At 34.0% G+C, this 60,948-nt stretch overlaps 2 protein-coding genes across 5 annotated transcripts; both read left to right on the forward strand.

Annotated features, from left to right (window-relative positions):
• The first annotated feature begins 31,141 nt into the window (after positions 1-31,141).
• On the forward strand, positions 31,142-37,416 carry LOC128671415 (pyruvate kinase-like). 4 transcript variants are annotated; one of them, XM_064436081.1, is made up of 11 exons: positions 31,142-31,251; positions 31,829-31,942; positions 32,314-32,540; positions 32,946-33,281; positions 34,103-34,252; positions 34,486-34,590; positions 34,954-35,187; positions 35,594-35,668; positions 35,972-36,119; positions 36,279-36,468; positions 37,258-37,416. In XM_064436081.1, exons 2-11 carry the CDS (start codon positions 31,834-31,836, stop codon positions 37,325-37,327), a joined length of 1,644 nt encoding a protein of 547 aa, XP_064292151.1. In that variant the 5' UTR covers positions 31,142-31,251; positions 31,829-31,833; the 3' UTR covers positions 37,328-37,416. The 4 variants fall into 4 exon arrangements, with proteins under 4 accessions (XP_064292151.1, XP_064292150.1, XP_064292153.1 ...); XM_064436080.1 differs by lacking the exon at positions 37,258-37,416 and adding an exon at positions 36,555-37,196; XM_064436083.1 differs by lacking the exon at positions 37,258-37,416 and having other exon boundaries at positions 35,972-36,049; positions 36,279-36,434.
• A 2,872-nt stretch (positions 37,417-40,288) lies between these two features.
• Positions 40,289-46,494, forward strand: LOC135309754 (pyruvate kinase-like). Its single transcript, XM_064436075.1, has 9 exons — positions 40,289-40,440; positions 40,917-41,049; positions 42,099-42,322; positions 42,580-42,909; positions 43,276-43,422; positions 43,763-43,864; positions 44,363-44,608; positions 45,148-45,370; positions 45,789-46,494. Exons 1-9 carry the CDS (start codon positions 40,402-40,404, stop codon positions 45,974-45,976), a joined length of 1,632 nt encoding a protein of 543 aa, XP_064292145.1. The 5' UTR covers positions 40,289-40,401; the 3' UTR covers positions 45,977-46,494.
• The last annotated feature ends 14,454 nt before the right edge of the window (positions 46,495-60,948 follow it).

Consider the following 60,948-nt stretch of genomic DNA (forward strand, 5'->3'; position numbering starts at 1 on the left):
ATACTATTCAAAAATAAATTTCTTTAATATTTGAATTTATAAACATCGTTATAGAAAAACATATCATAACCAAAAAAGGCTCCTTTAATCGAGCTTTAATTATATTACTATTTCCATCTCAATAAAATATCTACAACAAACCAATTAAAAGCCAATTCTTTTTTCACTTCATTAATGACCAAACCACTCTTTGTCATGTAAACACAAGTGGCTTCAAATATGACACCAACAAGCACAATGAAGGGATCCATTAATCAACACGTAATAAACAATTCTGGATCGCAAAAACAATGAGAATCTTAACGCCAATCAATTTTGGGAAGTTTCGATGAATTTTCATTTGTCATAAACAAATCCTGAGTATTGTTAACAACGAATATGCGGGGTTTCAAACAAAAACGTCAAAAATCTGGATCGCAATATTGGAAAGAATCCTTTGTTGTGAGAGTGTTTTTGATGGCTTATTTTTGGTTTGGTTGCTATGAATTATATTTTTTAATCGTTTCAAAGTTAAAATAAATATTTAAATTTAGCAATACTTGATATTAAATCACTTTTTCGTTAAAAATATAGAAATAAGTCTTTTTAAAATCTTCTAGTAATTTATCTAATTTGAATATGAATGACACTTTCTGTGGAATGTCTCAATGGCACTTAAAATCTCACTGAAAAAATATAAAGTTTTCTTTCTTCGCCACATTTCAAAGGAATAGTCCGTGTGTTGAGAAAACTTAATTCAACATTACACGAAAGAAATCCACACAAGACGAGAAGATTTTTTGAGGACACGTGACGGCTGACTTCTGAAAAGCATCTCTTCGAGTTAAGGCCGCTACAGTATATTTTGCTTTACAGCAAATCCGAATTAAAATTAGTAGTTCACTTGTACTTATTTTTCACCCCTATTCGCATTTTGATTCGTGTATGTGCGAGTGTTAAGTGCATGTGTTAAGTGTGAAGTAGAAATATTCGCACTAATCAGTGCCAGTCCAGATTATGCACTTAATACCTAAGATTAATGCAAGTCCTTGAGTGTTATCTAGATGTGTATTTGTTAGATATTCTAGTAAGTGTATAGTTGTTACACTAAGTTCAGGTTGCACTCAACATCGCATCCCGCCAAACCGCAACGGTCGTGTTGCTCATGAGTCGACGTAACCACACAACTGCAAATGCGCCCCTAACTGTTGCGGATACCGCTGCAAATATTAGGGTTTACTTTTTGATAGTAATACTGTTTTATTATATAGATCTTTATATTGCGAACAATATGACGAATTTCAGTTTGGGTATTTAAAAAATTGCCCTTTTGAAAGTGCTGTTTATAAAATTAAAAAAATAATAAAGTGTAATTTTTTCAAATATCAACATCTTTATTAAACCTATTAATTATGTACTTGAAGGTCTTTTTGGTACCAAAATGCAGGTACAGAATACGTTGTATATAAAAATGTACTTTTAATTTAAATAGTAGATAGATACTATATACAACTTCAATGGAAATTAATATTATTGATATTTATTTAGCGCTTAACTGAACATTGGACAAAATAACATTGTAAGGGTATGTTTTAGTTAAACTCTAATTAGAAAACAGTGAAGACCGTAATTAGGTGGTACTTAAAGAGTTACGATCTCATTTAAAAGCTGTGACAAAGCTCCGGGAGAAATGACGAAAATACTAAAATTTATGCGAAATGTTGTGCTTCCTTTACAAACTAAAGTAAAAAGTAATACTTTTGTTGTTTAATTTTTGTTCTCTTTGTGAAATTGAAGCTTTCTTATTTCTGACTCCCACATTCATTTTTCAATTATATTTACGGACTTACATTTTGGCTAGTCAGATGTAAGCAGTTATATGGCTTAAGCCATAAAATAAAAAGATTATTATGGCGTAAAGAGTTTGTTAGTTTGGGCCAAATTTATGCACCCAGCGTTCGTCAAGAACCCATCTCACTCAATAAGTCGAACCCGAATCAAATTCGCACATGAGCGACTTTCGAATGAAAAACTCGATCGCTTTTCTGTCTACAGTCATTTTAACGATTCAATAGATACTGTGAGCAATGTTGGTCAATGTGAAATGTAAACCATATTCAATGTTTTTTGCAATCCATTTGTAAGTTTGTATTTATGTTAGCATTTTTATACCAGATTTTTTCACAACAATTCTACGGAATATACTTTTTAAAACAAATAGAACCTTTTGTTGGTTTATTTTTTCCACTAAAACTATTTAAAGATATCGTTGTCAACTATAGTTGTCAATCTTTTTCACTGTTATTTTTTCAGAGTAAATTATTCAAAGGTTTATGTTATAAATAATAATTATACCAAAATAATAGCTTTTACTTAATGATTCAATCCATGACATGACCTTATTGAGTAAATCAATCACATCAAAGCCCGGTAATCTTGTTTGAGATTATGTATATCTACCTAACGCAGACATGTGCGTGTGGTCTGAGGGCTCACTTCTTGAAATTCTAAGAAAATCTGCTTGGGAATTAATGAACATTTCAAAAGAATTGAGAAAGTTGGAATTAGATTTTGTATAAGATAAAATAAGCCCTAAACGAAAATGTTTTCATTAATAATCATCTACAAGACAAAACATTGCTTTTCAACTCAATAATAGCGGTTTATCGTTTATTTGCATTATTTGGGAGTTAAAGCATTTTTATATGAATTATGTAGTACAGTAGCAGTACGCCGTGTTTTGTATGTACAGTCAATTTACTGTACAAAATTCAACGCACTCATTGCAATATTGGTTAAACTGATATGTTGTCGACGCGTACAAGATAAATAATGCAGGTACTGCATTATTACTGCAGCGACATTATCCGGTCTTTGTTCGATGAAGTTTGACAAGTCTCCGCTAAGTTCGGCAAGAGGTCTCCGTAAGCAACCGCTGCGTCTTGTACACACATTCACAACTTGTCTCAACGATTGTAATAAAAAAACACTCTCTATCCCTCTCATCTGAGCGTTTTACCCGGTTTCTTACTCAGCTGCAAAGCACCGGAACTTGGTCCGCTTGCTTACTTTTTCTGCTCCACTTCACACGGTCTTCCATAAAAGTCAAACCACTGGAGGAAATAGGATCTTTTATAAAGGCTCAATGTGAAGGGTATAGGTACATGGTTTTGCCAATATCAACGGCCAAAACCAACGTACCTACAGAGTACAAAGTAACGAGGCTGCTTCTTATCTTGCATTTTAGTACTTATAAAATATAATAAAACTAGAACTGAATTTAGAAGATTAAGTAAGAAGTTCTTATTTATAATTATGTAATACTGGCAAATACAAGAAAAATTTACAATTTTAGATTATTTTAGCATTAGATTTAGATTATTATTTTGGTATATACAAATGCTCATAGTATGAACGCGGTGATCCTGCCCTCGACTTGAAGGCTACCCTGTAGGGCACTCGACCTTCCGCAATACAAAGGGTTCTTCTCAACCGCACTTGCGTCTTCATTGATTATAAGGAAAAGTCTCTTTTGATTAGTACCTGTTCATAATGCGATCAAATTATGATAATGAAATTCATATCAAGAAACCGTCAACTACTTTTAGTATATCTTTGTTAAGACACATGTCAACCTAAATTTTCATGAGAGCGAGGTGATGGTAAATTATTGATAAACATTATATCAGTATTTAAAACAAAATAAAGTTGAAAAAAGTGATTTACCACAACAAATAAAGACTTCATAAACATAAAATATCCGTTTGGCATCTTTAACAAAGCCAGTTTTATTGGAGTCCTTTATAACAAGAGCCGTTTATTAGGTAAATTTATTCAGGTCGTTAACTCAACACTACAATAAAACGATTGTCCCCAACAAAAGCCTAGTTAAATCGTCTAACAAGACACAAATTCGCACGATCGCCTGAACAAACAAAACAATTCGTCCTGTGAATTACCGATTTCGCTCAGGGCGTCTTCCGCATAGCAAGACGCAAAGAAATTTAATTAGTGTTCGTCGAGATAATTCACTGGCCTCACAATAGGCCGCCGTAAAGACAACTTTCCCTAAGTATGTGATACATACCGCTTGAGCGGATGATTATATTTCATGACTTATTTTCTTAATTTTTTTAACTTTATTAAGTTTTCACCACGAAAATAGCACTCTGTCAACACATAATAATATTCTATTATGCACCAGATGCATTCCATAGTAACATGCATACTTAGTCCAGGATTAAAAGGTTTATTCTAAAGGTTAAGGTAAGGTTTCTTATTATTTTGACAACCTCGGTGGTGCAGTGGTAAGGTTCTTGCCACTGAACCGAGAGGTCCCGGGTTCGATCCCCGGTCGGGTCATGATGGAAAATGATCTTTTTCTGATTGGCCCGGGTCTTGAATGTTTATCTATATGTGTATTTATTATAAAATATAGTATGGTTGAGTTAGTATCCCATAATACAAGTCTCGAACTTACTTTGGGGCTAGCTCCATCTGTGTGATTTGTCCCAATATATTTATTTATTATTTATTTATTTGTATTCCCATTCAGTGGCGAAGTTTTGTACAATTATTTAAATCGAAATAATAGGTAGCTAAGACAATGTTCATTTTTTCCAAAACCAACCAACCAGTTATATTCTTTCTAATTAGATGTTAAAACTAAAACGTAATCCTTTATTATTTCACTGGCTATATTATGTGCCTTCCTTAAATAATATCGAAACCCAACATATTACCACGTCGCGTGATATTAAACTTATTTATTATAGTTATTAAACTGTGATAAAGTCATCGATGTGTTATAAATGGATAAAATTGAAATGAGGTGTTTTCAAACTGATAGGCAGTATGTACTGTCTACTAAACAACAGATCTTGATCCAATTATCTGACTGTAAGAAGAGATAAGTAACAAAGCGAGAAGACGAAATGTTGGGCACTGCTTGCGTATCAATTATTCAATGACTATTTATTACAGGAGCTGATTGTGCGTATGTTTATTTCAACTTACTTAGGAGTTTCCTCCTTTTTGTTTAATGGATGTTGTTTTTGCTAATTGATCTTTTGCCATTATCGAGAATCTTATTATGGAATTTATTTATAACTATAAATAAATTCCATCACTTTACCTACTTGCACCCAGTGCGATATTGTAGGTTTTATTCTACTCGTGTTTCAAATTTTATCAAGATGGAGTAAAAACATCTCCCGCTCACGTTAATCTTCATATCCAAAATCCACATAAACTTTATTATATTCTACTTTTATTGTCGTCGGTGCGAGATCTTATTGTATTAATGCACGCTTGACAATAGAATCGTACCTACCTGTGCCAAAGCGAGTTTGCTCATTGGGAACCGATGCTGAAAATTTCAACTTTGGTGGGACAAAAGGAAGTAGGTGAAAGTTTCTTGTAAGATTTGATTACTTAGAAACAAACATACAATACAATTAGGACAACTGAAACTAAATAAAAATAAATAACTAATGGTCGTTTCTTTTCTAAATCAACAATACAGCACGGTCACGTTTGGAGCTATCAGACGAATTCCAGAAGCAAGTCACGATTTTAACTTATAACTCATCGCACCCCAGGTATTACTCTCTTAATTACAAGCTTTTGTATCTAACAGTTATCTGGTAGACATAACACAAGTAGATATAAGTACTTATGTTTCTTTTAATTTATCACGTGTCTGTCTCAAGATAAGCATTTCTTTATACTTTTATAGTTGAAATTTTGACATGTAGGAATATATTCTGACGATATTATATAGAAACTGTAAAAAGTGATACTAAGAAGAAATAAAACATTGAGTGCCGAAGTCCCAGGTCCAAGGAATATATAACTGAAAATTTGCTGCAGAAAGTTCAAATTTAAAAGCATCTAGATTTTGAAAAGGTGAGCGATTTATAAGATTCCATAACGACCTCACTTCAGCTGACATCACGAAACCGAGTACCTTGAAATAGAAAAATTGTGACTCGCACAAAACCACTTTCAAAGTTGCCACAGAGTGTGAAATCTTCTAACGTGTTCTCTTGTGTAGTGACAGTGGTATAGTGTTGTGGTATTATATTTTTTATACTGTATTAAGATGGGGTTTGTGAAGACCCCGACGGTACGATTGCGGTGGGTGACGTCTTCTAATATTACCATTTAAACAAGTTTTATGTAAATCGGTCCCCACCGCCGGGAGCTTATATTCGGAAGAAATTTTAAGGCGCGTTTTTCTTTGTAAGTCTAAAGGCAAAAGTTACAAGATTCCTGATACGGCTCTTAATAGGATTGGATGTTGTTTCAAAGAATAATTTTACATTAATTGAATAAGTTTTTATTTACCTAGTTACAATGATTACCATAATGTCTTTTAAATTCTTGATTCGCAAACTAGAATCACTACAACAACGTGTTTTTTATCGATAACTTTAGTCTCAATATCTTATTCACATGTCATGTTAACAATTATTCCAATTATCTTAATGGTACCTATTCATCACGGACATATTTCGTCATCTAAGTTAAATATGAAAAATATAGAGATATTTTATTCCACTCTCAGACTACAATTGACTACTTTTTAAATTGTATTAATAAAAAAAAGAAACATACTTGTATAAGTATGTTTCTTTTTAAATTGTTTGCTCAAATGTCACAAATTAATAGTGTTCGTAGTATTTTATGGTCCAAGGCGTATGCGGTCATAATAACAATCTATTATAGCAAAGCAATAAAATCCCGCAATGGTGCTAAAGTTTATCTCTTATTTATTTGCGACAGTAGAGTAAAATGTAAACTAACCACAAAGCAACATAAACTTACTAGGCAATAGTTACGACTATCTATCAAACTACAGCCACAATAAACTTCAAAAGGAAATATACAAACAAAGAGTGATTTGGTAAATAGAAGCATTTGACTCGACTAATGCGATGACATACAACCAAATGTCAAAGCTTTATTTATTCTGACACAAGAATCATTTTAACACATGACACAGTATTGACCATTTTGATAATATAAAGCTATTTAATGTCAAATATCATTTTACAGCTTTTAACTTTAAAACCGCTCGGAGATTATTTGATTGATCAATTTCGCATTATTTGGCGTCGGCTCATTTTTGTATTTTTGTGCTATTAAAGATGATATCTACTATTATAATATACATGTTACCAATAAAATAAAGTTGGTTAACTGAAAATACTTTACTACATAATATTTTTCTTCGCCAGTCTTCCAATTTTTAGCAATATTCTTTAATATTCTCAATTTACTTGGTATCTCAGCACTGCAGCCAATAGTTTTCTATATCATAAGGCTTACACGAAGCTTCCCGCACATAAGTTGTGTAACATAAGGAGCATCGAGCGCCCTGGAGTTCGGTATCATAGTTTTGTTTATTATATTATTTTGTTTATTATATTTGTATATTTATTAACATAAACTTATATTATAATATAACATAAACTTATATTATAATTGACTAGATCTTTATTCTGACTAGGTAATGTAAAAATTGAATTAATAATAAAATGAAAGTTTTGGTTACTTGTATAGTAACCAATGTCATTTATGCTTGATCGTCGCTGCCTGTTGCACTTCTTTAATTAATGCTCCAGAATCGAATCGAATTTATGATTAAGTAGGCATTCAAAACTTCTAGATTTCATTTTAAATTACTTAAGGAAAGTTATATCATCTTGAGACAGAAGCATAAACACAATTGTAAAGAACACAAAATTGTTGATACTCTATGCTAAATGCAACACGATTTCCACAGGAAAAACCGTTTCAAGAAACTATCCTTTTCCTATTAGTTTCTTCAGAGCAATTAGGGAGCGTTACGGCGCTCGCCTATTTACTCAAATGGTTCGAGTATTGCCTTTTCGTTGTTAAAACTGTTTGTGCGATCGATTCTACAGTCGGAGAACGACATCAAGTGCTATTGAGGTGTTTCCCTCTTTATCTCAGTAATGGAGCTCGCTCTTATCTATTTTCGATTCGCTTTTTTTTCTTTTATACGTTTCTTAGATCTGGAAATTATTGAACGTCTTCGAAAATGAGATTGGAAACGGTTAATGGCTGCAAAGAGATTATTTTGTATAACTAGTTGTTACAGTATTTATTAATAAGCAACAGACAATATTTAGTAATTTTGAACTCGTTCATTGCTGCTTTATACAAGAGCACGAACAGAAAAATCAAGTTGAATAAAATTAAAATCTCTTTACATACAACTTGCTTTTGCCCGTGGCTTCGCCCGCGTTAATTTTCCGGAATAAATTCCGGAAAATTAAGGGTAACTTTTAAGTTATACTATGTTGTTCTCCATAATTCAAACTACATGTATGCTCTTTGCATACATTCAAGAACATTGGTTGAGTAGATACAGCGTAAAGAGTTAACAAACAAACATACTTACTCTCGCATTTATAATATTCGTTAGGAAGTTAAGATTGTTGCGAGTTACAACACAAGTTAAAAACTACGAAGATGAAAATGTATATATAAATACTCAAATCATATCCTTCTTTCTATAAGTGGAGCGCGGTGATCAAATAATACCTCACCGTCACTTTAGGTGTAAATACTTAAATAATCATCATGTAATGCCGTCCTCCCATATCGCGTAGGCGCAAGTTGGCCGAACTCGTTTCAGCAATAAAAACTTCACGCGTAAAACAAAACTTTCACGCAAACAGCAAAAAGTTTAACTGTTGCGTCGTAAATCCCGACATTTTAATGTCGGTAGGTATAAACACTGACTACACATACAAAGTTGAAATTGTTAAATTTTTTATTAAAAAATGGTAAATGAAAACTAAATGAGTTTTACGAGTATATGACAAAAAGTAACTGTTTCCATTTCAATGTTTTAAAAATTATGAAACTTAATTATTTACTTATAGTATCGTGGATAAATGTGCATGCGGGCTGCCTTATGAGGAAACACTGCGGTCCACGGAAACAAGCAATACCTACAATAAGACCAGCTATTTCTAAATTAATTTTTTTTCTACACTAGCTGCCTAGCCAAATTTCATAACAACTTGTCCTTAAATAGATTTTGCGTGAAAGAGTAACAAACATACATTCCCACAAACTTTCGTTAACAGGATTATTTAAGAGATTCATTTTATATAGACCACAATTTAAGTAAAATTTCGTTATGTTTCTATCTACCCTTCACTTTTCCTTTATATTTATTTAGGTTATATCCACGTACAATACTATACTAACCACGGAAATACTAAATTAGTTATGATAATAATATATAAATTCGAGTTGACCACCATCAAAGACATTTCAGAACTAGTTTTAACTAAAAAAACATGATTTAAAAGGTTTCCTAACGAACAAGTGCATCTCTCGAGCTTAACTTTTTAAATGGCGGCCGCGGGGCACCCTGGAGTGATTTATTGAGCCAGGACCCTATCTTCTGAGAAACTATTTAAATGAGAATGTTGTCTCCCAGATAGGGACTTCTGGTGGGATGGGATAATCAATTATCATTTAAATTACTGAACAATCTGGAACATAATATATAGGTACTGAAAGAAAAATCTTCATTTCTCAGTGAATTTAACTTGTGGGAATGTTTTTTATCAAAATTGAACAAGAGTAGGATGCACCAGTCAAATTTGACATTAACTTTAACCTGCTCAACAAAAGGAACCGTACGCCATTTTGTGTAAACGTCAGCAGCGCGCAGGTCAAGGTATAATTTGTCTATATCATGTTATCGCCTGACGTCTACCTTGTTGTCGGAATGCTATTGTTGTTTATCAATTGCCAATGTTATGTAGTTAGTAGTCTCCTCAGACATCCACGGATTGAGTTGTCCTATTAGGGTGGGATCACATACTAAAATTGACTAAATTTGCAAATTCAAACATTTCAATATAAATTGTATTCAATATTAGTAAATTGACATTACATTTTTCTATCTAAAATTCACTCTATAAGTACAATATGAGTCTTTGAAAAGAACGCTATGTTTTATACATCAATGATCCAAATGGGAATGCACAAGGATGTTCTAAAGTGAACTTCACACAGAAGTGTGCTTCAGTGATCAATAAATTCACGGTCGTTGTATACATCGCCTTAATGGCCATATTCACATCTACCGAAAATGCATGACATGTTCAAAGAAGGCCCCGCGTTTTAACATAATAACTCGTTCGTAAACGTTGTCCTACGAAATAATTACTTAATTGTTAATTTTATAAACAGTTTATTTAGGTATACCTCGAAGCGCACTTTTTTGGTGCAGTTCGAAGAACAATTTTGGTGTTCGCTCACAATAAGTTCGCTTCGAGGAATACCTCAGTTTATCGTGTTTTTAGATGTTAAATATCCCAACTACACATAGTTCAGACGGTGGCTAAAGGTTACCAATTATAAGTAACACTACAAATGCGAAGCATTACCTCTTCATGGTTTATCTACCCACCCAATATTTTTTTTTAATTATGCATAATATTAGTACAGATCACTTAGAAAGATATTGTCATGCCACGGTCACTGCAGAAAAAGGATTTATTCCCTTGGGAAATTCACACGGGTAGATCCGCTAGTATTATTATATGTATAAAATAAATGTATAAATTGAAATATCCTGCACCCCAGTAATATTCTGCTTAAACTTCTATATTTGGAAAACTTATCAGTGCGAGCCAGGCCTGTAGATGCGAAAAGCCCCTCACTTCCTGGTGTCTAATCCGTATTTATTTCCCCAAAACAGAGGAACAGCTGGCTTCAGTTTCGTCCCAGAATTTATGTTCGTACCTACTCCTTGGTCACAAATAAAAGGAAAAGAGATTTAGCCGCTTCGTTCATCTCAAAATCAACTGTATAACTTAACACATAAATACTACACAATATCTCGTAGGCTCTTGTTAGATAATCTTGATGATAATGTTTTTTATAATTCTGACTGAATAGACTGAATAGGTAACACTAACAAGAATTGAAATAGTACTTTTACTATTTCAATTCTTGTTAGTGTTACAGTTCTTCTTTCAGAATCTAAAGATTTTCGACATCTGTCATTTAAAGTTTATTGTTTGTAAATTCTGTTAATTTGGGCCATGGAATTAGTAGGTACTCATACAACAGTACCAACTAATTCCATGGTTTGGGCTCTTCGTATTACACTAGAATACAATATACTTTTTATTTTCTATTTTTTAAACCTAATTACAACAAAACTGTTTAATTTCCTTACCTAATACAGAGAAAATATCATGTTTATATTGAATATGAAAATGATCAATAAGATAAGGAAACAAAAAACGCATGATACTCGTATTAACTATGTTTGCTTGTAACTTTATCATATAAAATACTAGTACATAAATCAAAATAGTTAAAACATGAAACATACATACAACGGCGGACTTATCCCATATATTCATAGCATTCATATTTTCCCTTCTGTATTCCACATTATTTTGTATTCTTGGTCCTCGGTAACTCACGTTCAGACAATTCCGCTATTCTTGAAGCGAGATATATTTTTCTACCGAAATATGAAAGAAGACAAACATTTTTCAAAAATAATATTATTATACCATTTGACCTGCTGTTATTCTTTTTGTCCTTGGTGTGGAAAATTATATGAGAAGTCCGCCATTTAATTACGAGTATATCTAAAAATGGCCGAACCTTTCCCGTGTAAAAATAAGTATTAGTAATCATACAATAATCTTAGATTATTCTTTTTTTCTTTAAGCTGGTTACAATGACACATTATTATACAGGATTGTTGTTGTTGTTGATTGTTGTAACATTAATTATAACGACAAATGAAACGAAATACTAAAAGTTTCCTAGTTATCTTAGTTACCAGAAAGCGTTATAGTAAACTTAGTAATGACTATTTACTATCGAAGGTTTACTCTACTAATTCAGTTGGACTACCTAATGCCAACCGAACCATTATTACTAGACCAGGTTTGGTTCAACTATTAACTACCTTGAGTCTTGTACAGTTATTTATTTTAATCTGTGCTACAAAATAAAGGTCTCTTATTATAATTAACCGAGACACACATTGAAACATGATAACCAAACCGCAGTCCAAAGACACCTGTATATAGCCACCTATCAAATCATTAATATCTTGCTTTCCTTTCAAGAAAGAGAAGTTAAAACAGATAGTTTATTTCGATCAGTTTCCACAGCAGCTCTATTTCTAAGAGAGCTAATTAAGGAAGTAGAGTTAGTATTCTACCCCGTAACTCAATTTAAAACGTTGAACCCCTTGGCTATCTCGGATGCATATTAAATTAACCAATCTTGCGGGTGGTATGATTACAATCATGTTTATATACGTACAAGCGCTTTAAAAAATACTTATAGGTAAAACATAATTTCACACTAGATAGGTGTGTGTAGTGAAGGCCAGAAAATTTATTTACCCACCTTAACACTGGTGTGAAGGTTGTGTTTGTGAAAATAGGTAAATTGTGAAAATAATTTAATACAATATTAATAGGAACTAGGAAATACCATTGTTTATACAAATAAGACGATGAGGGCCCAAGATATATGGAACAACGGTCGTAAATGGTAATTAAATACCCGCATACAGTAAGTTCATATTTGCTCCTCTTTGATTACGAAGTAGAGAGAGACTATATTTACACTACGGGACGCTCTGTTTTACTAGTAACTGTAATGAGAATTAAATTATGTTCTGATGGTTAAAGTCTAGCTTATATAACAACCGAGAATGCAAAGAACAAACGTAATGAATTTTATCAAATGTGACTTAGTGATTTATAAACTTTCGCGCTTTGAACACATAACTAACAAATATATATTAACGGGACTTAGCACGAATCTCCTTTGAATAATGAAACTGGTGTTTTAAGGACCACGGCGACTGTAAGGTTGTTGAAACATCAGCTACTATAATAAATAGGTGCCAATCAAAATAAACATGCGTTTTCATTACCATTACCTCATTATATCATCTTTGTATTATGTTTACAGCAATAGGTAAACTTATTCATTCAATACACGAGAATCAGAGGGAGATAAAGTCTAGCATACTACTAGATTTCTAAAAATTGAGTTTCAAGGGTAAACCAGAAATACGTTTGAAAATATATCTAACAATGAAATCGATTGCAGATTTCACGAATGTAATTTAACAAACGTACAAACAGCTGGCATAAGACAGTATAACCGGTGGATCAATACACATTTTGTACCAAAGGTCTAAACCATATAGATCGCTTATATCAGTAGTATATGTATTGGACAGACATTATAATTACATTAATTAATGACATTAACTTAACCTAGCAAAAAAAAAACTACATCTATACATACATATAATAATACTGCAAGTAGACTATGGCTATATAAAATATGAAAGTAAAATAACAATTTTATTTAACTTTTGTCTGTCTTACTGTCTGTGTGTCTGTATGTTTGTTCGCGCAACACGCAAAAGCTACTGGATGGAATTTCATGCGGTTCCCAGTTATATAGCGGCTGGTCTAACATAAAATATTGTATAGGTTTCATCGCAATCAGTTGCTTAGAACCCGAGATAAAGACAATAGTGAGAACACGAAATATACGCGGCCGAGTCCGCGGGCAAAAGCTAGTTATAGTACAAACCACTCAAGTCATTAAAATGTTATAGTCCAATCACTCAAACTGTATATCATTATTTATGAATATTATTCATTAACTTTATTCATACATTTAAAAAAATTGTAAACTTCGTTTTAGAAAAATAACGATGCGTAAAATGGATCTTGTTGACTTTAAATGTGATTTCATGTAAAATTATATGGGTTATACAAAAATTCCTATACCTAAGTTGAGAAGGAAGTGTTTACCAATATTATTTCTTTATCTTACAAACAGCGGCCCTCAATAGAAGCACCGAAACTTCCATAGGGGCAACACTTTCTCACAACTCTCTTGGGAATATTCAAAACAAAGATAGTTATTTGTTTGATGGAAAAGACAAACCGTTCCCACTTTCTTGGGAAAATGACAAAATAGTTTCCTGTTCGCCATATGGTATTCTAGTTATATGCTTACAAGAATCGATGGCAATACTTTGCAAATAAAAGGTAACTTTTTACTTGTGAACCGTTAAAAATACTATTGATATCACGTACAGTCATCGGCACATAAAGTTATCCTGCATTAACCCCTATGGCATGGTATACTCTTTTATCCGGCTCCCTGCCACACAGTTCCATTTCGTAAAACTTGTTAGTCAGAAACAGGAAACGGACGAATTTTACAAAGGTGTCGATTTAAATTAACCACAACAACACGTATTTATGAATATATGTGAAATGTTTAGTAAGAGACATGGCAGTCACATCTAGCAGCTGAATGTCAACGTTCAAAAACAAGACAAAGGATTCGAGATGAAAGATTACCGAAGCTTTGTTTGATGCCCTTAAATTTGATTAGCTCAGCAAACTATGTGCAAGCGGCCAGAAAACCCTTTGAACTTTAAATAAAGGTCTAATTTGTCTTCCAATCTCATGGGTGTAGCGCAAAGATAAACTTTACTAATGAACCAACCGCGACAGTTTTAAAAGATTGTTCTCAGGTAGTCGATTTGCCATAATCGTCAATTCTTCGTCAATAAAAGTAATAGCGGTTGTGGTGAATTCACTAGAAATACTTGTGGCAAACTGTAATTGTAGTGTAGATGTGGAATATCAATTTACAAATACTTGGGAAATTGACTATGTTTTCACAGTCACTTTCCCAAGTATTAAATACAAAATATCAAAATAATACTAAAAATACTATTATTTACCACTTTATTAGACTACGATAATACGCAGTTTATTTCACTTGATATATTATGTAATCACTTTGATAACTTAATTTCTAAATTAATTAAGCATTTATCACATTATGGGATAACCAACAAATACGAGGTAAGCATCTACCAATCCTAACCTCAACTACGCAATTAAAGTTACGGCGGTTATTAATAATAATAATATATACGCAGGATTTGATAATTAACTTAACTAAGTATATTAAATGATTAGATTAGCTTCTACGCACAGAATAAATTAAATTCCATTTTAAAATATTTTTAATTTGAAATAATACTGCACTTTGCTAGCGTTCAGATCTTTAGAATATTCATTTAATAACTACAGTTTTAAAAAATATCACAGCAGTCCTAGACGTTACAGAGTACATAATATACTCATATAGCCTCATATACCTGTGGACGCTTGGGTATTGTGGTGGATTGAAGACATTATTAATGTAACTAATTTTGTGCGATTTGGGTTTGAGCAAAAGATTTCAAAGGACCATGAAACTTCTTCGGTCATGACTGATGACAGGAGTTCGTGATGAAATTTGTTGTATTTTTTAACACACAAAAAAATTTAGAACTTATGTTAATTATGAAGAGTTTTGGCCAGCTATAAATATATTCACAACAATATAGAGGACAGACAAGACACAGAGCCGTCATTTACCTGACAGACAGACAACAGGTACCTAAGTAACTCATGAACAATTCACAATATGCGGCTCCAACAATATCCAAATCATACAACACGATGACGCTATAAGTACTTAATAAATTTTAATAGACGTACCCATTGTTAGATGAATAACAAAAACGGCAAGGCAGCGCGACATATCGTCGCTTCACCTGGCCGTTGGTATATGAATTATAATAGTAGCTAAGCCTATCTTATAACGTCAACATCACTTATATATATATACACGGGCTTTAATCACGACGTGCACCGTTCCGTCGCTCACCTAGATCACTGTGTATGGACATTACACCAAAGAAATTTAAATAATATCGCTTTCTGTGCAATATATCCTATCCTGTTTACATGACTTGTTTATCGAGTGGATTTTATAGTCAAGACAAGCTTTACATGCCCTCGTCATAGCATCCGATGTAGTTAGTTCAGGACTGGGATAAAAAACATAAATTTACGGATTGGACTAAAATATTCAATTCTTTCCAAATGTAATATGCAACCGCATATATGAAACCGTTTATATTATTAGGTTTTCTACGACGTTTCTTCTTACTAAAATAATATTCTCATGAATGTACAAACTATATTGGGTAGCCCTACAAGTTGTTCCAAGTTAAATGCACGACACAAAGTGTCGTCAGTCACCGGTCAAAGGTAGTTCAAGCAATTTGCGGCTTCCAACTTCGACTCAACAACGCAGTTAACTTACGTAAATGACAATGAATTGTAAATTAAATCTAAAAAAAGTAAGCTAAATCTAATAAAAGTGAAGGTTGTCGTAACCACACGAGTGATACATAGTGCTTTATACGACACCTACCTATATATACACGATAATTATAAAAAAATTAAATACAATTTATAGCATAATTACAACAAGTTCCATCAAATAATTAACATTCACAATAGTTCGAATTTTTTGAAAATAGAATCACATTTTCTGTCAGTCTGCATTATAAATACTCGTACTTCTTTTAATAAAAGAATACTCACTGCTTTCATTAAATATTTATGTAACACGACACACATACTAAATCCATGAACACGACTGAATTGTATTTGGATCTATCTAAATGATGTTTATATGCGACGAGGTTCACATTTATTTTGACCGAGTTATAATTATGCCCAATTGACGCCCAAGCGCAAACTCATCTCTGATCTCTGACTCATATCATAGCAATCTTTTCTGGAGTTATTTCGTCGATTCTATCCCACTACTTATGCTCACGCTCATAGATCAACAAAAATGAAAAATATTACCACGCCCATATATCAACAACATAAAAAAATAATGCAACACGCCTAGCCTGGTTGCACTTATCATAATTTCATGTATCCTACAATTTTCAGCACATTGACTAACAAATTCCCCCTCAGGTGCTACGCCACGAACCTGTGCGATAATAAGTCGGTAGACGGTCGCGGGCACGTTTTATATTGCCCGCATGCAGAGATGACACTCTATTTATGTCACCTCGAATCACACCCATGGAGCTATGAAGCAAGGAAGTTTAGAACAACATTTAAATTCGAAGCAGAGATTTAAGAAGTGTGCGTATACGCAGGACTTTCTCTGACTAATCGTATTGTAATAATAAATAAATTAATAATAAGTACGTCGTAATAACTTTACGAACAATACTTTTACGAAATATAAATCGAGCAATATAAGGCGGCGGAGATGGGTGTCTTTACTATTCCATGAAATTACCAAAATATTGCTGAAATGCTAAACTGGGACGGGATGTTTTTATCTATAAAAGTAAGTGGGTACTCTCCATACCTATAATATCTTCAATATAAAATGATATCTATAATTAATTACATAATTATATGGAATTTTCAAAGCAAACGATGTTTAGGAATGATAATACATTGTAGATACCGACTAAAACTTTGATAAAAAGGTTGACTGTCTTTGTAATCAACTAAAATTAAAATACCTAATTTCTCAGGTCGATTTAATATTAATATTGCTCAAGCGTGATAGGTACCACATCAAATTGGAGGCGAAAAGCGGATCAAAGCTCAGGTCACAGCGGCAGGAGTGTAATTAGTTCGCCCAACTCTATGTAAACTACGACGCCAGGGTGTTACTGGTCGACGTACTATAGCTGCATCAATAACACCAAAGTGTCTACTGCACTGTTACAATCTGAGTGGTAATAACCCTTAAATATATATTTTTCGAGTAAACTAAAAATAAATCTGATAAAATATTGAATCGAATACTTTTTATTACTTTAGCTTTATCACAAACTGTGTCTACTGTTTGGAGTATTTTTATTAGCCTAGGGTAGGTATCCTACTTTTGGGCAAAGGCCTCTACTTCGCCATCCATCCTTCTCCAATTCTTATTTGTCGCATCCGACCTCTTCGTTGTGACTACCTGTTTTTCGTCGCCAGCCAGCATGGACCCATTCCGTGGCTATTTTAGCCCGCCATTCCTCCTGCATCCTGCAAATATGGCCCACCTTCCTCGTTCAAATAAACTATTAATGAAATATTAAATTCTATCTCAGAATTAAAGGAAACAACGTCCTTTCTAATATGTACAAATAGTATCATTCATATATTTTATCAGTATATTCCAAAATAAATACAGCACAAAAATACCCACAACTTAACGACTTCCACAGAGTCCACTACAAGTTGACATAATAGTGATTTGTAGTCCAACTTCGCCGACTTGCCGCAGCCGACACCCCAGAGAAATAACTTGACTCGTACTTTCTTAACGAAATGATTGCCTACGTGAGCGTTGTTAGTCCTATTTATTTGGGTAGGTTTTATTTACCCTCTCTCCCTGATGGATAATTCACTTTCTAAGCATCCCGTATCGACCTACTGGGACGCATAAAGTATTTTTCCCTTTTAGTATAGGATAAGTTGGAATTAAGTTGCGTTATTGTCTTGCTTAAAGAAATAATCAAATTTTTTGTACGTGATTTATCATTATTTTCTACTTTCCCAGTGTTTAATATGACATTACCATAAAGTTTAACGAATCTACAGATGATAATGGTACACCTATCTACGTTTTATCTGTGATGTTTACAGTGTTTGGTTTTCCATAGCAGCCCAACCTTTACGGCTATAATTATCAGTCGTCCGCTTCTGAAGAGGTAAAATCCAGTAAGAAACTAAAAGGTATTCAGAAAAGTTCTTAAGAAAATACCGTTTGGCCTCCGCCCGCTACTGCTAAATACAAAACACTTAAAGCAATAAATGCTTTTCTTTGAAAATCTAATTCTAACTAGCCGAACCACTCTGCAGTTTTAAGTGAAGTTTCAAAATTTCGTTTTATTTATATTCCAAGTATTTCGGCCCTCCAAACTCGCCGGCCGCAGTGTTTTTACCTTGGTACTAGTACATTGTGGATGATTATGAATGCATAAATGCAAAATATGTATTAACGATACTCATTAAAATATATCCTGATTTTAGATAGGAAATACAAAAAAACAACAATGATTAAACTATATTCATTAGATATGACATGCGTACGAAATAAAAAATAATAAACCATATAATCATAAATACTTGTCGAGTATTGACGAATTAAGTTTTACTGTTCTGTCATAATATAATAGTAATGTCTATTCGAAAATTCAGTAGAAATACCACATTCGCCACACGTGTGCTTGTTATGCAACAAAAGTAATTTGGAAGTGGAATTTCAAAATGTCCGTCTTTTTATATACTTATTATATTTTTGCTTATTATTACGTTGTGTTTGTGTAACGAATTACACAAACACAACGTTAAAAAGTTAGCACTTGTGATTTGGTATTAACTATTACAAGTGAAAATGTAATAATTAATACCAAATCACAAGTGCTAACTTTTTTTACAGGTTATATTATACAAAATCCTGTGATTAAATGACTGGAACGGGAAAGAGTTTTTACGGAGTTATTAAAGATAATAAATACATAAAAGCTATTTTCCCGTTCAATCAATTTTGTATAATCTCCCACCAGACAAGCAAACCCAAAAACAATACGCGCTTGCAAAACTAGGTCACACACTTCAAGTCAAAGCTGTATAAGGATAACTATAGTGACGAAATTGCTGCTAAATAGATTCTCGTCTAATGGAGGCATAATTGGCCGCTCCGTGCCGTAATGGACAATTATACAGCCCCGTTTGCTTCCTGACGATGCCGCGCCGCCCCGAGGATTTTAATAACGTCAATGCCTGGAAAGCTCTTAATACTTTTAATGCAATTTATTGACGGAATCATTTGAAAATATTTGTTTATTGTGTGCGTGTTTTGTTATTTGGATGATTTAAAGTTTGACGCCTAATATCATGACGATTACGTCATCATTTAAACTTAATGTTTTAACCCGAATGAACTTTGATTTAAACTGAGACCCGCCTTTGACGTATTGTTATTTAGTAAAGTTTACAAAATATAAAATCAATCTAGTTTCTAAGCAATAAATTAAAGGGAAAATGTATGCGAAGCAAAAGTGTGGATTATTGAGTCGCAGAAATCAGAATCTTCTAAAAGGTGAAGTGGGCAAATATGCGCTGATCGGCGCGTATAAGATTAGCAAATATTGTCCGGCGGGTCGACGGCGGTGTGGACACAGCACTCCACTTCTTCTATCGGATATCCGCAGAGTTCATGCTTGTTGGACACTCTAGTGTTTGAAACAGGTAGGATTTCCTGGCGAAATGTTGTTTCTTACTTAGATTTTTTAATTTATTATGTTGTATGCCATAATACGCAACTTAACGAAATATCTATATTTTCTCTGTATTATTTATGGAACACTTTAGATTGTTGCGACTTTGATTAATGCTTAAAATTCTGCCAATATAAATTCAATAATTATATATCTGTGTATATTACGGACATTAATAACTTATTTATGGACATTGGGGGATAAATATATTACAATGAAATATTGCAGAAGTTTAGTCTACCAGTAATGACAACGTATGGATTTTCCTTCGTGTAACATATTCTGATTTCTACTGAACTGGCTGCCAACGAAAGCGAACCTGGACGCCAACCGCCAAAACCGGGAAAACGTTTGAGAGAGATTTTAGACCAGCTAGATAAACGACAACCCCACAAACTTGTTTGATAAAACGTCACAGAACAAAATATAATAAAACCAGGGTACATGAATAACTCCGCAAATTTCCTCCAAGTGGGGGAATCACCGCACAGAGCAAACAAGGAATATAATCACTTCGGGACTTTCGAAAACATTTCGTCGGTGCCATGTTGTTGCGCTCCCCTCTGGCGCTAGTGCACTTGTTGTCTTTTGTTATACAACAACAACATTAGAATAAAGTTGCAACATGTCATGTTACCTATTTTGCTTGTTTCTGTAATTGTTTGTGCACAAACAAAATTTCATTTAACCGTGTATTTAATTTGTAATGTACTAACTGCCTCCCTAGGCTGCTCGCTGTTGGACTTGCAGAATAAACGTAAAATATGTTATATTCTATTTCAAATTCTATCCGTATTTCCTACCAGATTTCATAAAAATCTGTCCATCAGTCATTTCAGTCAGCGATATTGAGATATAAATAACTTCACATCCTCACACCAACTAATTGTGATTACAAATACAATTCAAGAATCAGACCAAAATGACATATATTTTGTCTATGTTACCAGTTTTAGGTACATCGGCCAGATTTTTTAATCAGATATTTGTTAATGACTGCAAAGATGTACCAGAAATATCTACTGCTTCTGAAAAGCCACCAGTGATACAATGCTATATTTATACTGGTGTAATTCAAAGGTCTCACTTTGAGTTTAAAGCCATAAAACGGCCTGAAACATCCCCATATTGCTGCGTATCGTACGAGGGCGGTGTTGTACCACAAACTGCTTTTAAGAACTTCGCTGTGGCATATACAGACCCTCGAGTAATCATAGCAAGGCACAACTTGTACTAGATGTGGAAAGGTTTTTCTTAGTATATAATTAACGAAACCATATTTTTTCCTATTATATTGCTATGAAATTTAGTCTGTACTATTTGTACTGAAGATGATGATGATATGAATAGCACAGAAATCAGCAGTTCTTTTTATCCCCTTCAATAATTTCTATATCATATCGATCAACATAGTAGAGCAGTATCCTCATAGAGTACTCCTCATATGTAATGCATTCAAATATTCTCATCTTCGCCCCATGAAAAACTGGAAGTAGACCAGGGCAGTGTTGCCCTGGTGTAGGCGTACCAGGAAAAATGAAATGAGATAAGAAGATACAGACATACTTTATTATACAGAAATATTTGCCACTTCAGATGCTTGTGAATGCCATGTCGTATGTACCTATATTAATTCAGTTAGTGGAACTTTCGGTCAAAACACTAGTTTACGAGACAACTTTTTGGATGTAACTTCGCATTTAGTACGTATTGTTTTATACCTTATTAGCTAAAATGTGCGTTTATTATACATTTTATGGTTCTAAAGGGTTTGAATAAAAATATCTCTTACATAAACAGATTTACCTACTGTAAAGCTGGTATTATCGTAACTGAAACTACCGCTGGGTAATCATTTGTTTTGGTCATATATTTTTTATTATTTACTTATAATTCCCGTAGTAAGATCTTTGATGTCTTTAGCCTTCACTAAGTAACGCTTTTATACACCTGTTGAAATTTGAACCGGAATTATGAATACAAAAATCAAGCTAAAAATAAACATATCAACTTTAAATTTGATAAAACACATATGTGATATGTGCAATAAATTCCCACATTACGACCTCGTGGCCGAATACGCAACTTTCCACTTTGAGGGCCGTGTCCAAAAATTAGCCTCGTTATGAGTAAGCAGCGGTGGTTAAAAGCCTTCCTAACTTTGTTTGTCACTCACAACCTGTTTCATTTGGCCGTATGGAGACACTGATCTAATGAATGAAGTTGGACAAAAGAAAGTACTTTTGCGTCGAAAACATCTCCAATATTAGCAATATTTTACGGGGGCGTTGGTTGGATCATTACAAATGATCAAAAACTCGCAATTACAATTAGTCTAGCAAAAAGCCAATACCACGTTCATAGTTCAGATTTTTATTTAGTGTAAATCCATTCACTGAATAATATCTATTTCATCGCCAAACCTAGAACCATAAAATTCTTCGAAAAACCAGTGCTTACACAATGGGAAAAAATATACTGGAATTGTTCTAAATAAAGCTCACCAGATATCAATCAATGTTATTTCGACAGTTTCGGCATATATTGGACCCAATCCAGATGTCACCAACTGATTGGAGCCCTGTCGAGCGTCCTCCAACACATATCCAGTTTTTGTGTTCATGCTCACTGCTATGTTGTCAACACGTTTTTACGGTATTCCAATTTTTATAAAAATATTGCATAGTGGTTTCTGTGTTTGTACAGTCTGTGATGGTATTCGATCGCTTTTCTATTTTGTCAAATCGTTCACAATTTACCCACCTTCACACTGAGCCTTATTCACACAAGTGTTAATAAAATATTACTATATGCATATATTTCTCTGTAGGACCTCCGAGAATAATAAATGAAAAATAGGTACGAGCTAGTACATGTAGCACACTTATTTTAAACATAAATGTGTAAATGGTTGTTCTAGGACATCATACTGCATTTTAAGATACATTTTTCATTTAAATTTACCCTAAACTTCCAATTCCCACATTCTGCAGTCATTTAGTATGCCTCGAATTTGTTTGCGCCCCAAGGAGTCATTTTCGTGGAAATTTACTGTTGCCGCAGCGCCAGCTGAAATTTGTTTGTGGAGAAAAATATGGAAGGTATTGACCCAAGGAAAACATTATTAGGGGATTTGCTTGACCTTCCTGAGTAAACAGGATGACTCCTAATTGATTTCCAGACGTTATTTAGTCCTCTTCATCAATATTTTCATCTTGTTCAGTCAACAAAGAAATTAACGGAGAGTGGTTAAAGCCACCTTTGTTTTGGTTTCAATAAAATAATTTAGCTATACTGAAATATTTTTTTTCTCTCTAGATTAATTCAACGTTTAAATAAATACATCTACACTATGAAGGAAGAGGTTCTACTAGTACCTGTGTACTTATTTCTTATTAATCAAACAACAAACTTGAATCCTTACATATTATAAAACAAACTCCACGTAGCGATAAGCTCAAAAACTAGTTCACGGATTTTCATGCGGTTTTCACCAATAAATAGTGTGATTCCTGAGAAAGGTTTAGGTGTATAGTTTATTATATTTTTACCCGAGCAAAGCCGGGACGGGCCGCTAGTCAATACATAAACAAAGGATTTTATTAGACAGATAACAATAATAATTAAACTATTTCTAACTAGTTTAAACTAGTTGTAAATGTAGATACATTTTCAATCAAATAATCCACCCCGATTATCAATAAATTAATAAGCAAAACATCAAATGTACATTTTATAGTGTACAATTCTAATTAAAAGAGGTAGAAACGTACAAAAATATATTAACAAAAGATAAATCTGCGCCTCGTAGATTATTCTGAAATTAAACTTCTATTCTAAGAAACCGTACCTATTCCAAAGAATGTTTCATCTTCGTCGCAATGCAGTGCAAGATATATTCCAAGATTTAGTGGGAATGAATAATGAATAAGTCTCACGGCTGAGGAGGTTCGATTCCCAGCAGGACCCGGCTCCTGCAGTTTGTCGGATTTTGCACTTAGTTTGCCCAGGTGAGCCGAGACTGATATACAGGAACTTTTGCGAAATTGAGACTGGGGATATTTTAGTTTTAAAGAGTTTAAGTTGTCAGAACATAATTTATAAACTTTAAAGTTGTTAAGTAAATACACTTTCCAAAATTTTACTTGGTTGTCTTTGTGTCTTAGTGATAGACGCTCATTAATAATTTAGGAGAAGAAAATTTACACTTAATTAACGGCCCATTTAATATATTAGTATCACATTTAGTACCAGAAATTCTGTTTTGATCTACATTAAGTAGTTACAACTTAATACAATTGTGCTTTGATAGCATATTAAATATTAACCAACACATTCATATAATGTAATTTAATTTTGTATTGTAGTTTGATTGATAGTAATTTGTCATATTCCTACTAATATTATAGATGCGAAAGTTTATTTGGACGTATGAGTATGTTTGTTACTCTTTGACGCAAAATCTACTGGACGGTTTATTATGAAATTTGGTGTACGGGTAGAACGTAACCTGAAATAACACATAAGGCCTGAAATTCCTACGATAGCGTAGCCCCGGGGCGCAGATAGTAGTCGATAAGAATTGTATAAAAAAGAAAGTAATAAACCAATTGCTATATCTCTATTTCTCAAGAGGAAATATAAGAAAAGTTTCAACTACAAGGATTTTAGACAGAAACCTTCTTTTTCCATAATTCAAGGGTATTCCTAAAGGAATAGTTTGGTATCGCTAACCTCACAAGGACATTGGCCAATAAAAATGCAAATGAATATTACAAGTAAGATACATACTTACTTATGAGTTCAGAGTGGCCTTTCAAGAAGTCTTGCGTAGAGTTTGACTATCGAGAATGTATTAGAATTTCCATCTTCTATGATAAATTAGATTCGTTACCCGATAAAAAAATATAGAGAACATAGAAAGGAAAATATATAGGTTGAAAGCACCATGACGCGTTAAGTTTTGTGCCCACTTAAGTCTCTCTCTTTCTAACTTTGTCTAGCCTTATACCAATTCATTTTTAGTCGGCTCTCCTCACTTTTTTCGCCAAAAACACAAAATATCGACTGTGAGAGTGTAAAGTCAAATCAATGGATCAGCTATTTTGTGTAGAAGAACAAAAATATTTGATTTTGATTTTTTTTTTATTTTTTTTAGAAAGCAACTCAGTTTCATCTTAGTATCATGCTCGTATTTTTGGCTGTAATAAAAATTACCGTTGTTTCTAGACTCTCTTTTGTTTAGTCAGTTTAAGAGGAATGTATGGGGCTCGCCGGGTCTACAGATTACCCGGGAATCAGATTACCGATATTCGTATTTGGAATATTTCTGCCTTCCAACCTACTACAATACATTCTTATAATGGAATTAAATATCCGTATACAAATATGATGGGAACGAGCAATCTACTGCCATAGAGCAGCTAATGTTGGGCTCCAACATCTTATCGCAAATTGTTTTTCTGAATATTATACGAAAACTTCAACTACAAACTAGTTCTAAATTTGTTCATCCGTTTGTGAGCTTGGAGGCCATCAACATATACACAGACGCACAGAAGCTTATAACACACATGTACTTGCGTCGGAGGTAAAATATTATTCTTAGTTATAGTTGTCTTCCATGGCTACAATGTTGTGATAAATCACACAACGCAGGTTTCCTCGTGATGCTTATCCTAGTCTATTAAAAGTTGGTACTATAGGAACATGAGCCAGAATAGCCTACAAACTGATATAGCACAGGTATTATAGAACCTGGGATCTTCCAAATCCCAATTAGTCTCAACCACTGGAATACCACCGCTCCAAGACGAAAAATTGAAAGTCAAACGCAGATGTGAACCGAGAAATCTATCTTTTATGTTAAACTTTTATAACACGGGTTGAATAAATAATAAAAATAGGGAGATTCCTTCCGCCCGGGGCTAAAATAAATCTTGCAAGATACAAGATGTCGCCGCTAGCTAACTAAAAATCAACATTGCCACAAGCCACCCTTGTTTGTCCATTAGCCACCCGCAAACTGTTCAAATATAGGAAAAGAATGAAAGACACAATGCTTTGTTATTCTGATACTTTAATAATAAAGTTTCACATTTGTTGACTTTTTGAGAGAAACTGAATATGTATTTTATTTTTGTATTTGTGTTATACTTTTCACGCAATTGCCTTAAAATTCATGATAGCTGTGCCCCGGGAAAAATTTTGGGGATAAAATATACTTTTTAATGAAATGTAAGTGAAATGATTCTGAAATGACAAAAAGATTAACGTTGGACCATGGAAATAGTAGGTTGTTATTAAGATATTAAAAGAAATTAAAATGTTTGTATGACAGAGTTTATTTTTGAAGTGTCTTAGTATTCTTTTTCATTATTCAAAAGCTATACAACACTAAAAAGTTTTATAACATATTTCCCCTTTAATGAAAAAGAATCAAAACGTACAGAAAAAATCTGAAAAATGATACAAAATAACCGATATAGCTATATAAAGAATATAAAGAAATATAAATAGAAATTAAAATCTATTTATCAAACCAATATCCTTTATACACCTGACATGTGCTATTCGCCTCAAAGGCTTAGTCAGAATGTCGGCACTCATTTTATCCGAAGCTAGAAATTTTACATCTATTATTCCTTCAGAAATCTTTTCACGGATAAAATGATACTTTGTATCGATATGTTTTGTCCTGCTATGATGGACGGGATTGTGCACAATCTTTTGAGCGCTCTGACTATCGTTGTACAGTGTCAATGTATCAAACCTACCAGTTATGTCACACACTAACCTGCGTAAGAATACGCCTTCCTTTGCAGCACTACATAAAGCCATGTACTCTGCCTCTGTCGATGAGAGAGCAACCGTTGGTTGTTTTTTGCATTCCCAACTAATTGGACCCCCTGCAAGTACAAAATAGTATCCAGTGTATGACTTCCGGTCACTTATGCAATTTGCCCAATCTGCATCCGTTAAACCTACCAAATATTTGCCAGTTTTTCTGTAAACAATACAGAAATCCGATGTACCTCTCAAGTACTGTAAAACCCTTTTAGCTGCCAACCAGTGCGATTTATCAAAACAGTTGTTGAACTGGCTAAGATAACTAATTGCATACGCAATATCAGGTCTAGTATTAACCGCGAGGTACATTAAACAACCAATTAAGTTTTGGTAAGGATAAGAAGAATCGCTATTACCTTTACTCTTCTCTAATTTGTTGTTATTCAAAGGTGTTGAAACTGCTTTGCATTGCGTCATGTTAAATCGACTCAACACATTTTCAATATACGTTTTCTGATTTAAATATATTTCCCCTTGAATGGATTTATTTATATTTAAACCTAAACAATAAGATAAAGGGCCTAAGTCTTTCAATGAAAAATACTTCATTAAGTCACTTTTGACTTTGTCTAATGATATATTTTCTTTATAAAAAATAATAATGTCATCAACGTAGACCGCAATAATTATGGTTTCATTACCAACCTTTTTCAAATAAATACAAGGTTCCGAAGAAGTTTGTGTAAAACCTACAGAAGATAAAGTTTGATGCAATTTTATGTTCCAAGCACGAGCCGCCTGCTTCAATCCGTAAATCGATTTTCTGAGCAGACATACTTTCCCTTCTGCCCCTTGTTCAGAAAATCCCTCAGGCTGCTGCATGTATACTTCTTCTTCCAAATCGCCATTTAGAAATGCAGTATCTACATCTAAATGATGCATCTTCAAGTCCATTTCTGCCGCCAATGCTATCAGCGTACGGAGAGATGAATTGCGTACTACTGGCGAAAAAGTTTCATTGTAGTCAATACCACAAACTTGACTGAAACCTTTTGCAACTAGTCTTGCTTTATATTTGACAATTGCTCCATCCGAATCTCTTTTGATCTTGAACACCCACTTGCAAGGCACAACCCTTTTATTTGGTCTTTCTACTAATGTCCAGGTTTTGTTTTTAATCAGTGAGTTGTACTCAGTCTCCATTGCTGATCGCCACTGAAAATTATCTCCAGACTCTATAGCCTCCTTGAAACTCTGGGGTTCATCAATGTCACCTGTATGGCTGACAATATGAGCATCATCACGTCTAGCCAAACGATTTCTGAGTGGATATCGTTCTTCAGGAGAAATTACTGTCTGATTTCCTGAATCATCTTCATCAGAAATATCATCAGCAGTAAAAAATTCTGAAGTATTTGGATCATTTACTTGATGAAGATCCACTTCAGGCTCCTGTCGCGAAGGTATAACACCCACAGAATTTTCTTCTGATGAAGTTCGACTTCTTGTGTGACTACTCGGCGTATCTAAAAAAAATACATCAACTGATGTTGAAGGATGGGATTCTGTCTCTTGAACTTCCAAGTCTGAGAACACATTTTCAAAGAAAACGATGTCTCTAGCTTTTATTAACTTTCTAGGACAACTTGGTTTCCGAAAATAATAACTTCGTGGATCTTCTGAATATCCAACAAAAATGCATTCCTGCGCCTTAGGATCCAATTTCTTTCTATGAAAATCTGGAACCTTCACCATTGCTCGGCAACCGAATATCTTCAAATGAGATAAATTAGGACTATTACCATACCAAGCCTCAAAAGGCGTTTTGCCGTCCAGCTTTGCATGCGGACAACGATTTTTCAAATAAACCGCAGCCTGTACAGCATCTTGCCAATAACTTTTAGGCAAAGAACTATCTGAAAGCATACAACGTGCCTTTTCTACTATACTTCTATTTGTTCTTTCAGAAACACCGTTTTGTTGTGGGCTGAATACAACCGTAGTTTGGTGTCTAATTCCCTCCTTTTCTAAATAGTCTGATAACTCTTTATTAACGTATTCAGTACCGTTATCAGTTCGTAAAGTTTTGACTTTCATCCCTGTCTCACGTTCTATCATGGCCTTAAAAGCGCAAAATTTATTTTTCACCTCACTTTTCGAAGAAATAAAATAAATAAAAACCATACGTGTAAAATCGTCAATAAAAGTTAGAGTATATTTATTACCCTGAAATGACTCTACCTGGAAAGGTCCCATGAGGTCGGAAAAAAATAATTCTAACTTAGATGTTGCTTTGCGGTATTTTATGGGTTTAAAAGGTTTCCTAGCCTGTTTACCTTGTATACACGCTATGCAGGGCTCTTTATCAACGTTTTTATACTCTACGCCAACATTACTACCTTTTAATGTATGTAATCCTATTCGGCATAAGTGACCAAGTCGTTTGTGCCATAAACGAAAATTTGATACATCACACTGTACTTCGAACGCTGATAACTGTTTGGGAAGACTTACAGTACAATCTAAGGAGTACAATCCACCATTACAGGACCCATGCAACATAGCATCACCTGTGTAAGAAAAAGTAAGAGCATCAAAAAATGTACAACCTTTTTGATTAAAAAGAACAGTAAACCCGTTTTCGACTGCTTTCTTAACGGAAATTAAATTAGTAGCTAAGTTAGGAACTAATACTACATTAGAAATGTTCTTTACTTCTTTAATACCACGTCTTGAGTTAGAATTAGTGGTAATAGGAACATTACCTACTCCGGCACTCAATAAAGTCTCTCCATTTGCAATGGTTATTTCAGTTATTGGAAAATCTCTAATATTTTCCATCCAATCTGACCGACCGGACATATGCGTACTCGCTCCAGAATCTACATACCATTTATCTTTGTTGATTTCCCCTACTGTATGTCCATTCAAAGCACAAAGTAAATTCGAAGATCTGCCTTTTTCTTCTCCTTCCCGTTTCTTTTTCAAAATTGGACAGTCTGGTTTCTTATGACCTGGCTTCTTGCAGTTAAAGCAAATTATCTCCTTTTTCTTATTGCGCTTCTTACATTGAACACTCATAGCAGTATCAGGTTCTATCATTTCAGTTACAGATGTCCTTGAAAATTCTGTTAACAATTTCCCTCTGACATATTCGCTCGTAATCTGAATCGTAGTATTCTCGAGTGCCATTACTAGAGGGTCATATCTGGCTGTCAAACCTCCTAGTAGTATCGCTGCTAAAGATGTATCCTCAATCTCTTTGCCTATATCTGCTAAATCCTGACAAGTAGACATCACGGCATTTATGTACGTTTCCATACAATCAAAATCACTTAAATTGTACCTGTACAACTTCCGCTCCAATGCTAACCTACGTCCCAAGGATTTATCCTCGTAAGCCGCTGCTAAAGCACTCCATGCTTCTTGAGCACTCTTACATTTCCTGACGTTTGTGATGGCTGGGCCATCCAAAGTCAAGCATATCTTGGCCAAAGTGATCTCATCATCTCTTTCTTTCACATTTATTGGAGTACTGTCACCTTCTGGATAACCCCTTATACAATTCCACAGATTTTCATGTTTTAAATACATGCTCATTCGGAATTTCCAAATCGCATACCCATCTCGCCCTTTTAGTGGAGTGATCCCCGCGAGAGAACGTAGACTTGATCCATTTGACTGATCTCCAGATGACATCTTCGAGTCCTTTTTGTTTAGTCTCGAACTCCGAGTTTATTCGAAAGAAAACCACAAAATCTTTACAAAATACACAGCGATAGTGACAACAAAAATATATCTGCTTAAATTCCTTTAAATTCTAGAGCTCTTCGTGCTGATAACGAATATTAAGATATTAAAAGAAATTAAAATGTTTGTATGACAGAGTTTATTTTTGAAGTGTCTTAGTATTCTTTTTCATTATTCAAAAGCTATACAACACTAAAAAGTTTTATAACAGTTGTACGTACGAGTATGAGTACCTACTAATTCCATGCGTTGGACACAGAGCACGAGATGTCATTTTGCTCGCCCTCTACCGAGCGAAATGACGTTCCTTGTGTTGGACACATTACAAGATCCTTGTTATTTATTTATAAAGTTTCATGATCCAACCTATCCAACAAGTAACAATAAAAATACATTGTCATTGTCAAATGTCACAAGATTGTCATTATTTTAAAGATTCGTTTTATTTTTATGTATTTTATAACATTTATCTGAAAATTTGAAAATATTCTATATATACTAAACAGGTACATGGTTAAATTTAATTAGATCTGTATTAAGACTTCATCAGTGACTTCAGGCGTAATATCAGAGTTCGATTACCAACTCGAGACTTATATTTGGTCAAACATATAGTACTGCAGTTTTGGCCTTCTTTCACGTCTAACAATTAAAGCATTAGATTGCGAAGATGTTTGCTGTGGAGATAGTTGGATAACTGTAGAGTGACACAAGCAGCTTTTTGCGGGCAACAGCTAGTAAATACCAAGTAGTTTAGCTCCCATAAAAATTTGAATGTTATAGTTCTGATACGATCACGTATTGCGCTGGTATAGCCACGTCTTGCGTAGACCGGTAAATTACGTAGGGAATAAATGTCTTGCTATGCCACTCCCGCCTGGCCTTGGCAGAAGAGGCAAATCCAAAAAATGCTGTCTTGTTGTCGTCAAGGATGATACCTTGCAAAATTGAGACGAAAAAATATAAAAGCGGATCCTGGACTCCGACGCTCAACGACTGAAGAAGGAACCAGGAAAAAAAGAAATAGAGAGTTCAATAAAGAGATACTCAATAATAATAGAGATACTCAATAATTTATTTCAGATAATATGTCTTATCTAGTTCCACCAGATCTATTTTATGGGCACGAAGACGCAATCATCCGCAAAAAGGACATTGTAGGTTCATCTCGACTAACTTCATTTATAGTCACAGTTAGTAAGTAAATGATTGATATTACTTTGAAAATAGTCTACGGCTGAGGAAAAACCTATAAAAACGCTCAGATGAGAGATATGAATTTAAAAACCGCACAGTCCATCACTAGTGTATGTGCAGGAAGGTGTGTAGTGCGTATAAGAATTGCAAAATTTTGCCTAAACGTGATAACGTGATAACCATCCTTCAAGTTTTTGTAAACATGAGAAACGTTTTAGGCCGGCGCAGACTAGATATGCACGTTTTTTATATGAAATTGTAAAGCGTGCCTGTTCGCGTAGGTGCGCTACGCAGCCGGCCTCAATTCCATACAATAAACGCGTATACCGCTTTCGGTCTGCACCGGCCTTTAAGCCCTATATTTGTTAAAGGTCCGGAATCACTTACGTATATAGACATACAAAATTTCATAGAGGCTGGACTGCGTATACTCAGATTTAAAATGAACCTTGTGAAACGGGAGGAGAATTTGAAAGTATTGGCGATGTTGGAAGAAGCTGAAAAAGCCTGCTGTGATAAATATGGTCTGAATAGCTGGCCCATTGGTGTGGCCATCGATATACCTAATGCGACATGCCGCACAGGATTACTCGATGAAGTATTACTCACTATTATTTTTCTCTTTATTATGTATCTATATCACATGAACCTATCTAAACTCATTGTAAATCTACCACCTTATTACTACGGCATAGATGTTCTTACAGGGTAGTAGGACATGTGATTGACTAGCAGGAAAGATTGAAGATACATAAAGAACCCTCTGAGGCATTTGCAAGTGATAAATAAGAATTTATTTTTACATTTGAAGTTTACTTATTATTATTCTGCAATTCTAATAACTTCTCAATCATAAAAAATACATAAACTACCCTCTTATCTTTTTATTGTAGACAAAGTAATGAATTATATTAGTCTACATTCTACATTATCTCATACGAACATCGGATTTTGTTTAGACTAGTTGTTCTACTAGTCAATAATGGCTATGAAATTATTTCAGAGCATACAAGAGAATGCAGTTTTATTAAAAAACCGAGATATAATAGAGTTAACGTCAGACAGCAAATGTTGGAACAAATGCACTTCGAAACTTATATTCATGGACGATCATTATACTTTCCCGTCCATAAAAGTAGGCACTGAGATAACCGTGAGGTTCGGCCACATAGTTCTTGTTTGCACCGAAATCGTGTCTTCAAATTTGATCAAGTGCATGGTGAAAAGGCAAGGTCTATTAAGAAACTGCGAATTTTTGAAACTGCGCGGAGTGAAACACTTACGGCCGCCAATGGGAAAAAATGACATGGACCTTCTACATTTTGCTGTGGAACATAAGGTGACCGGCGATTTATCCTTATTTCACATGCATGTGTTAATACTGATTGAGTTAGGATTTTAGAAATTTTTGTTTTGTCTTGTGAAAACATGCACCCCACTAATAAATGTGTAATAAGCAAACCAAATAGATATATGGCTCACCTGTAAACAGTCACCGCGGCCTATACTTGCAACACCGAAGTAGATCAAAGTAGCCGAAGTAGTTATAGGGTTGAAAAAAAAACAAGAATAAGTTTTGTACAAAAATGGCACAAGCTTTTATTGATGTCATAGAGATCTCTGCATTCAGTATGTGACAAAAAATCATGACCGTGCATTAAACCGTTGAGGAGTTCCCACGTCTAGAGCCGTTCCTGGATGCACCATCAGGCCATGCTTATCATAATAATACAATGACATCCAAACTAAACGTGTGTACAAAATTTCAGTTAAATCGATTCCACCCAAGGCATTGTTGTTACATTGCAAGTTAAAGTTAAAAGTTTTTATGTGAAAAAGCCATTTGAAGCGAGGGTTAGTTAACTCAGGTAGTGGTACTGTAATCTCCTTTCTCACCGTTCAAACCGTAATGTCAGCTACACATTATCAGCGTCAGACAGCGACATGCCGCCGACGCGAATTAATGAACATGACTTAGTTTGTATGAGAGCTTTTATTTACCGCAATGATAAATGTATGTCGGATCCGCCAATGTTCGGCAAACTATTCCGTAATAATGTATAGGCCGCATAACACAACAACGCAAGATATTTGACGGCAAAAATAAATAAGAGGCAGGTTCCCGTATGCCTTTGCACTGAGGGATAGCTTTGATTTCAGTTTGACGTCATAATTATAAATGGTATTCGTTATGCAAAGACTGTTCAAAGGATCAAAAATGTTTTTGTGGAGAGCAAAGGCCGTCCTCCTATTGTCGTAGCCACTATTTGTGATCAAGAGGGATTGGACAATTTAGAAGATATTATGAAAGTGAGTTCTTAGTTTGTCATCAGTGTCAGTTATATATACGACAAAGGCCGATGCACACCGAATACAGCACTAATTGTATAGAATTGTACACTATGTGCGTACATACACATAAATAATACAATATACACAGAATTGTAGCCACTGCATAATGCATTCGGGCCTTAAAAAAATGTTTTCTTAAACCACTATAAATATGCGATGTTTTAATATCATTACAAATTAACTGGTTTCAGGAAGTTGATGCAATTGTTTTAGCCAGAGAATTTCTCGCTTACGAAATTTTAAATATAAATGCAATGTGTGCTATTCAACTAAAAGTTGGTGCCGAGTGCAGAAAGGTAATTTTTTCGACTAACCTCAACTATAAATGCGTACTTATTTGATTTGTGTTAGTATACTTGTTTATGACTTCTTTACACATTATATTTTCAATCAATCTTTTAAAAATTATGTTTAAATATAGTTACGTTACGGAAAAAAGTACTGCTCAAGAAAGCTAATACACAAACATAAGCGAGTCCTAAATAAATATAATCAAATTTAAATAATGAGACGAAAAGAAATTCCCGCTCGAGACCTGATTTTTTTCATCTCAGTTTTTTAAATATAATTTAATAAGAACGTGTGATAATGCATACAATAAATATTAGAGGTACAATAAATTGTCTACAACTTTTAACATACGTTTATTTCTATTCCAGCATGGCATACCATATTATGTATCGGGAGATATATTGGAGCACACTCTGGTTAAAGGAGAGCTTATATGCCACGAGATTACTGATATAACAAACATAGTTCTGCAAGGCGGAGGCTTGATGCTCCGCACCTACTCGGATCCCAACTATGTTCTACAAGCGATAAAACTGTTGAACGCTGTCTGTAAAACGACTGAAACCGTCTCTAAATCAGATTTCTGGGATTTGGTTATGGCGGTATTTGCTTTGTTATTTCTACTCGGCCTGTAGAGTAGATCCTAATCCTAACTAATATTAAAAATGCAAAAGCAAGCTTGTTTGTTGTTTATTACCTCTTTCCGCTTTGGATATTCAGCCAATCTTCTAGAAATTGTACATACATGTAGTATAGGGTACCTTTCATCCCAGATAAATTAATGAACCTGTGTGGGAAATTCACGCGAGCGAAGCCGCGGGCAAAAGCTAGTAGACTATAAGTAGATAAATATTACAATCAACCACTTCCTTGAGGTATTTCGATATGTACAAATATGGACACAATATTTATGTTTCCAAAACATTTTTTCTTTGATTCCTTCCAACGATTTACCTAAAATACAAAAATCGAGAAAATGGACTAAATACAATTAACTTCATATTACAGTGGAAAGAGCCAGTGAATGCGGCAGAAGCCGCCGCGTTAGGTTGTGCTATTTCAACTTGGCAGACTGATGCTAAGGTAACCAATTGGTGCATTAGTAAAAAGATCATTCAGGTATTAACGTACCTGCAACTATATATCTCATGGACTGAAAGATACATAGCATACATTTTTATAATTGTTGAAGTGAAGTGTGAATAAATGGCTTACCTGTCTATCTGTGTAAATAAAAAAAAAACCACTCCTGGATTTGCTTGGTAGACTAATACCATAATATGTAACCCATATTAATTCAAAATGAAATCAAAAAAATGTCACGTAGTCTAAAATAACAGGTTTACTGAACTTGTCATAACAAATATTACTTTAAAATGTTTTCAGATAATAATTGTGTTAACTGTGTCGGGAAAATCTGCTATACTGCTGGCACACTTGTGTCCGAAAGTTGTGGTGATGACGGTAAGCGCAGACCCCGCTACCGCACGGAAGCTGTTATTGTACCGTGGTATCCTCCCTCTTGTGTATAAAGGTTACTTAAGTTTTTTCTAATTTAATTTTTGATTTATGTCAACAATTTTACCGTTAGACATATTGCCGCGTGCCAACAGAAAAATAATGTAAGTGACGAGGTATTCCCTAATTGGAGCAACATTAAGGTTATTCACTGATAAATTTAATTACCGTACAGAGACTCCGATGAAGCATTGGATCGACGAGCAGTACGCACGCATAGAGTACGCAACGCAATACGCACTGAAACACGACATTATGATCTACGGAGACAACTACGTGGTCCTTCGGAAGTCGTCGCCATCGAGCTGTTTTGCCGACAACGTCAGTTCTTGGAAAGTTGTTGTAGGAGAATCGAAAAAACTCTTGTAAGTAGCTATTCTTTATCGTAATTTCTCTCTTATCATCGCATGCTTTCCATGGCATTTTTAATTATTATTATTTATTATTCCAGTGAATTGTGTGACGTATCTTCAGATGAACATGTTAAGAATAAGAAGGACCTCATGTCTCATTTCCATATGATGGCATAATTTTTATCTTCCCTTTACTCTGTGTCTTCATTATGAGTTTGTCATTCTTGTCCATGGTGTTACCAGATGGTGTCACATTGTGCCACATCCATTGCTCCATTGTTTTATGCAGTTTGGTTTTATTTCTACCTGAGATAATTAGATTATATTATATGTGTATGAAAAATATTCTAATTCTAAAGTCTAATTTGGCATATTTATTGATATCACGTGAAATATACAGAAAAGTTTTCATATAAATAATGTAGCCTTAAAAACCAATGGATGATTTTATTGTTTTATTGTATTTTTATAAGATATGTTTTTTATATTTTATTATAAATTGCCAAAGTTGAGAACTAATTTGTAATACACATATTTTGATACAAATATAACCATAATGTTATGGCATTATTTTGTTTTTATTTTTACTAAAGTTGTGTTCGCCGTTTAATTTACAGAGGTATTCAAAAAGCAAGTATTGAGTAAATAATTATTAAGGTATTTTTTTTTGTATTTAGTTTCACGTTTATTTTTTTAATTTCATTTATTTGTTAATGATTACTAAAATGATACTTATTGTGTGTAGTGTCTATGTCATTTGGTGAAACAGACTAAGTCTGCTATTATTTTCAAAATTTTCAGATTTCCACCCCTCGCTGCGAAATCCGAGCAAGAGAATCGAATTCCAAACTGTAAGAGATGTGTTATGTAGCCGGACTAAATACGAACATTTAACTAAATTGTTGTGTTTAATATTTTTGCTATTATATTATTTTTACAAATACAAGAATGTAATGATTATAGAGCTCGTAAATTAATATCTAATGTATGAAAGCATCCTACATATATTGGTTCCTGTCCAGTATTTATTTTTAAGAAGAAACCGAGTAAATATTCGGTGAAAACCCATCTATATCTACATTATTATATTGTGATGGTACATGTCACTCGTGCTTTTTAAAACTATAAGATGAAATTAGATCCCCACTCGAATTCCCATTATTTACATTTAATTAAATTATAAGAAATGATATAAAACATTTTTTCTACCTGCCCTGTTGAAATAGCGCAAAGCGAATTCGCGAACCGAAAGGCTGAAAGCGCTGATATATTTGGATTTTTCGCTTCCCTTTGAAATTCAACTTCATGTAGAATACATTACAAGGCATCGCTGCCCTGAATTTCATTGTAGCGCTTGGTGCGGGCCCGTGGATCGCAAGCGGCCGGAGTTTTAACCCAAAGACCTTTATAAGAGTATTGCTATGCTAGATAACGCGTAAATTATCCTTTTTATATCATACCACAATCAAGTAAGGCCTAGACCCTCCAACAAGGTGAAATAAGACATTTTTTTTTCTAATATGGACTGACGCGAGTCACAACTCTACAGCTATAGTTAAACATTTCGTGCGTCACAACCCCGGGCTCCTATTCTCAACAACTGAGGGAGAAATCGGGAAAACGACAAGCTAAAATAAAAATACAATATATTTTTTACACATTTGTGTAATCGTTTATTTGTCCCTGCGCAATACAAAAGTGGTTGGATTGGTTTACGAGTATATACTGTTTTCAGATAGGTATGCATACATTTTATTTAAGCAAATAAGTTAACGCAATGCTTGCAACATAGTATCAGTTGATGCCAAAGTTTATGGGTTGATAAGTGAAAAATAAATTTCATTCGAATGAAATCGAGGGCTTAAGCTAGTAGATAGATATGCATTGTAGGTACACTGTTAGGCAACATAAGTGGTAAATATTATGATCTACGCGAGGGGCCACTATAGCAGATAACGCCAAATTAATATCTTACACGAATGTTTGCCTGTATTCTCCGTTTATGTGGAGTATATCTCACATGAGAGTTAGAATCCACTTCAGCGTCTCTAGGTCAGAGTCTAAGAGAGCCGACATTTTCCTTATTTACCGTCTCATCCAGTAGTACTAGTATCCAGTTTTGTATATCCCAGGCCTGATTCATTTTCACGATTACCCTAAATAGTAATAAATTATAAGCCAATCTACAAGACACTTAAACTAGACTATATTATAATTAAGAACCTGTGTTTGAGTTCAGGTATAAGTGGGTATTATTTAATTTCAAATCCAATATGCGCACATAGAAGTCGTTGGTTCTACAAAAGGGTTTTACGCATCGGACCAGAGAGAGGATTTTATAGATGATGCATCCTTGGGGACTCCCGCACAACTACGAGCCCGTAGTAACAATTCGCACTAGAGTACTTTTTAGACTTGTAGAATAGATTTCGAAGTATATTCACATTAATATTATGAATTATATAAGTACTAACTGTTAGTATACAGATAGAATTTAAATAAGCGAACTAGCAATTTATCCTAAGACTAACGAGGAATTACATTTTAAAACGTGTTTTATATCTAATTCAGAGCATTTGAAAACCTTTATTTTTTCATTTGTATCTTCCGCAAAACTCGTTTTGATCTCGTAATGGTTTTTCTCACAAATAAAATCTGTTGTTGTTTATTTTCTCGCGCTTTTGTTTATTTCTGGCGCGTTCCTGGCGACAGCTGTGTGCTTGTTTATCATTCCGCTAAGCCTGATCAGGATTCTTTGCATGAAATTCACCTGACACTTAACAAAGGTAAAGGTAGGCGCATACCAGATTTTTCTTTTATACCAGCTCCACATTATCCGCGAACAGTTCGCCATACTTTGGCGGATTCGGTATACATTACTGATTTTTCATTTTTTGGTAAATAAAAGCACTCATACAAACCACGTAATGTTGATGAATTCACGTCGGTAGCTGTCAGAATTTGGCGATAGTGTGGAGCTATTACACTTATTCTCGTAAGAATCAAACCAATCGAATTGCAACTCACTTCGTAAGTCAGCATTAACGTCAACTGTATTGCGTAATACATTTTTTTAGATGTAAATAATAATAAATTAATAATAAATTAGCAAGGGTAGGCGGATGATGGTGATGACGATAATAATACTGACACTGGCTTCCCTCAGGTAAGTACCTGAGGGAAGCCAGTGTAACAAAATTAGTTACGTAGTGCCTAAGTTATTTAAAAATAACAAAATGTTCATTATAAACTAACGTTTGACTCACAACACCAGCACACCTAGGATTTAAACTTGCGTTACACATAGAATGGCAAAGTTATAGGTACTAGTCTAGTATGTGTATCACGACCCTAAAGTTAATCCGAAGAAATCCTGTTAACACTGTGAATTGCGACAAAGACAAGCTTATTTAGGCAATGTTAATGGAAATTTACGGTGCCGATCTGACCTGGAAATGGTAAGCCGACTTTTTCTCGTGAATTTTGTAAATACAAATCGGAAAATTCCTAGATTTATGTTTGGATTCCTGCTAAATTCCTTTTCTGGTAAACTAATTTATATATGTGTTACCAATTTTTTTGTTTTTCACGAGAATTATGCCTAACTGAATATTCTATTAGAAATATTTATTTCTGAATAGATATTATCGCAATATATAGAAAAAAACAAATAAAAGCAAAACATATTTTTTGCCTTCAATTTATGTAATATTTTCATGGAATTAGTAGGTACTCCGAAGTACTTATTAAATCCATGAATATTTTTTATTACGATGACGTAAAATGTCTGACAAATTTCTAAATGGACTTCAGAGATTAGGAATTTGACAACATCATCATATTGTCATAACATTTATACGGGTCACAGAAAATTTTATACAATTTTTTTACTTGTTTGTTTTATTGTAATTATTTGTAACACATATTTTTAATATCGTTAAAAATATGGTTTGGCCTACGGAACAAGATACTAAGCTAAGCGAGGTAATTTCAATAACTCCTTAAAGAATATCTTGATTTTCGTATAAAAATTATAGTAGTAGTATATATAAATTTTTATAAAAATATGTAGCGATATACTCAGGCGATATAAATGCAAAATGATTTGTTTTTTAAATATTGTTATAGTAAGTACTGTGTAATTTATTTTCACTGCCCAACCTTTTACAATAAACTTAGTATTTTGTTTAATAATTTCAAAAATATATTTACTGTGAAAGATGAATCCGAATGAAAGGAATTAGTTGTACGAAGTACTTACAAAACCAAGCCCGAATGCCCTTTTGTCAAATATGCTAATAATTTTTAAAAAAATATTTTTTACTTCATTTTTAAATATTTTTTCTTATTCAGTTAGCAATAACCTACAATAGCTGTAACAGTATGCTGTAACTTTTTATCAATAACGGGGTTAGTACGAAAGTCTGCATATTAATTAATATTTTGGTGAACGTTTGAAGTATGACGCGATGGAGTTGCCCGGACAACAGTTGTTATCATCGAATGCGTACACGCCGTTGGACCACGTGCTCAACTTAGACATCAAAGCGCCGCCAGCATGCATGCGACTCACCGGCATCATGGCGACCATGGGCAAGTTATTTTATTCCAAAAGCCTAATCGTAAATCTTTAATCAATCTAGGTCAAACGCATCACTTATTAACGTCGAAAAATACTTCCAAAGCGTAGGAACGCGTGAAAAAGCGTGGGAACACTTCACCGTACCTAAGTAGACTAGTAACTACATATTTCGTAATGTCACTATCGATTGCTACTCATGTGTTACATATGTTTCCTTTTTAATCTAAAACATAATGAGACCTGCCTCTCTACTCGTTTCTCGGTATTCCTACCGCTTAGCTAGTATGCGTAAACCGGCAAATTACGTTGGGAACAAATGCCGCTCCTGTATAATAATTAAAAAGGAATAAACCAAAAAAGTATAGCAGCAATGAAATAAGGATGCTGAAGACAGGACGAAGTGAATAGAAAAAGTAGGAAATGGTTATTATACGGTAAACGGAGAAAAAAGTATAAAATGTCAAAGTGAGAGAGAGAGAATGTGAGGCCTGCCTTAGGGCAAGAAAAATGTTAATTGATAATACCTTAAAACGGCCTGCCTGTCTAAATTATTGACCTGAGTTCTTAGATCATTTACTAAATGATCTAAGTCTGAGTTAACGAATGAAAGAGGACGCACTCAGTCAAAGCAAATAATAAAATTTAAACAAAATACTTTTGACATGAAAACGAAGCTAGTAATGCTCATTTTAACTGTAACTGAAATGTTGCAAAATTTTTGTGAGGTCATTAACAACGGCCACGAAACCAAGAAATGTGGTGCAATGCACTAACGGGAACATTCGGCGTGACCACAACCCAAATGAAAATCCCAAATAATGTGCGTGGCTCCATATGGCGCGGTAACGGGTAACTGTTATCATTCCGTTTTGTTTTCAGTGTACATAAAGTCTATTATTAACACATTACTGTATCATTAACTTTAAATCTATTATAATACAAATATTGAAGTGTTTTTGGTACCTGTTAATTTTCAACACGGACGTCTATCGAGCACATAAACCAAAATGCTTTTAACTTCAAATTTCATTTTTTTTAATTCAACTTTCTTATTTCACAGGCAAATCAACGTTCGACATTGAAATAATGGAACAGATGATGCTATCAGGTATGAATGTAGCTGTAATCAACCTGCAGTTTGGTTCGAGAGAGGAACACATAGAAATGATAAAGATGCTAAGACAAGCTGTGAAAAATGTTAGCACTAGAATGGGGAGACTATACCCTCTAGGCATTGCAGTGCGCCTATCTGGGAAGAAAATAAGAACTGGGAAGATTGCAGAAGTAAGTATTTATTGATATGCGTCTACTAATAAAGACAAAGACAACCAACCAACCTGTCACTATATTATCGAACTTAATGGGCCTTAAAATGTCTCGACCCTTAGCTTTGTACCCTGTAAAGGATAAACACGTATGCAACGCTGACAGATTTGGTTCAAGCGTTAGAATTTTGTATGACGGTTCAAAAAATGTGTGTGCTACATTCCAAAGTATACGTTTCTAATTTTAACAAATAAAATAAATTATTTTTATTCCAGAGCTATGGTCAAACGGTCGAGCTAAAAACTGGCGAAGTGGTCAGAATTACTACAGATGAAACTTATAGGGAAAGATGTTCAACATATACCATCTATGTCGATTTCATGAATTTTGCTGACCAATTGAATAAAAACAATATGGTCTTAATAGATAACGAGTCTATTTTGCTAAAAGTAGAAATCATATCTTTAACGACTTTGACATGTAGAATAGAAAGAGGTGGCATCCTTGGATCTTACAAAGATGTTTTTGTTCCTCATGTTATATTTGATATGCCAAATTTTTCGGAAAGAGATAAACTCGATATTGAAATGGCAGCACATTATCAGGTGGGTATGTAATTTTTCGTGTCAATTTTCATACTTGTTCTAACACGTCAAATTATTATTTTCTTCGTTTTAATATTTTTCGCAAAGATAATATTTCCATGAATAACTTTAAGTGTTCCTGCGAATTTATTGTATCCAGTCAAGTGCGAGTTAGACTCGTGCACCGATATTTTCGTAAAATATCCTGTTTTATATGACTTTTCATACGTATTTTTATTATTTTGATTTATACCTTAACATGTGTTGTTAAACCAATGCAAAATTTTATGTGTTTTTTTCAACTGACAGAGATCGAAGTGATCTTATATAAGGTTTCCGTTTTACCTTTTGAGGTACGGAAACCTAAAAAGAATTACATTCTTACAGGTGGACATATTTATAGCGTCTTTTGTATCATCTGTGAAGCCAATAGAGGAACTTAAAGAACTTTTAGGGGAAAAGGGGAAGAAAATTTCGATAATTGCCAACATACAAACTGTGGCTGGATACGAAAACTATGACGAAATTCTTGCTGTAAGTTGATTCATCAAATCTTATTAAACTAAATAATAAAACGGAAGAGTTTGAATTAGACTACTAGAAATACTGGTCCGATTCCAAAAATTCTATATATGATAGTTACATTCTAAGGAAGGCGATAGTCAATCGAGAATCCGGATATAAGTCTCGAAGCCGCAGGCTGGAGGAATAGACGTGTAAATAGCCATAACGACTCAAAAAGAAGAAGAAGAAGTTGATATTAATTTTTTATAAAAAACTTATTTTTTTTAATTTAGGAATTTTAAATCGTTAATTTTCGTTTATTACGGTAACCCATTTTCTTCAGCATAGTATTATGTGACTATGATTTCAGGCAACAAATGGCATTATGATTACGAGACAGGAGCTGGCTTCGGACATAACGCCGGAGAAATTGGTGATAGCTCAAAAAAATATGATAGCTCGTGCAAATTCAGTAAGTATACCTATTGGAGACAGAACAATTACTTTTTATAAATCGGTTAAACAAACTTACTTTCGCATAGGTATATAATATTAGTTGGGATTGGGATTTGTAAGTATACATATTTGCTTCTTTCTTTTCTTCATATATTTTCTACTTGACCGACATTAATAATTATATTAAAAGAATATAAAACACTCAAAAGAAAAAGTAGGAAAGCGGACCCTGGGCTCCGATACTTAACAAGGCAGAAGAAACTGAGAAAACGCTCAGATAAGAGAGAGACAACTCTCATTAAGATCATCATCACTTAACATCGTTGGTTAAGTAAACACAAAGACATAAACGAGAACAACATACCTACCGCCGAGATAAATAAATGAAATTATGTAAAATTCTGTCAATCCTAATTGTTAACATTTGTATCTTTAACATTTGTAACTTTAAAATTACATAGATTTTTATAATCACTTTATTAGGATTGAAACAAATCACCCTCTGAACGTACAGGCGAACGTGCCAGTGACAATCAGCGCTCACATCCTAAGCAGCATGCGATACAAGCAGATGCCTCTCAGATCCGAACTGCTTGACATCGCGAACTGCATTCTGGACGGAGCCGACTCCATCCTGCTGTCTGCCGAGACTGCTGTCGGCTTGTTCCCGGTGGACACTGTGGCTGCTCTAGCAGGGGCTTGTCGCGAGGCTGAGGCGTGCGTCTGGACTAAACAGATATATCACGACATGATTGATAAGGTACCTACTTTTGACGATAAAGCCGCTTTGGACTTTGCATATATTTTAACCCCCGACGCAAAAAGAGGGGTGTTATAAATTTGACCCCCTAAGTGTGTCTGTATGTCTTGTCTACGTGGCACCGTAGCTCATGAACGAGTGAACCGATTTGGATGCGTTTTTTTTTATTTGATAGCTAGCTTTTTATGCCGTAATTCGTTCAAAAGTTGTAGCGAAATTATTATAGAAAGGTGGTTTTTCAATTTGCCTAACAAATAAACTTGTCTATCTCTTAGTTATTTATGGCGTATACAGTACCATTTACAATAACTAGTTCATTCATTTACTCTTACATACTTACATAAAGGATCATGAATCCTTTATGATTTCAAAAAATTATAAATTTATAATTTAGTGATTGTACGTCTCTACAGTCGGTATTCGACCACCTCATTAAAACCCCTTTAGCATACATGAGCCGGTCCCGTTTTTTGTTCAATTCTGGTCATTATGACCACAGCCTGACAATGATGACATTTTTTTAAACCCTTTAAATTCAGACACCAATACCATGTGAAGCAGCCACCGCAGCGTGCATTGCCGGAGTGTTGGCCGCACAAAGATGTCTCGCGGCGGCCATAATGGTGGTAACCACCAGCGGGAAGTCTGCCCAGGTCGTGGCCAAATACAGGCCTCGCTGTCCTGTTGTGGCGATCACGAGGTATCCAGCAATCGCGAGACAGCTGCATATGTGGCGGGGAGTTGTACCAATATTGTATGAAGGTTAGAAATATTTTTAGTCTAATTTTTTGACTTTTTTCTTTCGCCGTCGCCAATCTGCAACTCGTGCTAGCCGGCTCCACCGTCCTCATGTCGCTCCAGCGTTCATGCAGCATCTTGGACGACCCACCGGCCAAAGAACAAAGTAAAGCATTATTTATGAACAAGTTTAGTTAGTCCATGCCATGTGGACTCTCCAAGCTGACTCTCAACGCCATCGAAAGGAGCAGAGATTTTCTCTGAATTGAAAATTAAAAATACAAAGTATACACGTCGTATACACTTAAGATGAGAGAGAGAGAAAAGTTAACCAGGTTATGTATGTACGCTTTTCAATTTTTTTTCAAAATCAAAGTGTAGTTGCTTTAAATGAAGTTTAAGCTGAAAGACAAACTACAGTTTATTTACTTTTTTTTCTCAGATGCGCCAGACGCAGATTGGCCAACTGACATAGAGAAACGTGTGAATTATGCCTCCAAGTGGTGTATCGAACAAGGGTTCATCAGAGTCGGGGACCCAGTGGTCCTCGTCACGGGTTGGAGACAAGGATCAGGGTTCACTAACACTATGAGAATAGTGTACGCATCTCAGGATACCTCCCTTAATTAATCTACTTCTAGCAATATTTGGGTATTAATCGAAATAGCCGCGAAGAGCAAGATTTGAAAACTTTCACTTACACAAAAATAATACCGACAACTCTTAAAACCGTATATAATAATATAATAGCATAATCACAAATGATCCGTCATCGTCTATCTCGTAGATCGTTAATAATAGCGAATTAGGTACGCCTGAAAGTGGTCTCTTTGGTTGGTTTAATACCACGCTCTTCTTTTGTGCGCTCGCGCATTTTGTTTTATCAATATATTATAATACAAATATAAAATCACAGTCACACCTGAATTTACCCAAATTTGCATATCATTTAGGAACTTTTCTTTGATATTTTTTAAAAATTTTAACTAAACGTCGTATGAATGTACTTTTGATGATTGTTTATTTTATCAAGTTCATCAAATTAACCTTTCGTTTTTTATCTATATACTAGCTGCATCATTTTACAATAAAAATTACAATGGAAATGGGTGATTTCATTACGTTCAATAAAAACATGTAATATTCAATAGTTTTGTGTTGTTTTGTCTCTTTCGTATTTCGCGCTACATTCTGGATATTGTCAACACGAAACCCGCAATATGCTTAAAAAATAAACTAATAAAATTGTTAAAAACAGCTGTAGTCTTGCATGCCTCATCACCTATCTTTGTCTCTTTGGGAAAACCGTTGTTGCTTCTCAGATGTCACGGTTTTTATACCTTTGTCTCCTTGCTTGTCATACACGGGAGTGTAAGAAGATTAATTGCATAGGCCACATCTTAGATTGAAGTTGGACAGTTTACCTACAAACCTAGACGCCTACATATATAACTTGTAAATACATCTGTGTAAATTGACCAATGAGAACAGAACATGTCTCTTCTATCAAGTAGGCAAAGCCACTTCTGGTCCTTGGTTCAGATTTCAATAACGTCAACACCTAGGTACGGTAAACTAGAAGACCAAAGGAAATTTTACACCGACTTGCATATTTGCCTCGTTTCGAACTGGAGCACACTGCAATCGAATGCAATTCCCAATCAAACGTCACCAGCATATCAGAATTCCATGTCTATAGGTGCCTATATCTATTTACTGTGATGTGGTATAGACTTGGAAGAATGGACTTAGTTTCGTATCTCATCTTTCATTTCCTTTGTCATAGGTTAAATTATTAGGATTTAAATATTATTCGGCTATTACTTTATTTTCCACGTGAGAATTTTCACAAATATAGTTTTGACATAGACGGATCCTTTAAAAGTATATCGTATTTTACAACTATAAAAATATGAAAAAAAAAGTATATAAAAGCCGCGGATTTTCTATTCTACTTTTATATGATTTTCCAAATTATGTTGTGTGTAGGTCCTATATCTCGAATTTAAGTTACAATATCTATACATTATAGGAATAATACTGGCAAATTTAGTAAAGAGTCGTATATGTGAAGCCAATACTTATACGATAGGATATTGAGCCTTACATTTAAAATTAAAATAAGAATAATGATGCCTTTGTATGATGCGTTTGGTCCATGCGTTCATGAACAATTTATTTTTATCAAAACTTTGATAAGTAATAATAAATCATTAATACCTAAATATATATAATTAAATCTTGATGCAAAGTCTACTATGGACAGATTATTGGCTGCAAAATTGTGCCAGTAAAAGGGCTAACTGCTGTGAACGAGGCAAACCAAACCTCTCCGAGGTGGCCGAAATTGAATTTATGTGACCTAGCCCTTACTCCACGCTGTAAAGTTCGTCGAACTAACTTTACAGCTCTGGTAGACCGTAAATAATCTATTTTGGTTCTAGCTGTCTTCGGGCCGAGGAGCATAATAACGTTAGTTGGTTACTTATGTCTGAGAAATAACTATATGTGCATTATACATTTCGATAAAATTTATACTTTTTTCCCAAGTTACGTCGTAACTTCGAACGATTTCATCGATTACTGCAATTATTAAGCTTTCTGATTAATATATTTCATTATGATTAATGTATAAGCCTGAAATGTTTTTCAAAAACAAAGACAAAGATTATTTATTTGCAAAAACATGAGTTTACATTTTTTTACATTGTGGTGTTAAAAGAAAAACTTAATCCTACATGTTTCACCGTCCATGGGTATGCAATTTAAATGGAGAGCATCCTATCATCCCACAAAACAAAATCGAATAAATAAAAGTAACTAAATTATTATCTAAATCTATCATTTAAAAAATCGTTCAAATTGTAATAACATTTATCAATCAGCAAGGACCTGAGGTGCTTTTTAAATAAATTTAAATTCTGATCTTTAATTTGTTGTGGAATTTTGTTATTTGTTGTGTTTTGTTAAGTTTAGGTACATACAATACTTTTACTGAGTAATGCCGTTTTAGAAGGGTGTAAACATAGTCTATAATTATCCCGATGATTTCTTAACACAACATCACAAAGGCGTGGGAATAAATGAGCAATACATTTAACAAATATTGCAACCTCAAGTATGTAAAGTGAAGGAAGTGTTAGAATTTTATGTTGTTTAAAAAGCGGCTGACAACTATCAATACTTTGTAAACCAAACATTGTGCGAATACAATGTTTTTGCATTTTGAAGGCTAAATCCTTTTCTGTAGAATTTCCCCAGAAAATTATTCCGTAAATATCTAAGAACTGATTCAACCAAACCGTGATATGCAGTAAGAAGGGATTTCGTGTTTAATTCATTTGATAACGTAAATAAAACATACGCGAAACTACAAAGTATTTTGCACATTACATCTACATGATAATTCCAGTTTAATTTTGAATCTATTATTATCCCCTGAAATTTAGTCGACGCAACTTCATTCAAAATTTGACCTTGATATTCGACTTTAAAACTTTCTCTATTTTATAAACAATTAAGACAACTTACACTAGTTCAGTTAATAGCTTCTATTTTTTGTAAAGCCTTTCTATTGTTCAGCATATACTTACATGAATATCCAATGTTATAGATAATTTTATCATTTGTTCAACGTACCGAAAACAATAAACAATACTCAACGCGTCATATAATCTCAAATTTCCTTTAAAGCCTATAAAAAATTGCCTCGAAAAAAGTTATGTCGGTAGGGTGAGATGTTCACAAACAGTTTTAGAGCGAATACAACAGTGTCATCTCTCGCAAATATTCTCTTTGGCTTGTGAAGTTTTCACTTTGACTAGTGATTCCGTGCGAAACCTCTCTAGCTTCATTGTACAAACAGACAAACATACAATATCCACACTCTCTTGATTGAATGTCCGTACTCTACTTTCGATATTGGCAAAGTAAGTTTAAGATTTTCTGGATCGAATATAAATTACCTTATTTTATAATTTTTCACTTAATATCGCCGTATTAACCCATAAGTTATAAATCTTTAAACCCAAAAGTAATCGGGTAGGCTAGATATTATATTATACAGGTATTCGATATAATACCATCGATTCAAACGTACGAGGCGATGGATCTTGTATCCCACTGATAGACGAATCACATTACCACTGCGGAGCAACAAATATTTAACTAGAAATCGAGCCATACATTGAATTCTGCTGTCAGACTTTGTATTGGAATGCTCGGAATACTTGCATTTGTCCATCGTCACCGGCCAGTAAATGGTTCCGCAAACCTGCATTCCTACTAACCCTTATTGTTGCTCTGAATTGAAGCAAAATAGCTAGGTCTATGTACATATTTTTATCAATAAATTTTAATTTATTCATAATCAGTACCCACATATTTCGTTGATCAGTATACTGTATATTGATTTTATCGGACACCAAAGAGAATAGGAAGTTCCTCTCAATTATAAATACGTTCTCTTTGGTCCAATTAACGGCTCACAGCCTTCCTTTCTGACATCGAGTATACTCGAATGAAAATTAGTAGCGTGAAGTATTTTTATTATTTCATGAAAACTTGTCCCTTTGACTTTGTGAGCATTACTAAATTCAGTTAATAGACATTATTAATAATAAACTATTGCCCGCATTTCCACGTGCCGGTAACTATTGTTCAATTTCAAATTCTATTCCAAATTTCATCAAAATTGGTATAGCAGTTTAGTCATGAAAGCGCGACGCGAAAGTATGAATCCTTAAATATACTATACTATATAATATACTAATATAAAGTAACACAAAATTATTGAATGTACATTATTACACGAAAGAGTTCAAAGCAGAAATGACCCAAACCGTGGTAACTCAGGAAAATAACAACAAACGAAAAAGAAAATAAAAATTCACGAATAAAGGTGGGAAATAGCACTTTCGGAGGCATCAAGTCGAGATGGGCGCCTAAATTGTAATGTTTACAAGTTAAATTAGACGAGGCCCCGTGGAAGTTGTTCATAATGGCGGAAGCTCACCTTTTTGCGGCGACGTCGACTGCGGGGAGATTACGCACAATTTGGTCGCAGAATTCGCGTTGTTGCGTTCCTGCTTTACCCCAATATTTTGCCCCTTATTCTTATCATACTTATGACGTCATTGCCAGAAAGTTGACTTTCCTATAATGTTTGATCTTGCACAATATTGCATAACATTCAAACCTTGTTCTTGTATGTTGGCACTGCAATTATTATTCCTGCCTCTCTTCAATACTATTGACAAATTCAAAACTTCATCATATTTATTTTTAGACTTTAGTTGCCTTACTTAAGTATGCCCAGTATGCTGGATCTAGAAAGATCTAGAAAGTCATAATTGAGGTGATTTTGTTTAGTTTGAAAAATAAGTACACACTGTGCAGTTTAGCGTTGCTTAGCTCGAGAGGGAGAGAGAGATTATACATTTCACATTGACAGTACTAGCTGATGCCTGTGACTTCGTTCGCTTGGGCGAAAAATTGTTGGTAATGAGTCAAAATTATTAGCGAGATTAAACAATTCTTTGTATACAATATAATGTAGACAAATGCATACTTTACCAACATCAAATTGAAACAATATTTTAAAATATAATGAAGTTCGAAACAATGCGAGCACACCTCGCCAACTCCCAAGCCCCCACCTATTTGCCTGTTTAATTTGATTTTCGCCGCCACCACAGACGAAATTAGAAATAATTGCCCCGTCAGTTAAATTTTTATGTCAATGACTATTTTTGAAAATAGCATAATTTCTAATTACGCTGAGATCTTTATTTGCCAAATTAATTAAGTTTATTGAAACTTGTTATCTTTATTATGTAGTATCTCTTCCTGTAGACTTAATTAACGAATATAATAACACTGTGTTATTTTGTTGTTCATCGTTTTATTACATAATTTTCATAAAAATGTACTTACTGATAAATCTCGAAACTGCTGAAACATATTTACACTAATTAAAATAATGATAATCTCGACACTTTTCATTTAATCGTCATAACGAAATGAATTACTTATCTTAATAAGGCAATAAGGTATGATGTACTCATGAAAATAAACAATTGTTTATAATACACCAGGCGCGAATCCGACTATTCATCTTAGAACAAGCCCAAGGTCCCAGGCCGCGCCGCCCTAAATTATTGTAACCTTCTGGTGTTTTACGAGCACGAGGCCTTCCTGATATTAGGTCACAGCTTAACATACTTTATTTCCAGACATGAAGTTGTAAAAAACGCTGGAAGTGATGCGCAGAGTCGCTATTAGAACTTCACTTTATGGTACCATTGTCACTTCATATATACTGTAGAGCTAATTTTTAATAAAAATTCGCGTTTATTTTCAATAGTGTGGTCCAGGAAATAAAATTTATAGCCTTCTAAACAAAAAGCTATCTAAATTATCTAAAGTTATCTAAAGCATATTTAGCTTTAGATAATGTTAAAACATTATCTAAAGCTAAATATGGCAAACTAGAAGAAAAAAAATTAAAAGTTCAGTTTACAATTATAACAATTGTGATATTAATTTCACCTAAGTACAAATTCAAACCACATTACACAATATCATTCAACAGTCTTTGGATTCTATATACCTAAGTACTACACTAGGATAACATACAATATAAATTATTAATGCAACGATCAGCCTATGCTCATCCAAGCCGATCTAAACCTAAGAATACGGAAGCTAATGGAGGTGTAAAATTTTGGCTCTTGTATTCGATACATAGTATATTAGCTAATTAACTCGCTATTAATAAAACAGTATCAAGATTTGATCCTATAACAGAATGTGGTGGTAGATTTCCTAGCAATTCATTAAAGTATTTTTTTATAAACCACAAAAGAGCACTATTGGAAATCTTCTCCAAATGGTATAGAGAGAGGAATTTTACCATGGATTACTTAATCGGTAATGGCTCAATGTGAAAAGTCATGGAGACGTCTACATTTTCATTAACTTTGAAAAAAAATTAAACATATTTATTGAAGTTTTGACTCCTTGCCTGGCATATATCATCTAATATTACAATAAATAGGTATAAAACCACCGTACTTATAATTAATATCAATAAACTACCTTAATTAAATAATCCCGAATCTTGGGAAGTCTTTTTAAGTTTCCTCATCCAAATTCATAACCTCCTAGTTTCTCACTCAGCCGTTGAGCGTCGATGCCCTGGATCAGTTTTCCTACATTTCCGTCTGCACTACGCACGGTCGTCGACATCCGTAGTTATCAGACCAATGGCATATTATCCTTGATTATAAAATAGTCATATCTCCAAATATTTAATACCTCCAAGTTATAAATGTAAGGCAGAGACCAGCTCCCAAGATAGCCGATATAACGTCATTACGGAACGCGTCGCCTGCGGCTCAAAGGAGGCCCTAATGACTATGCGTCCCGAATGCAATCAGTGCACGGCTATAATATTAATAACGTACATGTCTTAACGCTAATTGTGCGCTTCCTTCGGTCAAACCAACAGTAAACAGACTAGGTGCTTGTAATATACACTACATCATTGACACATTTTTAAAGTGCTAATAATCAAGTGCTCTAACATCCTTTTCTGCCTCAAGATTGAACAAAAACTCGTGGCATGTGGTTCCGCCCTAGAATAGGACCACTCCATATATTCCCGTAGATACGAAGCGACTAAAATGCCTAGGCAACAATAGCATTCCCAAGGAGGGTTGACATCAGGCAGGCGGCTGGTTGAAAAATCACAGCCAATTTTTTAATTTTTTTTACGCTGATCGCGGATTTCACGGCTTCACAACTCCGAACGAAACCGGGAACATGCAGAGATGAGAGAGAGGTTCTCTATATCTATAAAGTTTCACCATTGTTGTATACCAATATTGAATAAATAAATTTTATTTAAGCGTGATAAACAATCTAAGGATAAGAAAACCGCGTTGGATTTCTTAAAAAGTGGATATTCAACTAATTTGTAAACAAATACTATTTTGCAAACAAAATGCCTTTATTTATGATACAATTAAAACCAAAAATATATATAATAGCAATCATCTTCTAAAGATTAGGGATATAATACGTGTAGCACTCATAATCCCAAATTGCAAGCACGCGACCAATGCAGTTTCGCAAGTGCCTGCCTTGAAGCTGTAGAGGTCCTTCAGTTCACCCCAAGATGATAGGGCACATTTTCTCTGTGGCCGCCGCCAACCCTCTTCAACCCCCTTATTATTCCCTTTTGTCCGTCTTTTACACCTGGATCAACCCCGATGAATGACGTGTTAAAATACATGATATCCCTCGAAACCTTCTGGTTTCAAGTCCGACAAATAAAGTCTTAATAAAAGTTTTAAGTCTTATCGAATATAAAATATAATAATCTATTTCACTCTTAAAAGTCAGTCAAGTAGAATTGGCGCAATGAAGGTTCTGTAAAATTATTATTGAAATTAAGTTGACGACTACGTTAAATTATGTTTTATCTTTTTCGTAAATAAAGTAAGTATGTAAGTAAGAACTTATACAAAACAGACTAAAGTAAAATTTGGAATAGATAAGTAACAAAAAGCAGAAATATATTGGAGTATTTCCAGAGAATTATTTAACTCAATGTACACTACGGGGCTATCTAACCATACGTTCTCATACGCGGATGTTATGGTGCGAGTGAATCGCAACTACCTAATGAGGCACGATACGATACATTTCATCTCGCATACTTGTTCATTAGTCAGCAGTTTGTAAACTTGACGCAATGAATCGGGATTACGCAGAGGTTTCATCGAGAACACATCTTACTTATATGCGTGATTTTTTTTAGAGAATATAGCAAGCACTTATATCACTTGCATCTCATTTCATCTTAAATTACTAAATTCATTCGTTATTCTAGTTTACCTCAACTAAGGTTCCATAACTTGTCATAATTTTCTTTAAATGCCAACTATTATAAAACCTATGACCGTATAACGCATTATTTTAGGGTCCGCTATGTGCGAAACAAGCCATTGTGAGTAAGCATTTGCTCCTTTAGTGTAAATCAGCCTTATGCCTAATGAGAGACTAGCTGGACGAGTCATGTACATTCGTAGCCCTCACATAGTTCGTTCGTGGAAAGTTGCAGGAATTCGCTATAGAAATTAATATTTTCTTGTTTTTTCCGTGGTTGAATTCGTTCCAAGACACTTTCAATTTATTTGTATTTGATTTTATTTAATCACTCTTTGAAAAAAAATTGCTGTAAATGGCTGAAATTGTGATTCATTCCTCTTTTGAAATTCATGACACACAATCCTTTGAGAGATACATAATTGTTATAATTAGATACAGATTGCCGAAAATCACCCGCCCAAATAGTAAAAGTCAATCAAAACATAGGCTAGAGCTTTCGATTCCCGATTGTTTGGGGTACAAAGAATCGAGAATCGAAAGCTCTAAGGGGTAAAGTCGTGATATTATACATTTGTATCAATACAAAAAGTTACATAAGTCTTTTAGGCATACCGGCAACAAGTCGCAAAATTCCTACACAATCCACAACACACACAATTACTAAGAAAATAAATCTAGTCTGTAAGCTCGATTAAGTTTAGTTTACTCTGGAAACATTAAAAGTATCTTGTTTGCACACCAAACGAATTTTATCAATGTCGAGGATTTATTTCAAACCGACGGAGATATCTATACGAGAAACGTGAACATACACACTTACGTTCAATGAGATTTTCTTAACATTTGCTTACTAGATCGCTTTGTATAACAAACTTATAACATTATTCACATGAAATAATATTAAAATTGTTACGTAACTAAATAAAAGTGGGTGATGCGAGTTATCAGTGCAGAATAAGGTTCAGTGATCTGTATTTGTGTATCCATAACTCTATAACTAAAGTCTGTCTATTTGTCTATAACCTTATGTGTAATGTATTGTTCAAATATAGGCGAGAATCTAGGGGTAGAAGTTTTTTTTCAATTTCTATCCTAGGCATAAAAAATAAGAAAAGAAAACGAGAAGCTAATACTAAGTATGACAGAGATAATTTTCCATTCCGTCGTATCAACAACTTGCAGTTCGATTTATTTATTGGTGCACACAACAAATTCGTACATAACATACAATAACTGTTATAATAAACAACTAACTTAAACCACACAACTTTTTCTCGTGAATATTCAATCTTCTTTTTTACTTTATAGTCTAATACTTAAGGTACAACCTGTGTTTTGAAAGCGCTATATATTTTTAATGCTTAATAAACACAAAATACTGGTAGGTACTATTAGATATTAAAAAATATCTGCTTTATCGTCTTAAATTTTTAAAAGTCCAGCAATATAAAGCAATCAAAGAGACAGGAACACAGACTATTGGAGAACTAATGAGGCCATCTACTTTAACTTTGGTCCATAAAGGACACGACACAAAAAATACTCAATTAGTGTTCCACAAAACGTCCTTACTAATTAACTTGATCAGGTTCTTTTATTTCATTCCCTTTGCATTCGAACCCCGTCTTCGACCGCAGTTTTTCTCAATGAAACTTTAAAATCAAGCCTTGTTTGAACTTACATGGTAAAGTTTGTAATGTCGCGTCGACGCATACCTATTTATTTTAATTTCAGTATTACATAAATATATTTTTTTAAATAATAAATTAATTTTAATTTCTCTCCAGGTAAATGATAAATTCTAAGTAGGTACAACATATTGTAAGAAAAATATTTAGTCGAGAAAATTGGTGCTTGAGCTAGGTAGGTTAGCGTACGTAGCCCTGTATTACAGGCTACCAGCACTTACATTACAGTAACCTTTTAAAATTAGAAATTTATTGGATATTACGTTTCATATCCAGTAAATTTATATACGTCATGTTTAAATACGTCATGAGTATAATTCGGATCAAGTAATGCTTGGTATATGATTCCACGCATACATACATACAGTTCTAGATATAATCGCGGTCAACACGTTTCAAATCCTTCGAGCTACTTTTCATAGTGGAAGTGTATCGAGTTATTGTTTCTGTCATCGTCGAGGGGAAAATTGAATTTGTCCACAATCCGAGGGATTGCAATGCGGATCCGACCCAAAAACAAACGTTCTATTTTCCAATCTTGTTTTTCACAACCGCCCAAACGATCCGCGGCCTATTCATTTTGCAGGCGCGACTCTATCACGTCTTCGGCTTTTTTATGTTTATATTCTGCGAGAACAAAATTCCACATACACTAGAAAGATGATGTATGTATACAAATAATAATACTTGAGTATTTTTCCTTGATTTTCTTAAAAGAAATATGAGCGATATCCGAAAGCGACTAAGTTTTTAAGTAGTAAAGATAAATCATAAAATACTAATATTTAATAAATGTTTTACTGTTACGCTTTTTAACTTTCTTGGTCTCACTAATCGGAAGCTAGAGTTTGAGAAAAGATATCTCATTACAAATTCTTTTATTTAACGCGGAAACAACATTATCGATATCTGATAAAATCTGAAGTGAAAAGGAATGGCCGACTGGACGGAGCTCTTAGCAAGTTCTGGCAAGTTTTAATTACTTTAAATGCAACAACGAGAAAGTCACGTCGGAATCTTAATGTAAATTTTAGTTCAAATCATTTACCGTTTTAGTACTTACAACACTTTAGAACTTAGGTTATTTTTTTGTTACTTAATTATTATTTAATTTCCATTTCTTATTTTTATATTTACTTTCTATTTCAAAATGTTTTAAGTTGGGCAGGGATTATACTTATGTAGGTTATTATTGATCTGGAGGTCTGTCTTTTTACTTTAGCTTCATGATTAATATAATCTTAATTAACAGCTTTTAAATATGTTGTTCCAAAGTCATCAAATGTAGATTTTATTTTTATTATACATTTATCTTTACACTATTTGATAATTAAGAACGCCGAAGACTGTGGAGAAGAAAATGTAAGAAAACGGATCCGACGCTCAATAGCCGGGGAAGAAACTGGGAAACTGAACAGCTCAAGAGAGATCTATAGATAATTCGATATAATAACGTAGCCATTATGGACACTATCGCGGACTAAAAGTATCTAAAAAGCATCTAATGGCGGTGTGGACAGAGCTCTTAGTAAGTTTTAATTACTTTTAGTCTGGGGGTCTGGGGCTGCCACGTCACAGCAAATAGTTACCCCTCGTCTTGTGTCTCTGTCCTAATTTATTTTGTGTTTATTTGTATGATATTTTACGTTACTATACAGATTATTTCAGTACTATTTCGCGGCCTAGAAACTTAGAAGTAAATTACTTCATAACATTGTGTTAACCTTAATATATTTGATTTTTTATCGCAACAAAATACATCCAGGATATTTTGCGTAATTGAAAGCTCATCCACGTAAAAATCCTAATGTTGCTAACTATTCATACCTAATTTCTTGCACATATATATTTTTATGGAACAAAAACCTAAACATATATATATATACTCCATACAAAAGAGATCGGATGCGCAAATAAAACTTTTAAAATAATTTTCATCCGAGCTCGGTTGTATCGATACTGTTTCACTCTTTGAAATTAATTAACTTCGCTTTATTGGTTTTACTCGGATTAGGATCGTGAAATATTTCTGCGGCATCGCAGATTATACAGAAGATAAACAGTTTTTAAATTAAACAATACGTAATATGAAACGTCGATTTATTTATTCATATCATTACGTTTTTAAGAATATAGTAAAGGTTGTGTCAATTTATTTATAGATAAAAATTTTTTTGGTTGATAACATTTCCATAATAAAATGAAAGAAATATTAAAAGTAGTGCGCTAGTATAAAAAAATGCTACGAAACGTAGCTGCACTACTATTAAGTCGTAGCTTTTCTACAAGTCGTAGTTTCTGCGAGTCGTAGCACAATTTGTAGTTTGTAGTGTGGCGCCAACGCAATCTCCATTTATTTTGTTTATGGAATAAATAAATGAATAAGAAAAATGATTCAAAGGTGTCTATGAACAGAAATTATATTGATAACAAATGAAATAGTTGTGTACTACATTATTGTAGATAACGAAAAAACTTTGTGCGCTCTGATTGCGAGCCCAACTTCGAGCTAGCTATCCACCACACAGATATAGTTGTCCAGAGACTTTTGTCAACAAATGGACGCAAGTAATCTTACAACGTCGCAATCTTTATATCTGAAACTTGTGGACTTACATCTCAGAAGCTATTTGGTGTTTAGATAGATCCCCTAACATAAACTAGTTGCGTCGGTGCTCTCAGGAGTTGGCGAAACTTTTAATAGTGTTCCTGTCCCGTGAGTGCCTACGGAAATAGGGTTGCCATGATGATAGACGATCGCATATCATATTTTAGATTACTTTAGAGAGCTAAAACAACTCTTACAGACAAGGCAAAAACTTCGGGCAGTAGAGTAAGTAGGTAAGTACTTAAGGAATAAGCAAGCATCGATATTATCTTTTAGTATTTTTTTTATTCGACATTTAAGAACAACATTCGTGTCGGTGGAATTCTTTCAATCTCTCTATCTTTAGCTTTCTTTTTCTTCTTTTCGCTTCTATTTTGTCTTACACAAAAAATTGTAGATTGTGATATTGATAATGTATATTTTTTATATATAGTATTTTATACACGACAAATAAATATACAAAATCTAAGTATAATATTAAGCATATGTAATTCAAATTACATCTTTCGCCTTTTTCTCCGATATATATTGTGAATTTAACTTCAAATTTACTTTCAGCTTTGCAGAAATATAAATCATAATATCGTCTTGGGGCATATAAAATAGAATGAGAATGGCGACCCTATAGAGTACGTCAAGTTGCCGGCTATCTACCAAGTTATTACACAAATACTTGCCAAGTCGAGCGAGACGGTGAATAAAATACTTGGAAAATGTTCAGATGAACTATTTTGTTGTTTTAAAGTACTAAAATCCAGACTTGTTTTTTTTTTTAAATAGAATCACAAGTCTGTCTGCAAACCACAAGAGATGAAGTCATGTACCTGTATACAATTACTTAATAAGTTTTAATTTATATTATTTTTATCCCAATAAAAGAAGAAGTCGAGACGAGTTGCTAGTATTATATATACTTGATAAGAGAAAGAGAATCATCATGCACATGAATATAATGAAAACCAAAAGTACCTATCTATATACTAAATTAAAACAAAAGTGTCGGAAGTCACGATACATAATTTTCGATTCGCTTGCAGCAACGGGCGACCCTTGAGATTTCGTATCCTTAAATTTCCGATGAAAACAAAAGAATCCTGGAATACAGATTTGCCAGGGATGAGCAAAAGGAATTTTGCATCCTAATTTCCCACGTGAATTACACTGACTATTCGTAAGCGGCATAAAAACTCTTTTAATAAACAAAATTTACAAAACAATTGATTTAACATTATAAACATGTGTACGAGTATGTCTATTTATCCTGAATGGTCTTTTATATCGTGTATACTTTACTGTACCGTACCTAGGAATAATCGGATAAGTTGTATCTACTTATTTTAAACTATTAATCCTTGTCTTCATTTTTGAAGTTATTTATTTCCTCGTTGACGAGTTTTTGTTGTGTACTTATTATAACAACAAGAGCCCGGTCACTCAACTTGTGAACTTTATAAACTATCTACGTTGCGTTTCATTTTCAATGTTCTGTGATAAAATGGTTTTACCATAAGTCCAAATTTCTTTCAAAGTAATTGGCCTTCAAAGTTGTTATAAAAATGCAAATCGCGCCTAACTCCATTTAGACCACGAGGCGAAATTACTTTCAGTTTTTAAAATAGGTGCTTATGTATAATATTTAAGTTAGACCGTTGTTGCCTCCTTATTATATCAGGCTGTTATGATTATAGCAATACATATAAGACAACTTACCTACATTAAATGCTTAATATTAGGTCCTTACATATGAAATTGGCGTTTTGTTGTACTGGCCACTTTAATCACAAATTTCTCCTCTTAGGTTAGGAATAGGTAAGTTAAGAATTCCAAACTCAAATTTATACAGCTATTAACACATGTATTTGTGTTTCGTTAACTGTTAATTCATATTTTTTTTCTTCTGATTTTTCTGTTTGCGTCAGTCAGTTTACAAAATGGAAAACTTGAAATATCGCGTTATTTACGAGTAAGAGTTCCACCGTGGCACCAGTTAATGATGTGTATGGCGGTCGTGTCGCAAAAAAACAGTGCGTTTTTGGTTCCAACGTTTTCGTTCTGAAAATTTCGACCTGCAAAACAAGCCCCGTAGACGGTCAGAGACCCTAGTTGATAATCAAGAATTGAAGGCTATTGTGGAAGCGGATCCATCGCAAACCACGTTACACCGAGTTAGCTTCAGGCTTCGGTGTTAGTGATAAGACTATTTTAATCCACTTGAAGCAAATAGGGAAGATTAAGAAACTTGAAAGGTGGGTACCTCATGAATTGAGTGAAGCAAACCGGCAAACGCGTATCGACTGCTGCGTTACAATACTTAACCGGCACAATAATGAAGGGTTTTTAAATCAAATCATTACCTGTGATGAAAAGTGGATTCTCTACGACCATCGGAAACGCTCATCGTAATGGCTGGT

The sequence above is a fragment of the Plodia interpunctella genome, chromosome 7, assembly GCF_027563975.2.
Source record: "Plodia interpunctella isolate USDA-ARS_2022_Savannah chromosome 7, ilPloInte3.2, whole genome shotgun sequence".
NCBI classification, from domain to species: Eukaryota; Metazoa; Arthropoda; class Insecta; order Lepidoptera; family Pyralidae; genus Plodia; species Plodia interpunctella.

Bases quoted from the DNA above. Each gene is read 5' to 3' on its own strand.
- LOC128671415 (XM_064436080.1), top strand. From the start codon at position 31,834: ATGTCTTATCTAGTTCCACCAGATCTATTTTATGGGCACGAAGACGCA. The intron at 33,282-34,102 runs GTGACCGGCGAT...CTTTGATTTCAG, and splicing joins ATTTTGCTGTGGAACATAAG to TTTGACGTCATAATTATAAA. The intron at 35,188-35,593 runs GTATTTGCTTTG...TTCATATTACAG, and splicing joins TCTGGGATTTGGTTATGGCG to TGGAAAGAGCCAGTGAATGC.
- LOC135309754 (XM_064436075.1), top strand. From the start codon at position 40,402: ATGGTTTGGCCTACGGAACAAGATACTAAGCTAAGCGAG. The intron at 41,050-42,098 runs GCAAGTTATTTT...CTTATTTCACAG, and splicing joins CGGCATCATGGCGACCATGG to GCAAATCAACGTTCGACATT. The intron at 43,423-43,762 runs GTAAGTTGATTC...CTATGATTTCAG, and splicing joins ACTATGACGAAATTCTTGCT to GCAACAAATGGCATTATGAT.